The sequence below is a fragment of the Gallinula chloropus genome, assembly GCF_964237585.1.
Source record: "Gallinula chloropus genome assembly, chromosome: Z".
Taxonomy (NCBI): domain Eukaryota; kingdom Metazoa; phylum Chordata; class Aves; order Gruiformes; family Rallidae; genus Gallinula; species Gallinula chloropus.
The window spans coordinates 54,850,440-54,922,528 of NC_140089.1; the positions used below are offsets into that span (position 1 = coordinate 54,850,440).

At 43.9% G+C, this 72,089-nt stretch overlaps 1 protein-coding gene across 1 annotated transcript; it reads left to right on the plus strand.

Moving 5' to 3' along the window:
* Positions 1-27,589: 27,589 nt before the first annotated feature.
* On the plus strand, positions 27,590-47,127 carry PHAX (phosphorylated adaptor for RNA export; the record flags this gene model as incomplete). Its single annotated transcript, XM_084278262.1, has 5 exons — positions 27,590-27,694; positions 29,598-30,217; positions 36,744-36,864; positions 38,589-38,672; positions 46,160-47,127. 5 exons carry the CDS (start codon positions 27,590-27,592, stop codon positions 46,427-46,429), a joined length of 1,200 nt encoding a protein of 399 aa, XP_084134388.1. The 3' UTR covers positions 46,430-47,127.
* Between the last annotated feature and the right edge of the window lie 24,962 nt (positions 47,128-72,089).

Here is a 72,089-nt window from a genome sequence, read left to right on the forward strand (position 1 = left end):
ATGGATTTTGGTTTGCTTCAACAGACGGCTGGAAAGTAATGGTAACTGCAGGTTCAGGCACACTTACACACTTTTAACAGCTCAAATGTTAGTCAGTCTTTCAGATTCACAGGTCTTCAGGTCAGCAGCATGTGAAAACTGGTCTCCCATTCTCTTTTAATGAGGATTTCCTTTTTAGTGAGAGGAAAAAATACTCTCCTCAGAGACTTTTTCAACAATGCTTAATAATCTGTGTGGGTTTAATTTGAAAATCTTCAGCTCCCCTAGACATCATGTGACTGAAATGAAGGATAAAAGGGAAAAGTTAAAAACTGGAAACTTCATCTATAACTATCTAATAGGTCAAAAACTTCCAGAAAGAAAATAAAGTTTCAAATGGGCAGCCCTTTTGGAATGGGAGGACGCAATGTACAGAGAAACTTCAAACAGTGGATTGTCATGATCTCAGTGATCAGTGTATTTGATGGGTATTTCCTCATCCTTGTGTTCTTTCTAGATGCCTTAGACAAATTTTAGTTGCAGCAGCTACTTTTGTTGACATCATGGCTGTGTAATTGCTCTACCAGTTATTAAATACAAAAGTTGTGTAATTTATTCATTTGGAAATGCCCCATTATGAGGAATAGCATTTCTAAGTCCATAAAAATTTACCTGATGCTAATTGTCCTTCCTTGTATTCACATCGTAACTAATGTTTGTACAAAGTCTGTGCTCTCCTGACAGGCTTCCAAGATCAGCTACAAAGAAAGAATAAAAACTAATTTTTTTTCCAGTTGCAGGAAAGCTTTCTGGGCTCAGTTCAGACCAATGGTCTTTGTCATCTTTGTCTAGCATATGATACAAGCAAGAACAAACCTATCAAGAATATAAAACATTAGGTGTTTGGTTCTCTATCACTAGAATGATTTTGAACTTGAGGGGGCTGAGAGGGAGGGTTATGGATGTTTTCTGTAGAAAAAAAAAGTGATATACTGGTAAGGAAAATACATTCTAGCAGTGATATTGGTGTGCATGAGGGGAGAGGGAAAGGCAGAACAGGAGAAAGGTAAGGAAAGCATCCGGAGATACCCAGCTGCAGCGTGACGGCTAGTACTGTGCCACTAGGCGTCACTGTAGCATGCGATGTTGTCATCCGCTGCCACTTCCAGTTGCTGCTGCTGAAGGTTTCCTGTGGATCGTGGTCATTGCGGGGGTTTTGGTCAAGAATGGAAAAGCATCAGTCAAAATGGAAGCTGCTCTAACAACTCATGTTGAGCATTAAGCCAATTGCATAAAAGCTTGGGCACCAAAATGATCTGCAACAAACTGATTCAGAGATTAATAGAACGTGCAGAGTTAAGGTTTTGAAATGTTTCCAATCTGTTAATGTAGTTAAAAGTGAACTTGATCAAGTTCACAGTACCCTCCCCCCTTACATCTGTACCCTTTTCACTCTTCCTGAGACAGGTATATCCTGACATTGGTACTTCTGTGCACATCTTTCAGTGATGTGGACAGCATTTTACACAGAAATTTTTATTTCAAAAATATTCAGGCTGCAAGCTCATTTCAGGCAGTGATTGTCTCTGCTATGCACAGTGCACAGGATGTCAGACAGGCCTCTGCTTTCCTCATGCTCCTAGGTGTCAATAAAATGCCTTAACCCTTCTACAAATTGAAGAAAGAAACAGGAGGGGGGTAGGGAGGTGGAGAATGCCACTCTAAGCTAAGAATATCCTAAAACTGAGGCTAGAAGATGAGGATATGCTGTATCCATGATGGCACATCCCTTGATGCCAATATGTAGCCAGCTGCAAAATTTCTTATCCAAAGGGTATAGACACACAAATGGTTGTGAAAGGCCCTTTAACAGAAGTGTCTCTACTCCTTTCCCTATTATCTTTCCTTGCCTGTTGTGGTGGTTTGAGTTTAGCTGGCTGCCAGGCGCTCATCAAACCACCCTCTCACCACCCCTCATCAGCAAGTTAGGGGGAGAAAATAAGATTAGTAGCTCATAAGTCAAAACAAGCACTAGGAGTTTACCCACTTGCTACTGTCATGGGAAAACCAGACTCAATTTGGGGAAGATTAATTTATTTTTTTGCCAATTGATAACTGAGGAGGATAAAAACACCTTCCCCACCATCACCATCCCATTCTTCCCCCTCTTAACTTAATTTCTGATTTTTCTCTCTCCTCCCCACTGAGAGGCACACAGGAATGGGGAATGAGGGTTTTGGTCTCTTCATGACAACATCAACACTATTCTTCAAAAAGGAGTATCTGCTGAAAAATACTGTCAGGAAAATTGGTGGCCAGCCTGAGAGCTGTGAGCCTGGGAACAAGAAACAACCTTGAAAAGTGCAGCTGGTATCTCTGAAGTATAGCTGAGTGCCCAGAAACCAGAGACATCCCAAGATACTAACCTGCTTATAAGCTCCCTTCAGGTACCAGATGGCTGCAATGAGGTCCCCCTGCAGCCTTCTCTTCTCCAGGCTGAACAAGCCCAGCTCCCTCAGCCTATCTTCATAGGGGAGGTGCTCAAGCTCTCTTATCATCTTCATGGCCCTCCTCTGAACCCTCTTCAACAGTTCCCCATCCTTCTTGTATTGGGGGCCCCAGACCTGCACACAGTACTCCAGATGGGGCCTCACAAGGGACAATCACCTCACTGTCCCTGCTGGCCATCCCTCTCCTGATGGAGCCCAGGATACCATTGGCCTTATGAGCGGCAAGAGAACACTGCTGGGTCATGTCAAGATTCTCATCCACCAGAACCCCCAGGTCCTTCTCAGCAGGGCTACTCTCAAGGAGCTCTTCTCCCAGTCTGTATCTATGTCTGGGATTCTTCAGGCCCAAGTGCAAGACCTTACACTTGGCAGTGTTGAACCTCATTAGGTTCGCCCAGGCCCACCTTTCCAGCCTGCCAAGATCCCTCTGGATGGCTTCCTTTCCTTCTGTTGTGTCAACCACACCACTCAGCTTGGTGTCATCCGCAAACTTGCTGAGGGTGCACTCAATTCCATCATCGATGTCATTGATAAAGATGTTAAAGAGCACCGGTCCCAAGACAGACCCCTGGGGGACCCTGCTTGTCACCGGCCTCCACCTGGACACAGACCCATTGACCACCACCCTTTGGCTACGGTCTGTCAACCAGTTTCTTATCCACTGGATGGTTCATCCATCAAATCCACATGTCTCCAATTTAGAGATAAGGATGTAGAGGGGCACTGTGTCAAAGGCCTTGCACAAGTCAAGGTAGATGACATCGGTCGCCTTCCCTTTATCTAACGATGCTGTCACTCCATCAGAGAAGGTCACCAGATTGGTGAGGCATGACCTCCCCTGGCTGTCCCAGATCATGCGCTCAACCTTCATGTGCTCCAACATGTCATCCAGAGGGATCTGTTCCATGATCTTCCCAGGCACAGAGGTGAGGCTCAGCGGCCTGTAATTCCCTGGGTCTTCCTTGCTCCTTTTCTAATAAATGGGCACAATGTGACCTTTTTTCCAGTCCCCAGGGACCTCTCCTGACAGCCACGACTTTTCAAATATGATGGAGAGCAGCTTGGCAACCACATCAGCCAGCTCCTTCAGCACCCTGGGATGCATCTCATCCAGCCCCATAGACATGTAGACATTCAGTCTCATGAGGTGGTCTCGGACTTGCTCTGCCCTTACAGTGGGGGGGGATTTGCTCCCCTAGTTCCCACCTAGAGGTCCAGTGATGCAAGGTTCTGGGACTTGAGAATTATGAGAATCCTGGCTGCCAGAGAAGACTGAGGCAAAGCACTCATTCAGTACCTCAGCCTTCTCCACATCAGTTGCAGCCAATTCTCCTTTCCCATTTACCAAGGGGGCTACGTTCTCTTTGGCCTGTCTCTTCTGGCCAATGTACCTGTAAAATCCCTTCTTGTTGTTTTTAACATCCCTTGCCAAGTTCAGTCCCATCTGCGCCTTGGCTTTCCTGGTCCCAGCTCTGCAAGTCCGAACAGCATCCCTGTATTCTTTCCAGGCTACACACCCTTGTTTCCAGAGCTTGTATTTGCCTTTCTTTTCCCTCAGTTTGACCAGCAGGTCCTTGCGTAGCCATGCTGGTTTCCTGCCCACTTTCTTATTCAGAGGGACAGAGAGCCCTTGAGCTCTCAGAAAGGCATCCTTAAAGAGTAGCCAACTTTCCTCAACATTTCTGTCTCCAAGGACCACCTCCCAGGAGATCTTGGCCAACAAGTCCTTAAACAGCCTAAAGTTTGCTCTCCTAAAGTTCAGGGTCCTGATCCCACTCTTCGCCAGGCCCACATTCCTTGAGATCACAGACTCAACTAGGGCATGGTCGCTGCAGCCCAGGCTGTCTCCAACCTTAACACCTTTAATGATCTCCCCCACATTGGTGAGCACCAGGTCCAGCAATGCATCACCTCTGGTTGGTCTATCCACTATTTGAACCAGTAAGTTGTCATCTACAGACTCCAGGAGTCTCCTGGACCTTTTGCAGCTCGCTGTGTGGTTTTCCCAGCAGCTATCCGGGTGGTTAAAGTCCCCCATCAGGATGAGTGCCTGCAACTGCGATGCCTCCTGCAGCTGAAGGAGGAAAGCCTCATCAGTAGTCTCTCTTTGATCAGGTGGCCTGTAGTAGACCCCTATCACCAGCTCTTCTTTATTAGTCCCATCCCTAATTCTCACCCACAGGCGCTCAACCTGCTCCTGACCACTTCTCAGAGAAAGCTCCTCACAGTCTATCCACTTTTTAACTTAATTTGCAACTCCTCCTTCCTTCCTAGGCTATCCATTCTAAAAAGGTGATTCCCTTCTACAGGGGTATTCCAGTTCTGGGAATCATCCCCCCATGTTTCCGTGATTGCAACTAGAACATAATTTTCCAGTGACATCACGGTTTCCAATTCCTCCTGCTTATTACCCATGCTGCGTGCATTCGTGTAAAGACACTTCAGCTGGGCTTTCTGACTCTCAACCTTTTTTGAGGAGCATTCCCTCAAACCTCTGGGAGGAACTGGACGTTTTCCCCCACTGCCTCCTAGAGGGACATTAGAAGGTTCCGGAAGAGGTGTCAGCAGTACTACCTCCTCTGAGGAGTCCCCAAAAGTTCCTATGGGACACTTTAGAGGTATTTCCCTACAGTCTTGTAGAATTTCAGCATCCCCAAGCCCTTCTCTATCTTGTTGAATTTTACCTTCTTCACCCTTTGAATCTAGTATAAAGCTAGAGGCTACTTGCTCTACCCTAGCAAGCCTCATTATATCTTCCTTCCTAGCTAGTTTAAAGCCCCGTCAATGAGGTCTGCCAGCTCTTGAGCTAGGATTCTTGTCCCTCTGGGAGACAGGTGGCATCCATCCACTGCTATCAGGCCAGGCGCTGAGTAAACAGCCCCGTGATTGAAAAACTCAAAGTTCATAAGGCGTCACCAGCCCCTCAGCCAACTATTCAACACCTCTCTTTTCCTGGCCCACTTTGAGTTCTTCGCTGCCCCAAATGGGATAGAAGAAAACACCACTTGTATTCCCGATCCCTCAATCAGCCTCCCTAAACCCCTGAAGTCTCTTTTGATACTTCTCAGACTTCTCTGAGAGATACTATCACTGCCTGCCTGAACAATGAGTAACAGGTAGTAATCAGAGGGACGAACCAGATCCAGGAGTTTTCTAGTTATGTCCTTGATCCGTGCTCCAGGGAGGCAGCACACTTGCCTACGGGTAGGGTCTGGCCTGCATATGGGGCCCTCTGTTCCCTTGAGAAGAGAATCCCCAGCCAAATTCACCTTTCTGTCTTTCCTAGTGGAGGCAGTCTTGAGGTGTGGAGTTGACTTCCTCACTCTTGGCCTTCTCTTAGGGGGACTGTCCCCCACCTTTCCATTTGCCTCCTCTTCAACTCCCAGCACCTCAAACCTATTGCTTAGGGGGACCTGGGGAATCAAGGTAGGCAGGGAGGAGGTTTTCCTACGGCGCTGAGCCAGGAGTATCTTCCAACCCTCTCCATCTTTCTGGTCACTGACTTCTCCCCATTCTGCCTGATAGGGCTGGGGATCCATCATTTTGGGGGGAAAATTTCCGTGGTGATTTTCCCTCTGGGATGCCAGGGAGTTACTCCACCATTCAATCTCCCTCTCACACTCCCTAATGCTCCTCAGTCTCTCCACCTCTTCTTTGAGCTCTGCCCCCATGCTAAGCAGATCTTCCACCTGTTCACACCTCGCACAGGTGGAATTGTCGCCACTGCCTGCTGGCAGGAGCAGGCTCAGGCGCTCCCTGCAGCCAGAGACTTGCACAGGCTCACTCCTGGGCAGGCCCTTGGTCTGGGTCTCCACATTCTTAATGGGGCGAGTCCTCTGCCTGGTGGAGGCCATGGTAATCTGCGGTCTCAGAGACTGTCAGTAGGTGAGGCAGTTCCCCAGGTGAAGAGAGCCGGAACCTTCCTGCCCGGCTACACGAGCTACAGGGTCAGCACACTGCAGGCGCTGACCACACACCCCCACCCCCACCCCCACCCCCACCCCCGCCCCCGCCCCCACCCCCGCCCCCGCCCCCGCCCCCGCCCCCGCCCCCGCCCCCGCCCCCGCCCCCGCCGCTCCCCCCCCCCCCCACCCGCATTAGGTGGGCAGTGACACGTCGCTGCCCTCCCTGAGGCTTTTTCTAGGCGATGGGCGGTGCCGGGGCCGCCGTTGCCCTGGCAACGCCTACTGCACGTCAGCCTCTCTCTCCCGAGAGAGCTACCGCGAGCTGCCGGGTCTCTCTCTGCTCTCACAGCAGCTTCTCCTGGCAGCGCGATCACTTCAAACGCTCTTTCAGTTCACCATCAGTCGCTGCAGCTCCGGCTGTGCCGGTTCCGAGCAGCCGAGCTCGTGGAGTGCTGTGGCGGCGCGGTTTCTCTCTGAGGAAACGCACACTTGGTGTTGCTCCTTCTGGGTCTCTAACCCGCACATAGGTACGGTGCCCAAAACGCTGCGCTGACTGGGGATTTCCGTCTTTGCTGACCCGTGTTTAAGACAGATTCTTAATCACGTACACGCTTTGGGGGTTTCCTAAAGAGAGGCGATACCGTTTGTTCCCCACTGTGTGGCAGGTACCTGCTTGTCCACACGCAAGTAGCACCGCTCCCTCCTGCAGCACAGAGGAGGAGTGCGTTTCTGTCTCTCCAGACCCAAGTTATTCAGTTACTTCTGACAGGTTGGTGGGTTTCCTCTCACTTCTGAGATTAAAACCCTAGATAATATGATTCATTTAGTCTCCACTAAGAGTGGAGTGCACTAGTGCACACTAAGCTCTTTCAGTTTATGACTACTGTAAAGGATTTATTTTCTACCAGGATTTCACAGTTGCATATTGCAAATACATGGGAATAGTTTAAGATCACTACTCATCTTCACTAACCAGCACCATAAAGCTCCCTTTCTTAATGCATCCATCTATGTAACTGATATTTATGCATTTGTTATTGGTATGTTTTAAAGTGCTTTGTTTAGTTTTATCAACCATTAAGTACACAATTTAACAAATCCTATTGTAAAACAAAACAGTGTAAATTTTTTTACTGTTCTTATTCTCAGCTGTATGGAGGATGTAACATCCTGGTACACTGCCTGCCTTTGAAGCAGAAACTCAACCTTTCCAACTTTTCTCTTGTGGGAGCACCTGAATTTACAAGTTCAGTGCTGCCACTTATGAGTTTGTTATGAGCCTCACAATGTTTTGATAACATGGCAGTTTCTGGGATTATTAGCGTTTGATTTTTTAATTTTTTTTAAGTTAAATCCATAAGATCTCAGATTTTCCGGGGTAAAAAAGGAAAAGTTAAGCAAGTGTATTCAAGAAATGCACTCACAACTCATTGCTGAAGCTATTTTTCCAATTCCCTTTAGTAATATTTTAGGAATTTGTGATTTTTAAACAGCTATTTATAGTGATGAATTTAGAATTGGATGCTGAATACTTACAACATAGAGCTGCACTTAACTGAAAAGCTTTTGAGCATCTTCAGCTAAATTAAACTCTGATTAGAAACACCAGATCATCTTTCATCCAGTGAAAGTGCCGATGAAAAGTTTCAGGTTACTACACCCCTCCAAGAGGTTCAACTTCACCCTATGAAGCAAAACTGTCTCTGAATACTGCCTTTCCAAAATAACATCTTGTTAGACTGGAATATATTCCACTGGTGAGCAGATTGTTTAGGCTTATCTCAAGTTCAGTGTCTTTTCTATTGTGAATTCAACTCATGATGAGGCAGATATGCCACAGCAACCTTTGTTGCTTTAATTAAGTATACGTCTCAGAATAAATCTTCTCAATCTGTTCGACTTGCTTATTAGGGTAAGAAAAACAGAATGGACTTCACAAACAAATCAGCTAATTAGATTATATTTTCTGAAATTTGTGCACACTATCAGTGCCTCCAGTAAATGGTAAACAGGCTGTGAAGAGGCATTGCCATGAGGAATCCAAAACAAAGTCACTTATTGCTACAAGAAGTATAGAATGATCTATGTGAGCACGGGCAGAATAATTTCCCACGATTGTCTCAACATGATTTAAATAATACTGCCATTTTTCTTTTCATATGTATATGCAAAAGCATTTGCTACAAATTTGGTAGGACTGCATTCTTAATGTAAACCTTCTTTAACTAGAGATGGATCTTCTTTTGATCCTTACCTGCATCTACAGTGCTGAGGTTCCGGTTTCATGAGACCGCAGTAATACGAACAACAGAGAGGAGCTGCAGTTTGCAGAAAGCAGGACTGTGCTTTGTTCCACTTGATTGCATGAGTTTTGATTGAACTTGAAGGTCATATTATGCTTGTAAAAAAAAAAAAGGTTTTCCAAAGCTTTTTCTGTTAGTTCAGCATAAAATGGTGTACTGAAAAAAAAGACATCAAGTAGAGCATGACTAAGATTAGTGTTAAACCAAGAACTTCTCTGCTGAATCTCTGCCAGGGTCTTGCTTACAGCCCCTACTATGTCTGAGGTGGGGAAAAAGAAATCCTTTATAGTGGAGCCTACATTAAATATGGAGATGGGGAGACAAGTCTCCATACAGAAAATCCATATAAGCAACCCATAGTTGTGAATAAACTGGCTTTTCATTCTTTTGGGTCTCTCATACTGCGCTGTTGTCTGATACATTTTCTTGGGCCTGCTTCTGGAAGTTTTATGAAGTGCCTAAGTCAGTTATTCTTGTCAAGCTATCTTGACAGTTGAGGAGTTTTTGAGCAGTATCATGTAAGATTTATGCTGACAGAGAGAACAACTTCATATCAGTCACTAGAGAGTTAAATCTGCCACTGTTTGAGACTCCACTTCAGCCTAAGAACTCCCTGTAACTCAGTGAAATCCCACAGACATGATTAAATTGCAAATACAATGAGAAAAGGGTTTTTGCAAAACATAATGTTATTACTGAGTAATACGTCTCATCACATTTGATGGGATATGAAGTGAGAACAACACAGAAAGGAGCACACTACACTTAGTCTCATTTCTACTGGATTTCTTGAATAATTCTGAAGCACTGCAATGGGTGTGGCATGAGGTACCAGACTGAATAATGATGGCAAAACATGGAAGGGGCTCTAACTCTTCCTGGCCTTTCTTCAGCTTTGTGCTTACTTCACTTCCAAGTCCAGACAAAATGAAAATTAAGGCCAGGAGCCAAATTTTTAAGGAAAGTAGGTATCAGATGATGAGAAAACAATCAAGTAGGGTTTTCAAAGGCAATACTGGGTGGTGCAGTGACTGATAAGGAGGATGACCAGTTGATAATAAGAACTAATGGTTTCCATTGGACCTAAGAGTCTAAGCAATGAAAATCCAATTAAACCACAAAGGGGATTCAGAATGAGGCACTGCAGCACTGATACTTAACAGTCCTCAGGTAAGATGACCTGAAATGCATACAGAAAGAAGAGTTCCCTTGAACAGGCTTGCTAAAAGCAAGAGTGGAAAACTGATTCTCCTAAATATATTTGGTCTGCAGGCCTGTGCCACTAAGCTTAAATGCTTAGCTGTGAACCAGATAAAGACATTTATATCTCTTCTCAGAAAAATCACAGCTATGTTTGTTATCCTGGAGTCAAATGCATAAAGACATTCCCAGTAGAAGTGATTTATCAACTCTGCTGATTTATTTTTTAGCAGAATGTCCTTATCCATCAGCTGATTTATATTTGCTTGTACTTTTATTTTTTCCTAAGCTGTAATTAATAATAAGGAGGAATGTGTCTGTGTATGTGTGTGTGTGTATGTCCCTCTCCCTTGTATGGAGGAAGAAACACACATTTGTGGAGGGACAAACTTGCATTATCTCAATGTGCATAGCAGTAGCTATTACTGTAACATTTTGCTCTTACTGGATAAGAAATATTAAGCAGTTAACAGCAGTCAGTAATGGTAGTATCTTTACTCCATTTGCTATTTTGAGGTCTCTTACAACTCTTGATTTAACGGACAAGATGCAGCTGAAACATAATATTTGCTATCATTTTTTATACTTTCTTTTCTGAAATGATTCTGTAACTGTCTTCAAAGAGGCTGTCTTCAAAATGTCATTTTAAAATTACTTACCTCCTGTGAGTTTTTTTCTGAGGAACAAGCATAGAAAATAACAATACTATATTGTTCACTGCTTACATTCTTCTAAGAAACTGCACTACCTGATTTCATTAAGCAGTGCCACGAGGCCTCAGTAGAGATTGAGAAAAATAAATCTGACCACAATGTGAAGTCTTCAAGAGCTTGCAAGTTTAAGTGTCTTCAATAAAAATCATAAGCCTGGTGCCTACAGCAGATGATAAAAAATCACCAAAGTACTCACAGATGTACTGAAAGAACTGCAGGTTCCCCAAATAAATACACTGTCTATTTTTGCAACTGGTACATGTTCCTTGTGCCTCTGGTCCTCCGTCTGTGGACCTAAGCCTCACCTGATCTCCTGCCCCTGTCCCTGATACACTGACCCGTGGTGCAAAAGTACCTCCAGTGGGGTACACCTGCATGCCATCCCTTATGTCCAGCAGCCCAGGACCATGGTACTGCAGACCACAGGCTTTCAAGCAGAGACTGCTCAGACTTCCTGTGAGAGGGCATGCCCTGTGTGGCAGAGAGTGGAGCTTTCATGGGGTTTAGATGCCATGGCACTTTCTCTGCCGACCAGGCAGTTGTGGCACATTCATCACCCTTATGAAAGTGTTGGCAGGTTACAACCCTAGGGTGATGCAGGGAGCAGCAACAAGCCATGGCTCCTATGCAGGAAGATGAGTTTGCATGGGTGCCCACCTAGTGAGGCTGCACTGAGCTGTGCTGGTTGATAGAAGAGAAGAGTCCTGGGATGTGGGGGCAGAGGGAGCAGTGAGGCAGTGGATGGGCCTGATGAGCGGTCCGCTCATCACAGTGGGCAGTGATGAGCGCTGGGGCGTGGGCTGGCCTTGGAGACCCTCTGGCAGGAACATCTGCCCTGGGACCAGCTGCAGAAATGCAGGCCTGGAGCTGGACAGCACTTGCCTTCAGGGGCAACAGCACAGTAGTAGTCAGCATATATAGAAGGACCTGTCACCATCAACATCCCACACCTCCTGCCCAGGGGCCACACTGCTGCACCCCCTCTCCCACCACCTCTGTGACTGAGCGCATGAGAAAATGGAGGTCTTAGCACCAGGAAGAGCAGCAAGGTAGCAACACCAGTTGCATTGTTAGTAACACTGCGACTCTTTCTGCCATTTTCATGCATTTATTTTCTTGGGCAGAACTGGAGGATGGAGAGCACTGGCCTGTCCCAGGTGTTGTCAGCTGGCAGCATGGCCTTTTGCGAGGCTGGGAAGAGTCCTTGGGAGCTGCCATCCATTCTCTTTGGGGGTCACCATGGCCTCGCAGGGGAATGGTCCCTGTCCTGGATGTGAGTGAAGGGACCAGCCACAGCCTGACCATGATCTGTGAGCTCTCCATGTGTGGGAACAGGGGCACTTGGTGTGCTTCTGGGACCCCCATTAAGAGCAGTAGTTGAAGCACTGGGGCTCTCCTCTTCAGCTGCCGAAGCATGGATGCCAGAGAGGCCTGGACCAGGGGCAGGAGAAGCTCCTTGGAAGGCAGGAGGACAAGGGGCAGCTGCAGGACTGCCCTCCTGCTTCTCACAACATGGCCATCCTCCAGGTCCAGAAGATGGCAAGCCTCCCTGCTGCAACATTCTACAGCAACGTTGATAAGCTGCTGCACAAACATCTCTGTGTGGTTCTGGAGGCTGATGTGCAGCTGCTGGACCAGGACCTCTTCATCCAGCCCAAAGAGATGCAGGGTAGACATGATATAGTCCCTCACTATGGGCACCCACGAACACTGGTACTTAGAGATCCTTCCCAGCTTCTGCAGCACCCAGGGCATAAGGGGCTTGAGGAGCCAATGGTAGTCCTGGAAAACAAATTCACAGGTGAGTGGCTGGAGGCTGCCAAGAGATGATGTGGGCAGCTGTTGCTCCACCAGTACAGGTGCTGTTGCTGCAGGTCTGTGGGCAGATGGATGGCCAGCAGCTCCTCCTGTGTGATGATGAGCAAAGGATGACGCTGCAGTTGGGGTGATGATGTCCTCTTCGAAATCAGCATCACCTCGCACTGAGCACTGTCTCCTTGCAGAGGGGACACTTGGGCTTTCTCTCCATCCGCCACATGATGCAGGGGCAGCAGAATTGGTGGAGGCATGGCATCACATATGCAGCACTGTCCCAGCTGCCCAGGCAAATGAAACAGCGGTTGTCTAGCTCCATGGCCATAGTCTCTACTCCCTGTGGTGGGCTTAGGGCAGCTGTGGATGTCAAGCTGCTTCTTCTGACTGGCACTGCAGCAGCTGCTGTTGCACTAGAAAGCAAAGAGGTACCACAGTCATTGGCTGGCACAAGGAGGGATGGAAGAAATGCCCATGGTCCTCGTGAAGAAAACCCTGCCAGCTTCTCTGTGTGAGGTTTGCCCTCCCAGCTCACCTCAGCTGCTGCAAGCGCATCTCCTGGGTGTCCCAGTTGCCTGTGCCTGGCAGGGCCAGGGGAAATCCTCTGATGACTCTGGGGTTGGGCACTGATTGCTGCAAGAAACAGTCCCCCGAGCACACCAGCACCAAAGGCCTCACTCAACACTCCAGAACTCACCAACTCATTCAGCTGGATTGCAGGCACGATCTGGCTGGGTGAGATTCTGCACCTGAATATAAGCAGCAAGTGATGCCTGGTCACAATGCGTTGCTCAGAAACACCATAGGCCATTGCTAGCTGGTATTACAATCTATCCCTTGGGGACTCTGTGACATCGGAACCCATCCTTTATAACCTACCACTCAGGGTCGTCACCATCCATCGCTCAGGCAAGCCACAACATGTCATCCTCATGGCACTCACCCCATCAGCACTGCAGCTCTAGCACATGCATCTGGTCTTACTGCAGCACCAGCATCCACTCCATTGCCCATCTTGTGTCTGCTGCTTGGCATCAGTGTTTCATGCTGGTCACCCAGGCCTTGCACAAGCCTTCCCAGAACCCCATCAGGTTGCTCTGGCCAGGGTAGACATCTCCAGGGACATGGAGCAAAAGGCTTCCCTCAGGCACACCTCATGCCTCCCTGTGAGGCTGCAGGACAAAATGACACAGGTTCTCCCCACAGCCCAGCACTTTTGGCGAGCCCTCTGCTCCCCCGATTCCTCCCATGGCAGGACACAGGCAGCACTTGGCTGGATCTTGTGGGTTTTCTCCTGTCTTTCTCCCCTTCTGGCTATGGGCACAAGGGTGATATCCTCTGCTCAGCACCCAGTGGGCCTCACATAGGAATAGTACAAACATATGAAAGAAAAAAACAACAAACTTGTTATTGATCTTGCTATTTCTGAGTATGTACATTGGATGGATAGGCAAAACAAGACAAGCAGCATTTTTTCATACAACAGAGAAGGTGTTGAGGACTTTCACTTGAAGTCACCTGCTCTCATTCAGAGTCCATTCAGATTCAAGTCAGTGCAGACTGAGCTCGCAAATGTTGTTTCCCCCAGAACATGTTCTACTGTTAGTAGTTAAATATTTAATGACACCAATTAGCTCTTATTTTCTCTGGTTGGTCTAACTGATGCCAGACTTTGCCATAGCAGACTTGAAAATAGATACAATTTTATGAGGCACCTAAAATGACCAGAAGTTTGACAAAGCCCTTAACAAACCCTTCCCAGGTGCCTCTCAGTAGGCTAATGTATCCTCTTGCTGTCAAAGTCTGTGCCACCTTCCAGCATGGGCAAGGAAGACACTTCCCCTTCACAGCTGTTGAAGATTTGGGGGCTGGGAGAAAGGAGAGGGGGAACTCCACCTTCCACCAAGGCAGAGTTCCTTTGCCTCTCTTAGATTTCTGGAAGAGATCTGTCGTGGGTCTGCTCCTGCAGGAGAATTTTCCCCATACAAGCTCACGCAACAGCCGTATCTCCCAGGCACTCTGGATGCAGACTCCACTGCATGGACACTATGTTATTGTACATTCCTTCCTAGGCCTAAAGGCCTTTGCCTGCATTCGCTGAATTTCATAGATTCAAATTTCTTCTTCTTGTGTTTTGGTATAGTCCTATTTAATTGATGCCTGCTTTTCTGTTGAATTTAACAAGCCAGCTGGGCTGGCTTGGCCAAGACAACTTGAACATGGCTGCCTCATGACAGCATAATTGTTCCCAACTGGAATCCTTCAAATTGTGTTATTTTTCCTACAGAACACCTGCTTAGTTTGGTAATTATGCTTCTAATTCTAACATTATTTTAATAAAATAAGCATTTGCAAATAAAGTCTCCAGTTTAAATTCAGCAGAGTGATATTTTTCCCATGAGAACTTGCATTTTCACATATTTAATACTAATAATGTAACATCTTGCCTACATAATAGCTATTGCCTTTATGGCACAAACATCATGACAGAGAAATAGTGCATCTTGATTAGACTGATGACAGAATGCCTGTAAAGGGAAGTCAACACACTCCGTGTAGATGAGCTCAGGAGTCTCTTAGTGACCTAAACTCTCTCAGCTAAGGACAGTACATCAGCTTTGATCTAATTGTTTGGTTCCAAGTTTCAGTTAGGCAAGAGGAAATGCTGTTAGGTGTCATGCCTAGCTGGAGGAGGTCCCTTCTAACCCCTACAATTCTACGAATCTGTGATTCTGTGACTTTTCAATCTATTCAGATAAGGTCCAATCTGACATTGTTAACCAAAAATACTAGGGTTTTTCCCTTGTTCCTTCTTTTTGTATTCTGTGTTTTCAGTCACAATCCTTAAGAGAAGCATTACCGGCCTCCTAGTTCCAGAAGTTTGAAATGTTCTCTGAAGGACTCAGTTGGGAGAGCTGCAGGAAGGCAAACCTTTTCCTCCCACTAGTCCTTGCCAAAATGTCAGTCTGCATGGCTCCAAGAGTCACTGCACACGTCTGCTTTCCTTCATGTGCTGAGGCTGCTGAATTTAGGTTTTTTCTCATCACAAACTTCTGTGTTCCCCATTTAAGCAGGAAGAAAGGGAATATCTGAATAACTGAACTGAATAAAGGAATAACAACAATTAGTAAGGAAAGGAGGTTGGGTTTTGTGGTTGTCTGTGTTTGGGATTTTTCCCCTGACCTGTTCTAATCAAGCAAAGAGGTAAGGAACTTGCTTGGTTTATTTCTTTCAGTTCCTTCCCTCTTGCTCTGTGAAGCCAAGCACTGGACACAGCACTCTAGTTGTCTGTGCACCTGCTGAGGGTGTTCTTCCTAATGTGGCTTGAAGGCTGTTGTCCTTTTTTGGCAGACAAGAAACCTGACCTTATCTTTTTGGGCTGAAACCTTCCCTTGGTTTCCTGGGTCTTCTCTCACCTTAACCTACTTTTTTGTGTTATTGCCATGAGCTGCTGTTACAAAAGAAAAAACAACAATGTAAAGATGGACTTCAAGACCTACCTGATAGAACTTGACTGACACTGAACTTGCCTCTGTAAGCGGGGCTGGTAGAAGAAAACAGACCAAACCTGCTGAAAGCAGTAAAGTTCCAACAAAATAATGCAAAGTCAGCTAATAACTATGCATTAAGCATGATTGCACTTGTAATTTGTGTGTGCAAATACTCAGAAGTGAAAAGTAATAGGCAATGTCATGTCCAAAACAGATAAAAATTGCAAATTGTTAAAATTAATATGTGAATAGTCTTAAGATTGCATATAAGGAATTGAGAGTTGTAGCATGGGGTCTATCTTGAGCTTCTAGCTGAGAGTCACCTCTCAGCAATAAAAAGGGCTTTAGCTAGTGTGTACTTCCACTGTCTTCTTTCTGGTGCCTCAGTAGGAAGTGGAAGAAAAGAAAAACGCAAGCAAATCTGTTGTGATAACACTGCTGCTGACCTGACTGTTCTACTCATGCAAGCCAGTGACTGTTTTCTCTTAGTTGTATTTGGCACTAGAATTTCTTTGAATGGCACAAAACTGAAGGCTTTGCTGAGGTGAATGACAACTGAGACATGTTTCTAAAAACTTAACATTGAAAATATGTAATCAGAATGGAATCAGATGTCTTTGTGTTTCCTGTTAGCACTGTTTGGGACAATTCTCATTCACACGTGGTGAGGAAGGAGAATGCTAAAACTTTGGAGTGGATTAGAAACATTTTGTGGCTAGCATCAATAGGACTCAGACCAAGTTTCAGACTTCTTGGAATGTCAGTATACTTACTGGCACTGAAAAAACAGGGTAGAGATTTTTACCTTCAAACACATGGCCACAACTTGCTGCCTCTTTTCCTTAAGACACTCCTGGCATACAGCTACCTTAGCCATGCCAAGCACAAGTTTGTCACTACAGAGCATCTATCTTGTTGAATCCAAGCAGAAGAGTCTTCCACTTATTTAGCTGATAAAAGCAGGTGCTTGAAGTGTAGGGGACTTGAGGATGGGAGCTTGTGGACAAAAGCTTATTTATCATAGTTTTTCATGAAACGGAGTAATTGATTTCTACAGTTTTTTCTATATGAAAGCCTAAGAAAATTGTGGATTGGGAGGTGAAGGACAGCTGCAAAAGCTCCAGAAGAAGTGGTGAGATTGTTTTCATGGAAAGCACAGGCATGTAGCAGCAGATAGCATAGGATGTGGAGAAGAGCACTCTAAAAGCAGTGCTTACTTTTTTTTTTTTCTAGCAGAAGCCCTTTCAGAATGGTGCATAGGAAGGGCACAAACTCCTGCAAGATAACTGTGAACAACTATCACACATTACCAGGCATTTTCTTCATAAAGAGAGAAGCCCCAGCTGCACTTAGAATCACAGAATCCTAGAATATCCTGAGTGGGAAAGGACCCATCAGGATAATCAAGTCCAACTCCTGGCTCCAGACAAGACTGTGTATGAGATGCATACAAGAGTTCTGAGGGAATTGGCTGATGTAGCTGTTACGCCACTCTCCATGGTATTAAAGTCATCACTGACAGGTGAAGTCCCCGGTTACTGGAAGAAGGGAAACATTACACTGATTTTTAAAAAGGGTAGAAGGGAGGACCCCAGGAGCTGCTGATCTGTCAGCCTCACCTGATGCCCTGATGGGATTCATCCCAGGGTACTCAGGGAGCTGGCTGATGTCACTGTGAGACCTCTCTCAATTATTTTTCAATGGTCTTGGGAATGTGGAGAGGTCCTAGTTGACTGGAAGCTGGCAAATGTTGTGCCAATTTTCATAAAGGGTAAGAAAGAAGACCTTGGTAATAACAGGCCTGTCCGTCTCACCTCAGTGCCTGACAAAATTATGGAGAAAATCATACTAGAATTCATTGAAAAGCACCTAGAGGACAACACAGTCATTGGTCACAGCCAAAATGGGTTCAGAAGAGGAAGAGCTTGTCTATCCAAGTTGATTTCATTTTATGACAAGATCAACCAGCTGGCTGACCCAGGGATACCAGTTGATGTTATTTTTTTGGGATTTCAGTAAGGCTTTTGATACTGTGTCTCATAGTATCTTACTGCACAAAATGTCCAGCACACAACCAGACAATGCCATAATAATGCTTGGGTGGGCAACTGGCTAAAGGGTCTGGCCCAAAGGGTGATAGTAAATGGGGTTACACCTGGCTGGTGGCCAGTCACTAGTGGGGTTCCCCAGGGCTCCATTTCAGGCCCAGTTCTTTTTAACATTCTCATAAATGACTTGGACACGGGACTAGAAGGATTCTTGTAAATTTGCAGACACCATATTGAGATGTGCTGATGACTCTGTTGAGGGTGGAGAAGCCTTAGAGATGAGTCCTGGACAGATCAGAGAGCTGGGCAATCCCCAACCACATGAAGTGCCAGATTCTGCACCTGGGAAGAGGTAACCCTGGCTGCACAGGATTCAGATGTTGGAGGCCAGCCTTTCTGAGGCAGATTTGGGGGTATTGGTCAACAGCAAGTTAAACATGAGCCAGCAGTGTGCCAGGCCCAGGAAGGCCAACGTGTCCTGGGGTGCATCAAGCACAGCATTGCCAGCTGGTCCAGGGAGGGGTTGTCCTGCTCTACACTGTGGTGGTGCGGCTTCATCTTGAGTACTGTGTGCAGTTTTGGGTGCCACAGGACAAGAGGGAGACAAAACTATTGGAGAGTGTCCAGAGGGCAACAAGGATGGTGAGGGGTCTGGAGGGGATGTCTTATGAGGAGAGGCTGAAGTCCCTTGGTTTGTCCAGCCTGGAGAAAAGGATACTGAGGAGAGACCTCATCATGGTCTATGGCTTCCTGACAATGAGAAGCAAAGGAACAGGCCCCGATCTCCTCTCTTTGGTGACCAGTGATAGAACCCAAGAGAACGGTATGAAGCTGCAACAGGGAAGGTTTAGGTTGGATATTAGGAAGTGCCTCTTTACTGAGAGGGTGCTCAGGCACTGGAACAGGCTCCCCAGAAAGTGGTCACAGCACCGAGCTTAACTGAGTTCAAGAAGCTTCTGGACGATGCTCTCAGTCACATGCTCTGACACAACTGGACCTGTGAAACCAAAACATTTCATCAAAAGGTTACAGGGAAAAAAATAAATTAGGTTAGCTGCTCTTGCTGTGTAAAACAATGTCAAAATTCCTCCGGACTAAACAGAAACACAAGTAGACCTTACAGAGCCGTCTGAAAGCTCAAGATAATAAAAAATCACACAAGATAATAAAGGTGAAACAACAGAGCTAGAAAGAAAGATTTTTATTCTAGGAGACTGAAGAATGGACAAGCTTAAATTTAATATACAGTTTACTAATACTTGACTTTCTATGGTGCTACTATTATTCACCGTTGTAAGTTCAAGGCATCCAGTTTGTTGCTAGAAATCCATACTGATTTTCACCAATACATCATCTATCTCAGGGAATCATGCCAAGACAATGGCTTCAGGGTGCCTTCAGCTGCACGGTACTGAGCATTAGGCAACTGAGCTATCTACCATTTCTGAAAGGGTCAAGGTCAATACTGTGTTTGGAAATCTCACACTCCTGAAGCCAGAGAGCTTTGTGTTGATGTGCAGAATGTGTACTATTCCTTATACACTAGAAAATACATCTGAATGATGACTTTTTCTGTGTGACCCAAGTGTTGTTCTGCTTAAATAGGCTGGTCACTTTACAGAAAAGTAACAAGGTCATGAAAACCATCTTTAAACTATACAGCATTTGCTGTATGTAGCTTGTCAGCAAAGGAAGAAATGCACATTTTTTCACACATAAGTGTTACTGACTTCCAGTTTTTTTCTGCTGATGACAGCTAATTCATAGTGTCTCCTATATTCTTCAAATAATTTTTTCATTATCATTTAAAATTCATACAAGTCAGACATGTACACACAGGCTGGATATGTATATCTATTTATTTGAGAGGCTGGCTTTCAATCTATCTTGTGTATTAATACATTCAGTAAGGTGAGGCACGGTATCAATGAGAGTTTATGGGGAACTGTAAGAAGTTTGCATACTGCCACGCTGTAAGGGAGTGATGGCCTTTCAACTTCATAAATCAACAAAGAAAACAAACCTGCTGGTGAGGTAAAGAAATGGTCATGAAAGCTTGAGAAGATAATAGGCAAAAGGACCACTCCTAGACTGAGGTGATACACTTCACACTGCAGCAGCTTTTGGAACAACCTGGGACACTCTCTCAAGCCTGGTTACGAATATAGAGCCATGTGTGTTAAAGAAATACTTTACTACCAAGTATAATACTGTTACACAGAGAACTTAAAAGAGTAGAGTGATTAGTTCTATGCTCTCCTGAAGTTTTTTTCATGCTGAGTATCTTTTGGATGCAATCTTGCAATTCTTAAAGCCTTAGCTTCCTTAGTACTTTGACAGGGCAGTATAGTTCCACTGTATGAATTTATTTCCTGTGTCACACTCTGAACTAACAATCCCATTAATATCATCGTTGTGAAGCATTTCCTACTCACTGTTGCTCGTTGCTTCAGAGAACAGTCAAATTACCTCCTCTTAAACAGATGCACTAAACCAAGGTTTCCTTCATTTGAGATTTCATGTTCCCACATGCTGTATAGTTTTGAAGGACAAGAAATGGCAAGGTCTCAGCACAGTAATGCTGAATTTTATTGAGTCACACCTGCACAGCCCTCTACCATTTGGAAAATATTGACAAGAATATCAACTTATCCTGAAGTTCTTAAGTTTTTAAATCTGAGAAATCTGTCATTCATAAGGACAGCTAAAGTTAGCGACAGAAAGTGCGTGGGTTTTTTTTTTTTGTCTTCCTGCCCTAACTGTTCCTTACCACATTCTTAATGATAACCTTTATCCTGACATTAAGCAAAATGGAGAGTTCACACATGCTCAGAAAAATATCACTCAGAGTTTTAGAGAAAAATGCTAAACAACAAGCAAATACCACTTGAAATGCCAGAAGGTACACATGATCACATGATGGATTTGTCTTGGATCCCTCAGAAAGGGATCTACTCTGGAGCCAAAACAAGAGATCTGAAGACTGAAAAGCTCCAAGTTCAAGAAGGTTAGGAATAAAAGTGTTTTGAAGTCTCTGTGGCTAGAATTCAAACCAGATTTTTTTCTGCAGAAAATAACACCTTGAGAACTTTACTAATTGGTTTATTCCATCACTATTTCTGACATTACCTGCAGGATGAATGTACATGCTGCCAAAATAATTAGACTTCACTGCTTTTCTATTCTCACAGTTATTTGTACCTGCATTATCACTGTGGGTTAAAAAGACGCAGGGAACTGATCTGGCTAAAGAATAATCTCTTTTCTGGCTAAGCCAGTTTTCAACTGGATCATTTTCTTGACAAGGCTGAGGTATTCAATGGCTTTATTGCCTAAGTCTTCACCAGTAAGGGGTCTAGTCACACTGCACAGGAGGCAGAAGGCAAAGGCAGGGACTGGGAGGATAAAGAACTACCCAATGTAGGAGAAGACTGGGTTCGAGAATATCTAAGAAACCTAAAGATGCACAAGGCCATGGGACCTGATGAGATGAATTTGCAGGTTCTGAAGGGACTTGGGTGGATGAAGTGACTAAGCCACTCTCCAAAGATTTGACAAGTCGTGGTAGTCCAGTGAAGTTGCCACTGTCTGGAAAGGGGAAACATAATCCTCATTTTTAAAAAAGGGGGAAAAGGAAGACCTGGGGAACAACAGGCTAGTCAGTCTCACCTCTGCATGCCAAGATCCATGCAGTGGACTGCTTGGAACCGGCACAGCCAGAGCTGTAGCAATAGATCATGAACTGCAAGAGCATTTGGAGTGATTTCCCTGCCAGTAAAAAAAAGCCCCTGGCAGCAGAGACACCCGGCAGTAAGGGGAAAGAGGCTGACATGGCGTAGGCATTGCCAGGGCAACAGCAGCCCCAGCACTACCCATCACCTTGAAAAAGCCTTAGCGAGCAGCCCACCTGACGTAGAGAGAGGGGAGGTCAGTGTGTATGCAGTGTTGACCCTGTAAGCTCATGTGGCCAGGCAGGTAAGTTCTGTCTCTCAACACCTGGGGAGCTGCCTCACCTACTGACAGTCTTTGAGACCACAACTAACATGGCCTCCACCAGGCAGAGGGCTCACCCCATTAAGAGTGTGGGGACCCAGACCAAGGACCTGTCGAGGAGTGTGGTCTCCACAAGACAGAGGGCTCACCCCATGAAGAGTGTAGCAACCCAGACCGAGGGCCTGCCCAGGAGTGTGCCTGTGCAAGTCTCTGGCTGCAAGGAGTGCCTGACCCTGCTCCTGCTGGTGGATGGTGGCAGAATTCCACCTGTGCATGGTGTGAGCAGGTGGAAGATCTGCTTAGCATGGGGCAGAGCTCAAAGAAGAGGTGGAGAGACTGAGGAGCATTAGGGAGTGTGAGAGGGAGATTGACTGGTGGAGTAGTTCCCTGGCGTCCCGGAGGGAAGTGTGCCAGGAAGACACCCCGCAACTGATGATGGTCCCCCTGCCCTGTCCTGGTCAGCCAGAAGGGAGTGACCTGAACCCTGAGGAGGGCTGGAAGACAGTCCCAGCTTGCCGTCATAGGCACTCCCCATGCCTGCCTACCCCGCTCCCCCAGGTTTCCCTAAACAATATGTTTGGGGTCCTGAAAGTTGAGGAGGAGGTAAGTGAGGAGACGAATGCAGCCCCTCTGCCTCAGAGGAAGTGGGTGCCTAAAGTGAGGTGATCGACTGCACGCCTCGAGACTGCCTCTGTTAGGCAAGAGAGAAGGGTAGTTGTGGTAGGTGATTCCCTCCTCAGTGGGACAGAGGGCCCCATATGTAGACCTGACCCTACACGCAGGGAGGTGTGCTGCCTCCCTGGAGCCCGGGTCAGAGACATCACCAGAAGGCTGGTGAGATCCTCTGACTAGTACCCACTATTGATAGTTCAAGCAGGCAGTGATGAAATCACAAAGTGCAGCCTACGAGCTGTCGAAAGGGAATTCTGGGACCTGGGGCACTTTGTTGAGGGAGGGGGAGCTCAAATAATATTTCCCTCTATCCCTATTAGTGGGATGATGGGTTTGGAGCAGGGTAGGAGAACCCAGGAGTTGAACAAGTGGCTGAAAGGCTGGTGCTGGTGTAGGAACTTTGGGGTTTTTGACCAAGGGATGGTGTACTCAGCTCCTGGTATGATGACTGTTGACAGGGCTCCCCTGTCCCCAAGGGGAAAGCGGATCCTTGCCCAGGAGACAGCAGGGCTCACTGAGTGAGCTTTAAACTAGTTAGGAAGGGGGAAGGGGATACCACGAAGGCTGCTGGGGTCAGGCAAGTGTTTCAGGAGACATGATGAGAGTTGATGGCGGAAGAAGGTAAATGCCAACGGCACAGGGACAGACTTGGGGATGTTGTTCCACGTGATAGTAGGGGAAATACTATGGATTGCCCTGAGGACTCCTCAGTGGAGCCACCATTGCCCATCTCCTGTCGGAAATCTCCCTGTGACCTGTTGAGGATACCTGCATCTGCTACCCCCCTAAAGTGCCTATACACGAATGCACGTAGCATGGGTAATAAACAGGAAGAATTAGAGATCTTTGTGCGGTCGCAGGGTCACGATCTCACTGCAATCACAGAGACGTGGTGGGACAGCCTGGACGACCGGCACGCTGTCATGGATGGCTGTGTGCTTTTTAGGAAAGACAGGCTAGGGAGGCGAGGTGGAGGTGGCTGTCAGACCGAGCCCAGAGGGCTGTGATTCGTGGAGTAGAATCTGACTGGAGGCCTGTGACTAGCAGTGTTCCCCAGGGCTCGGTGTTGAGTCCAGTCCTGTTTAATATCTTCATTGACGACCTTGATGAGGGAACAGCATCCACCCTCAGCAAGTACCCAATGATACAAAGCTGGGAGGAGTGTCTGACACGCGGGAACACTGTGCTGCCATCCAGCGAGACCTGGACAGGCTGGAGAGCTGGGCAGGGAGAAACCAGATGAGATTCAACAAAAGCAAGTGTAGAGTCTTGCACCTGGGAAGGAATAACCACTTGTATCAGTACAGGCTGGAGGATGACCTGCTGGAGAAGAGCTCAGTGGAGAAGGACCTGGAGGTCCTGGTTGATGACAGGTTGGCCATGAGCCAGCAGTGTGTCCTGGTGGCTAAGAGAGCCAATGGGATCCTGGGGTGCATCAGGAGGAGTGTGGCCAGCAGGTCGAAGGAGATGGTGAACCTCCCCCTCTACTCTGCCCTGGTCAGGCCCCACCTGGAGTATTGTGTCCAGTTCTGGTCTCCTTGGTATAAAAAAGACAGGGATCTCCTGGAGAGAGTCCAGAGAAGGGCTACAAAGATGATTAAGGGCCTGGAGCATCTCCCCTATGAGGAGAGGCTGTGTGAGCTGGGGCGGTTCAGCCTAGAGAAAAGAAGACTAAGGGGGGACCTTACTAATGTTTATAAATATCTTAAGCAGGGGATGCAGGGGGGATCAGCCAGCCCCTTTTCAGTGGTCTGTCGGGACAGGACAAGGGGCAATGGCTGCAAGTTGGAGCACAGGAAGTTCCGCACCAACATGCAGAAGAACGTTTTCCCAGTGAGGGTGACAGAGCCCTGGGACAGGCTGCCCAGGGAGGTGGTGGAGTCTCCTTCTCTGGAGATGTTCAAGACTCATCTGGACACCTCTCTGTGCAATATGATCTAGGGAGCTGCTTTGGCAGCGGGGTTGGACCCGATGATCTCTTGAGGTCCCTTCCAACCCCTATGATTCTGTGATTCTATGATCATGGAGCAGACTCTCCAGAAAACTGTGCTCAAGCACATGGGAAAAAGGGTGGTGATTTATAACAGCCACTGTTTGCAAAGGAGTGTAGTGACAGGACAAGGAGTAATCAGTTTAAACTGCAGGAGAGTAGATTTATATTATCTATGAAGAAATGCTTCATTGTTGAGGATGGTAAGGCCCTCGCACAGGTTGCCCAGAGAAGCTGTGGATGTCTTGTCCCTGGCAGTGTTCAGTGCCAGGTTGGATGGGGCTCTGGGCAACCTGGTCTAGTGGAGGGGGTCCTGCCCATGGCAGAGGGGTTGGAACTAGATGGTTTCTGAGGTCCTTTCCAACCCAAACCATCCTATAATTACATGTTTCTGTGATTCTGTAATTCAAGTGTTTTATGATACAATTCACACCACATGTGTTTGGTGACTGCATTGAGACCTGCCCCTCTTCTGAGCTGCTTGGTACTTGGCACATTTTCTCCTTTTCTTGTTTCTGAACCACACAGCTGAGTAGCAGACCAGAATGTCAAGGTGTCCCCTTAACGTGCCTGGTTCTTGCTTGCTTGGTAGCAAGAACAGCCTGCCTGAATTGTGACATTCTTGTTCCTTCATTGCTTAGGAACAATAGTGATGATTGATCACCTCCTGACAACCTGGTACACCTGCACCTGAGCCCTGACCCAAAAGGGGTAGATGCCAGAAAAGTTCTGAGGCTGCGCAGCTGATGGAAAGTACCAGAATATTTCATCATCCAAGCTGGGCTGCAATGGAAAAGTACCTGACAATAGTAAATTATCTTGGACCCTATAAATAGTGATTCTAAATGAGACCACTTGGACCTCTTCTGGATTACAGCAGGTTGTGCCCAGTTATCTCCCTAAGCCAAGACACCTCTCAGGTGCAAGCTTCACAAGAATCATCTGCCATGGTGAAGCCAGCCTTCCAAGTCTCAACTATCACCTGTTAAGGAATGCTGATGCTTTGTGAGTATTTACACTAAAGTCAAAGGGGGAAATTTTAATTATAAACTAGCTTCTGTCTTTGGTGAGCCTCAACTATTGCCAGCTGAGGAATGCTGATGCATTTTGAGTATTTAACTCAAAGAGGAAAATCCTAACTATAAGCTAAATTCCTTCATCCACCTCTATTTATATATGTGTTTAAATACACATATTTGCCTTTACAAATGTGGGTGGCATTTATTATTGCACCCAAGTATTTCTGGGGTTTTGACTGTATCTGGGGTTTGTCTGTAATAATAAGGGGCTTTGTATTAACTTTCTATCCATCAAGCAGTAACCACCAAATTCTGTTTTCTGCATCAAAATCCTGTGAAGATTCTCTGAAAGTCTCCAAGACATCCTATCCCATGCTGCCAAGTACTTAAACTAACATTAATCTGAATTTAATCTAGATTTACAGCAGTATGGCACAACATACATCATTTTTCATTTACTCATATATTTTCAGTCTTCAAACCAAGGGTAGGGGTACAATGGTAGGAACTGCCAATGGCATTGCAAATCTTGGAGAAGACTGCATTTCTAGGTGAGCAACACATCTTACTGGCAGGGTTGAACGACCGGTTTTCTGCATAGTGCCAATACTGACAGACCTGATGGTAATCTGGGATGTCAGGTAATACTATTGTCCATTCCCTTGGTTTTGCTGTTGTCATTTCATCAGTCTGGGTAGCTCTCTGCTTTGGATGTTAATGAACAGATCCACGCTTAGCTCTCCACTGCGTAAGGAGCCTCACTGCTTAACTCAAGCTTTCCAAATTCCACCAAGACACAGTGAACGTTTCTAAGCAGCACTGCGCTCTGCCCCACCGCTTTGTGTACACGCTTGAGGGACTGTCTATACATTAATTACAGAAGGAAGTACATGAATTGTTGCATTAAGACATGAGCTAATTTGTTCTATCTGGCATTAATGAGAGCTAAAACACCAGAGGGACCTCATTTGAACTCCTAATTGACATTAGCCAAATGGTAAGTGGTCAACTGTTGAACATCACAGCTTATCATTGAAGTAAATGCTCATTTTCTCAAGTTCAGCTTGAAGGATGCCTACTGGGAATCTCTTCATAGTTTCGATTTATGCAGTACATTGGTACACATCAAAATTGTTGTGATAAATAAAAATAGCTGAATTTCAGATTGTCAATCTCTTAAACCAATACCTAATGTTCAGTGCCATCCATAGATAGAACCTTGGACTGGCATTTTAGCTTTATAGTACACAAGCGATGGCTTGACACATATGTAAACTAACACATGGGACTACAAAGTAATTTAGGTTGAAACGGGCCTTGGGAGGTCACTTAATCTCTGCAATTAACAGGAAACAGGTATTTCTTCAATCCTATAGGGGCATATGAGGGACAACACCTTAGTAGGAAGTGCTTTTCTTTCAGTATTTATTTAGCAGTATCACAAGAACCTGCTGAATACGTAAGATCTAGCAGAGCCATCCTGCTAAGCCACTAATACTAACAGTTTGCTGTTGCTGTCCCGTACGTTGTGGAGGCGCACGCTGCAGCTGGTGCCCACTGTCTCGGTGAGTGCCGTGGCCGCTGGGGCAACGGGTGTGCGCGGCGCTGCCAGCAGTTCCAGGTAAAGCCAACCAGCGAGGAGTTTAATTTAAACCGCTTTCCTTGTGCAGCATCACCCACGGCCGCAGCTGCAACGAAAACATAAAGCGCCCGCGACGCCGCACGAAGGGCCACCGCTGAAGCACCGCCCACCTCTCCGCGCCCAAGATGGCGACAAGGGGTAACTGACTTCCCCCGCTTCCCCGTCCCTTCCCGCCCGCCGGCGTTCCCGACACGCACCGCGCCCTCCGTCATTGCCCTGCGCTCTCCCTATTCGTGGGAGGGGTCCGTAGCGCGCCGCGGCTGTGCCTACTCCTTCTAAGCGGTCGCTGCGCTCCCGCGTCCGGGCGGCGAGATGGCGTTGGAGGTGCGGAGCATGGACGGCGACGTGGAAGACGGCGAGCTGTCCGACTCGGACTCCGACATGCCCGGCGCTGGCTCTCCAGAGGACCCGCAGCAGGTGAGGAAAAGAAGGTCGCAGTCAGCGAGGGCCGGGCTGCGCTGGAGCCGCGCCGCTCATGGCGGCGGGCCGCGGAAGGCCCAGCCGGCAGAAAGCGGCGAAGGGACCGCGGGGGCCCTGTCGCTCCCCCCCACCCCCGCTGCCCGTGATGCCTCGCTTACGGCCAGAGGGAAGCGAGGCCCCTCCGCTGGACGGGCTCGCTGGAGGCCGAGGCCGGCCAAGCTGGGGAGGCTCTCGATGCCTGCGGGACGGGAGGCCGGTACATCCCGCCTGCTGGGTCAGGAGGCGCTCCCTTGGGAGCGACTGCTTGCCCTGTACCTTGGGCCCAGGAGCCGGCTTGTAATCTCGTGCAGCGTTCGTTTTGTTTGGGAACGCCGTGTGCTGTGGCGGAGCGGGAAGGGTTTTTGTTGCTACTGGGCACTGGATTTAGTGAGCGTAGGAGAGTAGTGGAGCCGCTGGTCGCCTCCAGAACAATAGAAGGGAGTCGTCTGGCGATTGCTGCTTTCCTTTGACTTTACATCTCTTTTGCATCCATGCGTTATGTCTTAGGTATTTCCAGGTGTCTCACATTGCTTTCACGTGTAGTTTGAGACATTTATGGTTGTGTGGGCAGGAATATACTTCAATCAGTGTGTGATGCTGTATGTGTAATGGTTTTTATTTTAGTTAGTTATTTGCAACATAGTTTGGGGTTATAGCACAAAATAAATGATTACAGAATTGGATTTTTTTTTTAAATTTATAGAGTTGTTAGTGTTTCTGCATTATGGCATGCATTTTAAATGGTTGTATTTCATAAAATGATAAAACAAATTGAAGGCTTCTGTTTTCTAACAAGAAGAAATGATGTCATAATGCTGGTGAAGCTCTAAAGAAATAATTGTTTCACCTGACACTGAAGGAAGAGGTCTTCTATGTAAAGATCACTGATACCATATAACTGAATGATAGGAAATCAATTAGAGAAAAGCTGGAATTGTGAGCACAGATGACATAACTGAAAGCTTCCAACAATTGAGAAAAAGAATTCTCGGTTATGTTGCCCATGAGGCTTTTGCAGCTTATGCAGATTTGAACAGGTGTGGTTTTCATATTTGAGTTTATCTGGCATATAGGGAAACAATATGTTTGCTTCTTGAAAATGTTTATAGCAGTGAGACCTTTTTGTAAAGTATGCTGAAACCTTCAAGTGTTTTGTGCTAAATAATAATAGGCCATAGTGAATCAGTGGTACTTTGTTGGTTTAAAGGAAGAAAACCTCGGTTCTATAAGGTAAAGCAGCTCCCAGCTGCTCAGCTGCGGTCCTGATTGAACCAGAATCACAATACACTGTTAGCTTTTCGAAGTGTGAGCAGTGTCCAAGTTTTGTGGGTTTGATTTTGGGATTTCTGGTGACGGGTTTTTTTTCTTCTTCTTTGAGTCCCTGGAAACACTACTGTGATTGCATATGGCTAGCATTCACCCCTTTGCAAATCCAGAGAGAATATTGGGTTTTACTATTTAAAAGAAAAACTTCTGGGAAGCAGCCACAGTGTCTTTAGGGGTTTTGTTTTTTCTTACAGCTGCTTTACAAGTTATGTCTTTGTTCAATTTTGGAATTTTAAGTAGCTTTTGCCAGTTTCATAATAATTTTTATTTCATTCAATGATTACATTAAGTAGTTTAGTGATTCCTGATATATGTGTTCCATAAAGCAGCCATACTGTCTTTCATGACAAGCATTCAAAATCCACAAGTTTTCCTCCTGTCAACAGCAGTCGAAAGGATGCTCATAGAGAACTGCCGAAACAGTCACATAAGTCAGAGTTAAGTTTACTAGCTAATCAGATCATTAGCATGACTTGATAGATATTTGAATTTACAAGAATAGTTACATTAACTGGCATTTACTTTTTTATTTCAGAAATCACATGATGGCAGTGGCTCAGGCAGACTGTTCCAGAGCAGCATTTCATCATGTGTGCCAAGTGTCCCTTACCGGACAACCAAAAGTGTGGATTCAAGTGAGGAAAGCTTTTCTGAATCTGATGATGACAGCTGTCTGTGGAAACGAAAGCGACAGAAATGTTTCAACTTTCCTCCTGCTAAGCCCGAGCCTTTTCAGTTTAGCCAGAGCCACCAAAACCAGACAGCTCTAGGTGGCAAGAAGGTCAACAACATTTGGGGTGTTGTGCTCCAGGAGCAGAATCAGGATGCAGTGGCTACTGAATTTGGGATTCTAGGCATGGATGGTAGTATTGATAGAAGCAGGCAGTCTGAGACGTACAATTATTTATTGGCTAAAAAGCTGATGAAGGAAGCTCAGCAAAAAGAAGCAGAGACTTTAGATAAAGAACTGGATGAATATATGCATGATGACAAGAAAACATTGCCAGCAGAAGAAGAAAAAGGGCAAGGTTTTCTCAAACGGAAGCGGCCTGTGAAAGATAGACTGGGTGAAAGACAAGAAATGAAATACAAGGGAAGGTATGAGATAACAGAAGAGGATTCAGAGGAAAAAGTGGCAGATGAAATTGCTTATCGGTGAGTTTGATAACAAGGTATCTTCACTTTCTTAGTTACTGATGAACTCTTGATGCAAGAGGGGAGGAAGCTCTCTTATTCCTGAATATATGGCATCATACCATATTACAAAAAGCATGAGTGCCTTGTGCCTGTTTCCAGAATCCTGGGATTAGGATGCAGTGTTAATGGCTGGTATCTCGTGGAAGCCTTCAGTAATACTGTCTAATTTTTGTTTTTCTTTTAAATTGACTAAAATAGTTTGCTATTTGAGAGCAATGACAATGAAAAATACTCTTTCTCATGATACAGATTTAGTAGTGGGATTTTTAGGAAATGAGTAAAGATGTCTGTTTGGAGTAGGACATCAATGAACACCTTCTGTGGTCATCATTAAAATCTGGCTAAGTTACAAATCTTTGAAACTGGATGTCTCTGGCTCTGTAGTGATGTGGAGAGCACAGCTTCTGAAATACACGTATTCTTTATGTAGAACATTATTGTCTGAAGAAAGCATTTGGCTGCTGTTCTAACTGAGGTCTATGCTCAAGATTAGGCATCAGCACTAAAATCAAGCCTTGCCTCTTTTCTGCATTAGGAAATTAAGCTAATTGAATTACCTGAGTTTTGTGGTAATTTATGGAAGTCAGTGTTTGGGTTACCAAGCTACACATGTATGCATATTTTTTCACCATGCAATTCTTTTCACATATTTATTATATGTTGAGCTGAGTCAGAAAACTTGGCTCCAAAAACCTGTTTTTTTTTATGAACCCATAATTTGCAGACAGGTTTCTTTCCTGAACCTCTTTGTTGCACTACTTGAACTGGCACTGGGAGCACTAAACTTGAGGAGTGAGGGAGGGACTGCGCTCACTCCTTGCTTAGATTGGCTTAAACTGCCACAATCATAGGATCATAGAATGGCATGGGTTGGAAGTGTCCCCAAGGATCATGGAGCTCCAGCCCCCCTGCCACGGGCAGAGCCACCAACCTCCAGGCCTGGATTTACATAGGCCCCATCCCAGCTGGCCTTGAAGACCTCCAGGGACAGGGCATCCACCATCTCTCTGGGCAGCCTGTTCCAGCACCTCACCACTCTCTGTCAACAACTTCCCCCATATATCTAATTTAAACCTTCCTTCCTTTAGCTTTAATCCATTCCCCCTTGTCTTGCCATTGTGTACCCTTTTAAAAAGTTGATTCCCCTCCTGTTTGTAAGCTCCCTTCAGGTACTGGAAGGCTGCAATGAGGTCCCCCTGCAGCCTTCTCTTCTCCAGGCTGAACAAGCCCAGCTCCCTCAGCCTCTCTTCATAGGGGAGGTGCTCCAGCCCTCTAATCATCTTTGTGTCCCTCCTCCGAACCCTCTCCAACAGTTCCACGTCTTTCCTGTACTGCGGGACCGAGATCTGGACACAGCACTCCAGATGGGGCCTCGCGAGTGCAGAGTAGAGAGGGACAATCACCTCCCTGTCCCTGCTGGCCACCCCTCTCCTGATGGAGCTCAGGATGCCATTGGCCTTTGAGCTGCCACAGCACACTGCTGGATCATGTTAAGTTTCTCATCCACCAGAACCCCCAGGTCCTTCTCAGCAGGGCTACTCTCGAGGAGCTCTTCTCCCAGTCTGTATCTATGTCTGGGATTCTTCTGACCCAAGTGCAAGACCTTACACTTGGCAGTGTTGAACCTCATTAGGTTCGCCCAGGCCCACCTTTCCAGCCTGTCAAGATCCCTTTGGATGGCTTCCTTTCCTTCTGTTGTGTCAACCACACCACTCAGCTTGGTGTCATCCGCAAACTTGCTGAGGGTGCACTCAATTCCATCATTGATGTCATTGATAAGGATGTTAAAGAGCACCGGTCCCAAGACAGACCCCTGGGGGACCCTGCTTGTCACCGGCCTCCACCTGGACACAGACCCATTGACCACCTCCCTTTGGCTACGGTCTGTCAACCAGTTTCTTATCCACTGGATGGTTCATCCATCAAATCCACATGTCTCCAATTTAGAGATAAGGATGTGGAGGGGCACTGTGTCAAAGGCCTTGCACAAGTCCAGGTAGATGACATTGGTTGCCTTCCCTTTATCTACCGATGCTGTCACTCCATCATAGAAGGTCACCACATTGGTGAGGCACGACCTTCCCTTGGTGAAACTGTGCTGGCTGTCCCAGATCATGCGCTCATCCTTCATGTGCTCCAACATGTCATCCAGAGGGATCTGTTCCATGATCTTCCCAGGCACAGAGGTGAGGCTCAGCGGCCTGTAATTCCCTGGGTCTTCCTTGCTCCCTTTCTTATAAATGGGCACAATGTGACCTTTTTTCCAGTCCCCAGGGACCTCTCCTGACAGCCACGACTTTTCAAATATGATGGAGAGCAGCTTGGCAACCACATCAGCCAGCTCCTTCAGCACCCTGGGATGCATCTCATCCGGCCCCACAGACTTGTAGACATTCAGTCTCATGAGGTGGTCTCGGACTTGCTCTGCCCTTACAGTGGGGGTGGATTTGCTCCCCTAGTTCCCACCTAGAGGTCCAGTGATGCAAGGTTCTGGGACTTGAGAATTATGAGAATCCTGGCTGCCAGAGAAGACTGAGGCAAAGCACTCCTTCAGTACCTCAGCCTTCTCCTCATCAGTTGCAGCCAATTCTCCTTACTCTTTTACTAAAGAGGGTATGCTTTCTTTGGCCTGTCACTTCTGGCCAATGTACCTGTAAAATCCCTTCTTGTTGTTTTTAACATCCCTTGCCAAGTTCAGTTCCATCTGCACCTTGGCTTTCCTGGTCCCAGCTCTGCAAGTCTGAACAGCATCCCTGTATTCTTTCCAGGCTACACACCCTTGTTTCCAGAGCTTGGACTTGCCTTTCTTTTCCCTCAGTTTGGCCAGCAGGTCCTTGCTTAGCCATGCTGGTTTCCTACCCACTTTCTTATTCAGAGGGACAGAGAGCCCTTGAGCTCTCAGAAAGGCATCCTTAAAGAGTAGCCAACTGTCCTCAACATTTCTGTCTCCAAGGACCACCTCCCAGGAGATTTTGGCCAACAAGTCCTTAAACAGCCTCAAGTTTGTTCTCCTAAAGTTCAGGATCCTGATCCCACTCTTCGCCAGGCCCACGTTCCTTGAGATCACAGACTCAACCAGGGCATGGTCACTGCAGCCCAGGCTTTCTCCAACCTTAACACCTTTAATGATCTCCCCCACATTGGTGAGCACCAGGTCCAGCAATGCATCACCTCTGGTCGTTCTGTCCAACACCTTAACCAGTAAGTTGTCATCTACAGACTCCAGGAGTCTCCTGGATCTTTCACAGCTCGCTATGTGGTATTCCCAGCAGCGATCCGAGTGGTCACAGTCCCCCATCAGGATGAGTGCCTGTGACCGTGATGCCTCCTGCAGCTGAAGGAGGAAAGCCTCATCGGTAGTCTCTCTTTGATCAGGTGGCCTGTAGTAGACCCCTATCACCAGCTGCTCTTTATTAGCCCCATCCCTAATCCTGACCCACAGGCGCTCAACCTGCTCCTGACCACTTCTCAGAGAGAGCTCCTCACAGTCTATCCACTTTTTAACATAGAGGGCAACTCTGCCACCCTTCCTACCTAGCCTGCACCTTCTATAAAGGGGGTATTCCAGTTCTGGGAATCATCCCCCCATGTTTCCGTGATTGCAACTAGAACATAATTTTCCAGTGACATCACGGTTTCCAATTCCTCCTGCTAATTACCCATGCTGCGTGCATTCGTGTAAAGACACTTCAGCTGGGCTTTCTGACTCTCAACCTTTTTTGAGGAGCATTCCCTCAAACCTCTGGGAGGAACTGGACGTTTTCCCCCACTGCCTCCTAGAGGGACACTAGAAGGTTCCCAAAGGGAACAGGAAGGGGGACTCTGTGGAGTCCCCAAAAGTTCCTATGGGACACTTTAGAGGTATTTCCCTACAGTCTTGCAGAATTTCAGCATCCCCAAGCCCTTCTCTATCTTGTTGAATTTTACCCTCTTCACCCTTCGAATCTAGTATAAAGCTAGAGGCTACTTGCTCTACCCCAGCAAGCCTCATTATATCTTCCTTACTAGCTAGTTTAAAGCCCCGTCAATGAGGCCTGCCAGCTCTTGAGCTAGGATTCTTGTCCCTCTTGGAAACAGGTGGCATCCATCCGCTGCTATCAGGCCAGGTGCTGAGTAAACAGCCCTGTGATTGAAAAACCCAAAGCTCATAAGGAGGCAGCACACTTGCCTACGGGTAGGGTCTGGCCTGCATATGGGGCCCTCTGTTCTCTTGAGAAGAGAATCCCCAACCAAAATCACCTTTCTGTCTTTCCTGGTGGAGGCAGTCTTGAGGTATGGAGTTGACTTCCTCACTCTTGGCCTTCTCTTAGGGGGATTGTCCCCCACCTTTCCATTTGCCTCCTCTTCAACTCTCAGCACCTCAAACCTATTGCGTAGGGGGACCTGGGGAATCAAGGTAGGCAGGGAAGAGGTTTTTCCATGGCGCCAAACTGGGACTATTTTCCAGCCCTCTCCATCTTCCTGGGCACCCACTTCTCCCTGTTCTGCCTGATAGGGCTGGGGGTCCATCATTTTTTTGGAAAATTTCCCTGGTGACCTTCCCTGTGGCACACCAGGGAGTTACTCCACCATTCAATCTCCCTCTCACACTCCTTAATGCTTCTCATTCTCTCCACCTCTTTGAGCTCTGCCCCCATGCTAAACAGATCTTCCATCTGCTCACACCTCACACAGGTGGAATTGTTACCACTGTCTGCTGGCAGGTGCAGGCTCAGGCACTCCCTGCAGCCAGAGACTTCCACAGGATCACTCCTGGGCAGACCCTCAGTCTGGGTCCATTAAGAACAATCCTTTTTTCAGGCACAGAAGGAAATAAAATGTTGCTTAGTAGGGGACATGAGTTACTGATGGTTAACCTGCATATGATCTGGGTTTATTGATCATTGTTGGTTTCTCACATGTGGTACTTAGTATTACCAGACACTGAAATACACTGATTAGCTATTAATGCTATTACCAGTTCTTGGAAGTGTCTCATTTATGAATTTGAAAACTTTGAGTGTGTCTTGTAATAAACTTCTCTTTGTTTTATAGAGCTTCATCAAAATAGGGTAGCACCTCAGTGATGCTGAAGTGCATCAGTAAGGTTGATTGTGATTATACACTTCACAGCACTGTTTAATCTATCTGTGTCTGGATTCATAACCTTTTGTGGTGCTGGCCAGCACAATGAACTGAAATGGAAGACTCTTTCTGACCATTTTGTGCCTTTTCTGGTCCTTTACCTTGTTCAATTCCTGTTGCAGGGCACAGCTTTAAACGCACTCAAGAGAATTGTGCAGGGCCAAAATGAACACTAGGTGGGGGTCGTTTAAGCTGCCACTGCTGTTAAGGGGAGGTCGGTTTTACCAGCCCTGGTGGTCTCTGCATCTTTGAGAAACATTTCCATCTTTTTTCAATAATGCACAGTTTAGAACTCAATTCTATAAATACTTTAAGAAATCATCTACATTCTAGTCCCTTATTCTTTGAACTCAGTGAGGTTAAACATGAAGTGGAAAGTTAAGCAGGATGAGTAATCCTTTTTATGGACAATTGTCTTTAAAATGTGAGTTTTAACACTCAGTTTCACGTAACTTTAGTTATACAACTGAAGCAGTTGAAGCCAATGTGGTTGTTCACGTCTGTGCTCAGACACCTCTGATTATACAGTCACTGTAATGTATGTAACTCTATAGCATCGTAATGCCACTTGAAGCAATTAGGTTAGATGGTGGCCTTCAGGAAATTGTGGCAATGATAGTGGTCTGTTGGTTCCCAAAGTGTAAAACCATGGATAGTGCTTAATGAGCAGCGTTGTCATTAAAAAGACATTTAATGTATGAGCCCTTGCTCTGGATAAATGGTATTGATTTGTGGACTTAGAATATTTTCCAGTATGAATGCATACTTTGTCACTAAGCCTCCCTTACCTGCAGACCACCAGTGAAAAACTTCTGTGCAAGTACATTGTTGCTAATGAAAGAAGAGACTTCAATTCAGTAATGCTGCATTTTTTTCTTGTTTTCATTTTGCAGGTTATAGATTAGTCAACACTGGTCTCTCTTTTTTTTTTTTTTATTATGTAAGTTTGTCAGAACAGCATGTGATACAGGGGACTTTAACACTTAACTGTTCAGCTATAGAAGATGATCTGTTTTTCTCTTAAGTGCACAACAGATTTTTATGCTGTAATTTTTGGATATTTATATACATCTTTGCAGTTCCTTACTTGGTTCAATCTTTTGTGCATCAGTAGAAGAAAAATAACACCTTTTCATTGAACCATTTTAAAACTGCATGCTTAAAATACTATCCCTCAGAGGTTGGTCTTTTGAAATCTGATTCAAGAATACATTGAAACTTACTTAAATGTATAGACTATTTACTTTTGGCACAGTTCTGTGTCCCACAGAATGAGGTACTGTGGAAGTTCTGTGTCAATTTTGCTCAAGAGATTACACTGACAATAAATGTGCCTTTTTATCCCCTCTCCTTCTCTTAGGCTTTGTGAGCCAAAGAAAGATTTGATTTCCCGAGTAGTGAAAATAATTGGGAAAAGAAAAGCTATTGAACTGCTTATGGAAACAGCTGAAGTGGAACAAAATGGTGGACTGTTCATAGTGGTAAGAAAAAATGTGATATTGCAGGTTTTCAGGACACACAGACCTCCCCACTTTCTATACTTGAATATTTGCATAGCACTGTTGTACAGCTTTCAGGTGGGACAGTTGCCCCCAGTTTTATGGGCTTCCCTCTTAATGCAACTCACTTACAAATACCACTGTAACCTTCCAGTGGGATTTGAGTAAACAATGAGGTAAATGAGCCTGAAAATTCTCCAGCTCTTTTTAGGGAGATAGTACACTACTTGCAGTGATAGTACTGTGCCTGTTGTTCCTCCTCCTCTAGGGATCTTTCCCTTACAGGCTTTAAGACTGAAGGATTCTGAAACTTCAATAAAAGCTTGTAAAGTTATGATACAGGTGAAGCCTCTGGGCACATTGCTTCATTAGGTCAGGTGGATAATTGACAGCATTGACCTATCTGTGGGCTAATCAGCACACCATCAGAAGTCAACAGGCTCATTTCTAATGTCACATTTGAAGAGTAACTTTCAAAAAGGAATCTGTTCGCTTTATTAGACAGCCATTGGCTTGTGTATCAGTAAAGCAAAGCTGAGTACTGTTTTCTGTTTCGAGTCACAGTAAAAATCCAATTCTTAATGATTAGGATGCTAATTTTCAGTGTGCTTTTGTTTTTCCTAAATAATGAGCCTCCACAAAAGTTAAGAAAAATGGGAGGGAACTGTCAAGTACTTTCAGACACTTTTTTGTAATTTACATCTGTTAAGTTCCATCATTGGAGGCAGAGAGGAAGAAAAAAAAATCACCTCACCACATAACAAAAAGCCACAACTTTCCAGCTAGCAGTGTGTTTCAGCAGCAGTACATTGTCTTGAAAGATTAAAAGTACTAATTACAAAATGTTTACCAAGGAGATGAAAGGACACAGCTCCTGGTGGTACAGTTTCCTTTGGTTGCAGATCAGAGTACAACGTTGGAAAGGCAGATTGTATTATTTTTCTTGGTTGGGATTTTGTGCCATAGGATTATAAAAGTACATGGCATCTGTTTCAAGAACTTACATAAAAATTAACGTGCTCTGCTCTTAGAAATTCTGGATTGTATTTCACACTGTTGTTTAGCAGAAATTCTTACTACAGTATCAGAGCACTGGATTAACGGTTCAACTTTATTCTGAATGGTAATTGAATAATATTACCATAATTAGTGTGTATAATTTGCAGAGGTTTCAAAGCTGACTTATGCTTCAGTATGGCACACGGCATCGTTGTTACACTAAAAACCATTCAAGATCAGAATTAGTATGTTGTGGAGAGAAACTTTGAAGTATACATTGTGTTTCACATGCTTTAGGCAGAAACACAAAATCCTACAGATCTGCAGATAAGTTGCAGAATTGTTGAACATAATTAAAAACATCTGCTATCTATGTAATTTTCTGAAATTAACTTCTGGCATTTTACTGGCCTTACATGTTAGGAAAGTTAGTTTATGGTTGAAAGGTTTGGTGTTATGTTCTAAAGCAATTTTTTTGCAATCTCATAGTTTATCTGTCCAATTGTAGCAAGCTGGTGGTTGACTTTGTTCTGACTAGTTCAATTGCAAATAACATAGCTGGAGTTGGTTTTATGTAATACGTAACACAGCAGAACTTAGTTGTTTTTAACTCTGTCTCAATACAAACCGTTGTCTTAAATGCTATTTTTTATATCAACACTCATGAATTAAGCTTGATGTTACTAATTTACTCTTTCTCTATTAAGAATGGCACTAGGAGAAGAACACCAGGAGGTGTTTATTTAAACCTGCTGAAGAACACACCGAGCATTAAAGAAGAACAAATCAAGGTAAAGTTGTCGAGAGTGCAAATGATTGTTCAAAGTCAACTTTGCTGGGTTTTTTACTGCTAGAAATGCTAGAAGTTATTAAAGATTCAATCATAACAAGTTTAACTCTATACTCCAGAGAAATGAGCTTTTCTCATCTAATACATAAGAAAGAAGGCAGCGCAAAAGCCTGACAAATTTCTATTTGCACTGGGCAGAGCAAACACCTTTTATGTGTTGCCAGTCAAGAAAAACTGTTGATGATGATGCTATGAAGTCTAAAGAGAGAAACATTGGGTTTTCCTTAATTTGTATATACTTTACAGCAGTGTTATCTGCAGTTGCCTTTCTCCCTTTGGGGCTCCGTGTCACTGTGCATGAATTCAATAGCGTTCTATTAATAGAATATTTTTGTCTTATTAAGTCCAACTGTAACACCAAGCAGTAGTTCCCATTAAGTCAGATGCTGGTCTGAATTGCTTACTGGCCTCAACTTTGGTGCTCGCTTAGATTAGTGTTGTCAGTTTGTAAATATTACTGCCTTTTGAGTAGGAAACAGATTGAGATGGTATTTTCTTCATTCATTTAAACCAGTTTGGGGGTGAGGGGTGGTATGGTATGTGGGTATTTGTCACTTGACTAAATTTTTCTTTAAAAAAAAAGACTCATTAATTTTGCTTGTAGGTGACTACAGCTCACTGGAAAACATCCTGGCATCTTGTATTAGGAAATGAGAAGCAAATCAGCATAAACTTAGATTATTTTTTTTCTTTGGGTTTTTGGTTGGGTTTTGGGTGGGGGGATATGTTAAAAAACCCCACAACTTTCATAACTTGAATTTGCAAGCTCGATCGCTTTACACATTACAAGAGAAAACAAACTTTGCTCTTTTACCCCTCTTCCAGTAAGAAAGCTCTTCTACCCTTCTTTCATACTATCGTAGTTGCATGTCTCATTCTGCTCGTGCTGATATTGGCAATTGTTTATTTAGGCATCACTTCTCACTCAAACTTATTGATCATAGAATCATAGAATTGTAGGGGTTGGAAGAGATCTCGAGAGATCATCGGGTCCAACCCCCCTGACAAAGCAGCTCCCTAGGACATATCACCATGATAGGTGTCCAGGTGGCTCTTGAATATCTCCAGAGAAGGAGACTCCACCACCTCCCTGGGCAGCCTGTCCCAGGGCTGTCACCCTCACTGTGAAGAAGTTCTTCCGCGTGTTGGTGCGGAATTTCCTGTGCTCCAACTTGCAGCCATTGCCCCTTGTCCTGTCCCCATAGACCACTGAAAAAGGGCTGGCTGATTTCCCCTGCATCCCCTGCTTAAGGTAATTATAGACTTTCATTAGGTCCCCCCTTAGTCTTATCTTCTCAAGGCTAAACAGTCCCACCTTACTCAGCCTTTCCTCATAGGGGAGATGCTCCAGGCCCTTAATCATCTTTGTAGCCCTTCTCTGGACTCTCTCCAGGAGATCCCTGTCTTTTTTATACCAAGGAGCCCAGAACTGGACACAATACTCTAGGTGGGGCCTGACCAGGGCAGAGTAGAGGGGGAGGATCACCTCCTTTGACCTAATGGCTACACTCCTCCTGATGCACCACCCCAGGCTCCCATTGGCTCTCTTAGCCACCAGGACACACTGCTGGCTCATGGCCAACCTGTCATCAACCAGGACCCACAGGTCCTTCTCCACTGAGCTCTTCTCCATCAGGTCATCCCCCAGCCTGTACTGATACAAGTGGTTATTCCTTCCCAGGTGCAAGACTCTACACTTGCTTTTGTTGAATCTCATCTGGTTTCTCCCTGCCCAGCTCTCCAGCCTGTCCAGGTCTCGCTGGATGGCAGCACAGTGTTCCTGCATGTCAGCCACTCCTCCCAGCTTTGTATCATCAGGTACTTGCTGAGGGTGGATGCTATTCCCTCATCAAGGTCATCAATGAAGATATTAAACAGGACTGGACCCAACACTGAGCCCTGGGGAACACTGCTAGTCACAGGCCTCCAGTCAGATTCTGCTCCACGAATCACAACCCTCTGGGCTCGGTCTGACAGCCAATTCTCAACCCACCTCACTGCCCACTCATCTATCCCATGCTCTCTCAGCTTTGAGATCAGGATGTCATGGGAGACAGTATCATAGGCCTTGCTGAAGTCCAGGTAGATGACATCCACTGCTCTCCCTCCATCTACCCAGCCTGTTATGAGATCATAGAAGGTTATGAGATTTGTCAAGCACGATTTCCCCTTGGTGAGTCCATGCTGACTACTCCTCATGACCTTCTTCTCTTCAAATTGCTTGGAGATGGCATCCAGAACAAGCTGTTCCATCACCTTTCCAGGGACAGAAGTGAGGCTGACTGGCCTATAGTTACTAGGTTCCACCTTCTTGCCCTTCTTAAAGACCAGGGTGACACTGGCTATCCTCCAGTCTTCAGGCACTTCTGTTCTCCAAGACCTGTTGAAGATGATAGAGAGCGGCTCAGCAATCACCTCCGCCAGCTCCCTCAGCACACGTGGATGAAACCCATCAGGGCCCATGGGTTTGTGTGCATTAATCCCTTTGAGCCGCTCCTGGACCTTCCAGCTTGATTTCCAAGAGGGTTTTAGCCTTCCTAGTCACATCCCTACAGGCCCTGACCACATTCCTGTATTCTCCCCTGGTGCTCAGACCCTATTTCCACAATTCATAGACCTTCTGCTTCTCTTTGAGTTTACTCAATAGCTCCCTGCTCATCCACGCAGGTGCTCTGCCTCTCTTTCCCGATTTCCTGCTCAAACGGATGCATCGTTCCTGGGCTTGGAAGAAGCGCTGTTTGAATGCTACCCAGCTCTCACAGGCTCCCTTACCTTCAAACAGCACAGCCCATGGGATCGCCCCTATTAAGTAGGGGAGGAGATCAAAGTTAGCTCTTCCAAAATTCAGGGTAGCTGTCATACTTTTTGGCTTGCTTCTTCCACCCAGGATCTTGAACTCAACTATTTCATGGTCGCTTTGTCCTAAGCTGCCCCCCAACCTTCACTTCCCTAACGAGCCCGTCCTTGTTAGTGAAAACAAGGTCCAGCACCCGCCCTCCCCTTGTAGGCTCCTGCACCATCTGCAGCAGGAAATTGTCTTCAACACACCGCAGAAATTGTCTGGACTACATATGACTGGCCCTGTTGCTTGCCCAGCAAATACCTGGATAGTTGAAGTCCCCCATCAGGATCAGTGCCCGGGATCTTGAGGCTGTTTCTAACTGCTTATAGAATGCATTATCAACCTGCTCCTCTTGATCAGGGGGCCTATAGCACACTCCCACGACAATGTCACACATACCAGTTTGCCCCTTGATTTTAACCCACAAGCACTCGATGGATGGTTCGTCCTTCCCCAGGTGGAGGTCAATACATTCTGGGTGCTCTCTCACATAAAGAGCAACTCCTCCACCTCGCCTCCCTAGCCTGTCTTTCCTAAAAAGCACACAGCCATCCATGACAGCGTGCCGGTCGTCCAGGCTGTCCCACCACGTCTCTGTGATTGCAATGAGATCGTGGCCCTGCGACCGCACAAAGATCTCTAATTCTTCTTGTTTGTTCCCCATGCTACGTGCATTTGTATAAAGGCACTTTAGGGGGGCAGCAGATGCAGGTATCCTCAACAGGTCACAGGGAGATTTCCGACAGGGGATGAGCAATGGTGAATCCACTGAGGAGTACTCAGGGCAATCCACAGAATTTTCCCTACTCTCACATGGAAAAATGTCCCTGAGTCTGCCATTTTGCTGTTGGTATTTACCTTTTTCCACCATCAACTCCCGTTGTGACTCCCGAAGCACTTGCCTAACCCATCAGCCTTCTTAATATGGTGGGAGGCAACACTTGTCATCCAAACCTGTAGGAAAAATATGAGTAATCCTGTCATGGAGGTTGTCAGAACTCTTGATTTGCGTATCCTTAGCATTTGACTTTCTGGTTTGGGCAGAAGAAAAGCTGTATGCTATTTATCTATTCTGAAAAACAAGCAGGAAAAGAAAGTTAAGCAGTAGCATTTCTCTCTGCTACATTGGATTCTCCTCCTTGAAATACCAGGTAACAGTCATTTTTTGCAGTAAAGATGATGTTAATGGTGCTCACAAATATTTGATGGTAAGGAGCATGAAACCCAGAGTCAAATTTCAATTGTGGAGGAAGGTGCTGCGACGAGAGGGAAGGATGCAGCCAGCCAATATGGCTGATAAAGCAAGCTTCAACTTTATTGCGAGCACACACTTCCTTTTATACTATTCCGACCACGTGTTATACTTGTCATATTATAATTGGCTCTTAACTAAAGGTTACATTTACGTACTCCACCCATCTTGTAGGCTGGGAATCATGTCTCTTTCTCAGTCCCAGGAACACTGAATCCTTATCACACCTCCTGCTCCCACATCTTGTGGCCATGATGTATGATACACAAGAACATGCTGACCAATTGTTGACCCTTCTGTTCTCACCAAGATGGTGTGGGGCCTAATCTTACTAAACTACACAGGTGACTGCTTGTACAACTGCTCCATAGGTTCATGGCCTTGCTTCTCAAGCCATTCTGCAACAATTCCCCCTTTTTGTACAAGCAGCACCTGGTTAGTTGCCTTTTCAATTCCTCTTATAATACATCTATTTGCTGTGCATACTATTATAATTACAACTATAATGATTAAAAGCCAACAATAATATACAGCTTAAGCAACAAAGCCTTACTACAATAGCAATAAGTAACAGTATGAATCTCTTTGTGGATGGACTGGGAATGGTCATTCATGCCCTCAAAATCTTCACAACCGTGGCCCTGTAGGAGCAACAAAAAATCAATAGCAGCTCTGTTTTGCAAAGTAGCATGTCTCACACTATCTACATCAGTAAAGCAGACTGTTAAGAGCAAGAGATGTAGCATTAGTTTGTTTACTCAGCCAACAGCCTAAGTTTGTTAGTTTCTTTAACGCAGCAGCAGCTGCTACCCCAGGGGCTAATACTGATTTGCCAGAGTCAAAGTTTTGTGGACTCAACTCGGATCAATATGATCAAGTGAGCTCCTTCATTGCAACACACACAAAGCTTATATAGGTTTCTGTATCAGTATATGAGTTACATTACATTGCTATTGGTTAGATGCTCTGTTCATGTGTCTCATTATTGCTAATAATTGGTTGAGGCTACACCGTCACTTTGTTCCTCTTTAAGGCAGTTGTTAACATTCTTGCAGTTTATCTCATGGGGCTTCTGACAAGCTCCTGTTCTCAGACATCTATGCTCCTGTTCTCAGACATCTGTTCTCCTGTTGACATGTCTCTGTTAGCTTCCCCAGGTCTCATTATGTGGGGGTGAGAAATAAATCTGGATGGGCCAAAAACACCATTCCTCTCAAACTGCATTACTACAATTCCCCCTTCTTGTTTATGGACTAGCCAGATTTTTGTGAAGAGCATTATCCATCCTGCCAGGGAAATACTGTGACATACACGGCAAAAATAATACTAAGGTAAAAATAACTGACAAAAACATAAGCCCTTGTTTAAATGAAACTAAAAACCATCCCATAAACAGAAAGCCATACTGTAAGACGTGCCAAGCTAAAAACTGCTAATTGGCTACACATACTACTCACTAAAGTGATTAATTAGTAATTATAACGAGATTTGAGAAGCATATCTTATAGCTAATCGTTGTTAGTTTATCTTCGATGTCTAAAAGTTATCTGCACACCTGCTGTGTTTTAGTCATCTTATTATGGCTGGTTAACATGTTCACTTACTTCCACATACCTTCCTACAACTCCTTGGTTTGAGGCAGTGTGTACCTCTGTATTCAAGGTCACTATGTTTGAGAATGTTAATTACCAAATACCTGTCAGCATGAGTAATTTTCCTGTTTTATGGGAATTCAAGGATCTTGTCTTCTGTGAGGAGAGCTAGGCCGCCCGCAGGCCCACTGTCCTCCTTGCCAATTTTTTCCTTTTTAGTATCTGTGTTACAGAAACTGCTTTTTGAGGTCTCTGCAAGGGCCCTTTGCAGAAAGCTCGATAAACATGACAGTAAATGTAAGACAAGTACCATAATTACCAAATCCAATAATCCAAATTTGACCATTGACAATATCCATCCTGAAATTCCCCAGTCATGAAACCAGCTGTAACTGCTTTGATACCCGTGCTGTAGCATTTGTTTGCCTATCAGGAGTGTCAAAAGTGCAGATAACATCAGCCTCACGTTTTCCTGAAGGCACTGATCGCAATCTGTGACATTAGGCTGTGCAGAAATCACTATTTCCCTAATTTCCATTTAGCACAAACACATGCATTTTTCAAAGACTGTCAGATCATTCAAAATATCCCACAGCAAAGTTCATAGTCCACTGTGGCTGCACGTGGAACACTTGACTTCAGTTATTGGGATCAGGATCTCGTTCTGGTTCATGCAAGCTTGAGTTCTTCTGGATCTATGGCTTTATCCACTTCTCTTCCATATCTGTAATGACACAGGCAGATCTCCTTCCCAAGTTTCACAGAATGACAGAATTAGTACCTGTAACTTCGTTCTTAATAGCACATGACATTGACTTTTCTTTCTCTTTTTCCCCTCTTTTTTTTTCTATTTTTTCTTTTTTTTTTTCCTCTCAAACATTCTTTCAAACGTACTGCATATTTCACCATTGGAGGTACCAAATGTGACAGACATAAACAGTTCAAAACGTAAAGACCTTTGTGAGAGTTTGATTCATACGTTCTACCATGGCTTTGCCTGTAGGCAAATGTGGTGCCCCTGTAACATAGGCAGTGTTCATGCTATATATTCTGAGCTGTTGTCCAGTTTGATTTCACGGGGTATTCAAGTGCTGCTAAAGCAGAGCACACTTACTGGATTCTCCCGTTTGTGCAGTAGCTCACACTGCCAAAAAACACGGTAATCTCTAATCCCTTGCACTGGTAACTCATGAATCAAACTTTCAATGTCCAAGTTTGTTGGGTTCTTTTTTTTTCCATAATCAAATTCTTATCCATGTAATGATAAAAGATTAGATCAGGATGTGGTTTTCATACTACATAAGCCTGGTACATAATCAGTGAATTTTTATGCCTTGTGGAAGCAAGACTCAGTAATACCTTTCAAAAAAAAAACCAGTCTCTTAAAATTTTTGCATGGTCCACAAACTTGTGGAAGGCTTTCTACGCCCCATAGTCAGTTGCTCCTGTATTTTTTCCTCAAGTTATCACAGAATCTTTAGCTGTATTTTCTCTACAGGTCCCTTCATATGGCAGCATGACCTTCTTCTGGTCTATGAGATCGATGAGAAATTATGTAATAAAATTATTTATGGGGCACTTTCCTGAAGTGTAGTTATTCCTCATACTTCTAATATTAATAATGTCTATGTTAAATTCTATTAAATGGTATTTGTAACTTTAAAAATCTGTTGCTTTGTTTTCATTGGAAAACATCAGCAAAAGAGATGTGCCAAACTTTTCTTTTTTTATTTTCTTTCAAGGAAATATTCTATCTGGAAAACCAAAAGGAGTATGAAAACAAAAAAGCTGCTAAGAAAAGAAGATTACAAGTTCTAGGGAAGAAGATGAAAAAAGCCATTAAAGGGCTTAACCTGCAAGAATATGATGATGCATCTCGTGAGACTTTCGCTAGCGATACAAATGAGGCTCTGGCTTCCCTAGATGATTTACAGGAAGGGCATCATGAAGCAAAGATGGAACCCGAAGATGTTATTGAAATCGATAATCCTCATGATTTGGAAATCTTCTAGTTAAATGTTCCTGATGACAAAGAGTAAATGAGCCCTTTGTTGTAATCCCATGGCTTTTTGTTTCTGTAAACTGCAGAAACCTGGGAAATATTTGTTGCCGAAGAACATGACATAATTCTTAGCTAAGTTTAACAGCATGAAAGATGTTAATTGCCCTATTACTTGTTTGCTGAATCCTCAAAACCTGTTAAGATTTTTCTAGATAACAGCTCTTCATTGCCACGTTTGTTCCTTAAGAACCTTTTTAGCCATGTGTTAAGTTTAGAAATTAAGGCTACTTTTTAACCAAATTCATCATATTCCAGAAGCTAACAGAGTCATCAAGTGAGCAATGCTGCTCGTCACAGTTAAGAAAAAAACCAGTATTGTCTTAATATAAAAGATTGTGTTTTCTTAATATGGCAGTGTGTTGACAAGAATCACAGTGTTAATGTAAGACCTGTAAAATCTGATTGGTTTCTGAAATAACTTTAATGGTCAATGACCTCTGAATAACAACATTGTAAATAAGGGCTGTTGAGCAACCAAAATTTTAGATTTCTGCAGCAGTTCTTTCTCTGCTTTGTATTATAGTGGCTTGAGCTTCCTACCTGTTCTGTCTAGACTTTTTCCATATATTGACACAAGACTTGCTTACATCTTTTTTGTTTGAAAATAAATGTAACCATGCTGAGTAATTAGTTCTTAATAGATTTGTGTTTCCCTCAGGGGTCTGCAGGCTCTACATGCAAGTATAAGCCCTTTACCTTGCAGTTCTTGTTTCCATGCTTTTTGTGTGTGCTGTAGGATAAAGTAATGTGCAGCTTACAGAAGTTCTGAAGTTTTTCCGTGCTGACTCTTAGGAAGATAATAGTATGGAAAAGGTGGGGTTTTACATTTTTTTTCTTTTTACTTGATGAAGAAGATTCTTGTGTGGTTTGTAAGTTCGGTCAAAGACAACTTTTATGTTAAATACTGTTTTTAATGGAACTGAAGAACATGTGTGACACTGGTATGTATGATGTTTAAAATATTTTATCACTGATAAGCTGTGCTTTCTGTGACTAGACACTATTTTCCAGGATAATATACTTCTGAAATACTAACAAATTCACTTTCAAACTCAACTGCAAACTTCTGCACATGATTTTTTTCACCTTGGATTTCAGAAGTAAAGCATATCATTTAAACACATAATGAAATTACAACATTGATGGATTCAGTACTGTCAAGAGTTGTTATTTAAAGGACTACAATATTTAGAAAAAGAGCTCTTAACCTTCTTCAAAGCATAGAGCACATTCCATTATATATTTTGCTAAATTTAAGCGTTTGACTTTTCTGCATTTTTGTTGTTGTTAAGAAGTTACACATCAGAGGCAAAACATGCTGTTGCTGATAGTAGTTGCTCTTCCTGAAATAACAAAAGGGTTTGATTTGTTCATTTCCTAACAAATCTGATGGTCAGAGTACTAAACATAACTTGTCTAAGGCATAGAGAATTTCATACGACTTAATTATTTTGTGACTGTACTGTTTGAATGTAGTTTGGGGATCTGCTTGTGAGTGTCTTAATTTTCTGAATAGAATCAGTTAATTTAATTTTTTTTATTGTACGTAACTTGTTGCTAAACTGTATTTTTTAAATGTTAGGGGGGGTTAATGTTGATTTCCCTGATAAGGAGTACTATAACAATGTGTAAAGTCTTCTTTAACGAAAGGAAGATGATGCAGAGTGCCTGTTGCTTCCAGTGTCTGACTAATGATCTTTGCTTATTCTTTTCTCTTTTCCTCTTTTCTATTTTCTTTGGTTCTCAGAGTCCTTTCTGAAGGACGCCTCTTCAAAACACTGAGCAACTAGTCTTCATTCCTGTTACACTGGTGATTTTTTTTCTTGTCCTTTGGTACCAAAAGATTGCATTAAGGAACACTGGCTTTTGTGTAGCACTAGTGGCTGCAGGCAAGCCTTGGTTTGTTACTGGAATCTCAGGGCTGATCCTCAGCAGCTTGACACAGCGCCCTGCCCTTCTTTGGGGTGCATCTGTCTGTGCTGATGTATGGTGGTGTCAGACCAGCAATGACTGCTGCATTGTGAGTGTCTGTGTCACAGAGTTTTCGGGCTTACGTCAGCAAGCCTTAGGTTGATCGTGGCTAGAGCTGGAGCTGAGGAGCCCCAGGTCTTTGGAGTCTGGTGCTGCAGTCACCACAGGGAAGTGACACAGATGTGCAAGGGTGAGAAAGAACAGGCTGTGATGTTCCTGCCTGTTGGTACAGATCTGGCTCTTTTCTCCGTATCTGACCAAAGTTGCTTGGACATGAAACAGAGTGAGCAGTGGTCATTCTCTTCTTTACCAAATAGCTTTTCGCTCCTTCCTGTTACATTTTCTTCCCCCCAAACTACTGCAGGAGTGGGAAGGATGGGTAAGGCTAGAGACTTTTTTCTCTTGATTCCCGCATATCCGTCTGTCATGAGCTGGTATGTGCAGAGGAAGCAGCTCTGGTGCTTGTTGACTATGGCTGAGCATGATTGTCTGGGCTGTGTCTTGCCTGGAAACAGACATGCACAACTTTTTAGATTTTTGTAGCTAGTGCTTTCCAGACAGAAATGTAAATAGAAGGGTTGGAGTTTGTGTTCTTAAGTTTCTCAGGTGAGTAGATGTGACAGGCATCATCTACTTCAAATGTGGACTGTGTACTGCTGTGACAGGTATCTTTCTCCACCTCTTAAGCTATAGCAGCACAGTAAGCCATCTCTGTCATGCCTGAAGTGGACAGAGAAAATGAGGGAAATGCAATCTGTTTTGAAAACACAAAGCTGCTTTGTGTTTTTTCTCCCTTCTATCACAAATTCAAATAAGAAAACTGTGCTTTTTGACAGCACAGGAAAAATTAATGCTTCGTTTTTGTAGGGGTTTGTGAAAGCACGACTTTAATTACAGTTACAGATACCTTTCCAAGGTCTTCTTATGGATGATCTCATTAAGATGTTTTTATGTCCTGCAGGCTTGTTAACTGCTATTTGCCAAAATTCTCAAGCAAGCATGGAATGACGTAGTGCTTACTGTGATGCCTTGGAAAGAAGATACGAAGAATAATTTGAATTTCAAAGTAGTGATAGTGAGATCAGAAAGTGGTGGTGTAATGTAGGCAGCTTAATGGTCCCATAGTCCCCAAGGTGCAGCTGAAGCAATTCATTGATTGAATCTAGTTCCAGATGTCAAGCCAGACAGCAATGTTCTGCTGTTCTCTCTGTATCATCATCATGTTGTTAGCAAGACATTTTTACTGTTTAAAATATGTCTAAATGTTTTATTATGTTTATTTTGATTGTAATTTAAAAATACTTGATTCCTTTGTTAGGAGAAATGGATAGGGGGATGTAGTTGTCATATGCAGGGTTATTCATTCTAAAGATAGGTTTGTTAATGACTCTGGTTTCTGAAAGATCTACAAGGAGCCAAAGGAGGAGAGGAAGTGGAAAAGTGAACCAAAAGGAAGTGACTACACTATGACAATCACTTAAAAGAAGATAAACTCATTGTATTTTGTCAAAGTAAAGGTATGGAGTACTAGTCTGTAATAAAATTAAAGTTTTTCAAATGATATTTTCTTTTTCAATCTGTTGTAAACCTTTGTTACTTACCCCTTAACTTACAGCATCCTTTGCTGCTGCAGTTTTTGACACAGAAGAGTCTACCAGAGACTCTTTTTAAAACCTCAGTCTATTGCAATGTATGGAACAGAGTTGTATTTGTGGCTCCAGTGAATGTGGGGTTACTTGGTACCCCACTCCTGTTCATAGTTCTTACTGGTCAGCAGCACATCAAAGATACTAGTTTGTGAAGTACGGTGGTACTTCAGGGATTCTGGTAATACCCCATCTTACAAACTTTGCATCAGATTTTAAGGGAATCAAGAACCTGTCAAGGGTGATGACTGCTCCAACAACTCTGAGTCTGTCTTGTACTGAGGACCCCAGAGCTGGATGCAGTACTCCAGGTGGTATCTCACCAGAGCAGAGGGGCAGAATCACCTCCCTCGACCTGCTGGACAAGCTTATCTTGATGCAGCTGAGGGTACAGTACTTCCTGTACTTCCAGTGTGTGTGGTTGGCTCATGTTAAACTTTTAATTGACAGCCCAAATCAATCCATTCTCCACCCAGTCTATAGTTGTGCATGGCACTGCTCCAACAAGGAGGTCCTGCTCTCCATGCATTTGGCCGTATTGAACTTCATGAGGTTTGCTTAGGTCTACCTCAGAAAGCTGTCAGGGTCCATCTAGATAGTACCCCTTCCCTCCTGTGTGTTGACCACATCACACAGCTTGGTGTCATCAGCAAACTTGCACTCATCTCCAAGAAGGATGTTAAACAGTGCTTGTCCCAATAGTGACCCGTGCAAAATGCCAGTTACCACTGGTCTCCATCTGGATGCTGAGCTATTGACTGCAACTCTTGGAGTGCAGCCATCTAGGCAACTCTATATCCATCAACTGGCCCATCCATTGAGTCTGTATCTCTCCAGTGACAAGGATGTCATGTGTGACAGTGTTACAAGCTGTCTCTATGCACGAATGCTCTAGCCCTGTCATAGAAAGACCACAGGCATAACTTGCCCTTCGGGAGACTGTCATAAATCACGGCCTAACTTTCCATGTGTCTGAGCTGTTTCTATCAGGATGTATGAATTATCCATTAATTCTTCCAGTTTCCAGGAGTTTCCATGACATCCCTGGTCAGATTTAATTCTTTAAATGCTTTAGCTTTCCTGATATGATCCTTGGCTGCTTGGACAGTTTGTATTCCTCCCAGGCTACCTGCCCTTGGTTCCAGCCTGTGTAGGTTCCCTTTTTGTGTTTGAGTGTGCCATGTTCATCCGTGCAGGCCCCTGGGAGTTACTGCCCAACATTTTCCTTGTTGGGATGTGTCAGTCCTAAACAAAGAGGTCATCCTTGAACACTAGCCAACTATCTTGGGCCATTCTTTCCTCCAGGACTTTGTTCCATGGTACTTTACCATTAAAATCCCTTAACAGGCCAAAGTTTGCTCTCCTGCAGTCCAGGGAAGTCAGCTTGCTTTGCATCCTCCTCACTGCCCTGAAGATACTGAACTCCACCATTTGATGGTCACTGCAACCCAGTCTGCCTTTGAGCCTCACCAACCCCTCCTTGTTGGTGAGAATAAGGTCCAGCATTGCACTGATCCTCATAGCTCCCCATAGCTCATAGTTACCATCGTTCCATTCCAGGAATTTCCTGGATTGATTATGTCCTGCTGTGTTTTTTCTTCAACAGATAAAAGGGTGATTGAAGCCCCCCATGAAGAACAGGGCTTGTGAATGTAATGTACATGTTCAGGAGATAGGTAACAGCCCAGTCTTACGTTGTGCCCTTCTTGTCAGTTGTGATGGCTTTCTTCTATTCTTCATCTGCTGGAAGTGACCCTATTTTATTTTTTCTTGGTCTTCTGGAGATACTATGGTGATCCAAATTCCTCTCTTATTTTAAAACTCATTCAAGCAATACTCCTATTTCTCTGCCACTCTTGATTCCTCTGTAGCAGCCATAAATTATTCCCAAGCCTCCTACAGTGAAATCAGATTTTCTGAAGGAAGAATTTCTCATCTCTATTCCCTGACACCTTTTAAAAGCAGAGGAGACAAATGCGGAAAGATTCTCACAGGCCATCACAGAAAATGAGACGAAGATCTAAGTGATGAATAAGCTGAGGTAAATGATCTATAAAAAATAAATTCCACAATTATAGCAGTTGGTTCCAGCCATCCAAATGCCCTTCCTGTAGAACTTCCAGCACAAACTAGATGCATATATCTAAGAAAAGGGACATTCATATTTTTCTTGTGATTTTGTCTCCAACTGCTCATTGTGTAAGTAACAAATTGTCAAGCTGGAGGGTAGCAAGTGGGAAATCTGAAGGAAAAAAAATTTGCAAATTTTCCAGGCTTTTTAATTTTTCCAGAAAGTGTTTTTAATATCCTGGATACCTGTTTGACTTTTGCCTTTGTGATACACGAAGTTTGTCTATTGTAATGTTTGTCTGGATACTTTATTACTGTCTTTTAAAATATGATATACTAAAGCTTTTGCTTAAGTTACTCTCCTGTGAAATGTGTTTTATTTGAAGTTACTGTATATTCACATTTTACTGTGCAGCAGATTAACTCTATTTAATCTGATGGACAGAACCTGGCTTCAGAGCTCTAGGGACTTACTAATAAAAATGCAACATTGCCATGGAAACAAACAAAAAGCAGGGCTTTAAAGATTTCTACTTAATTACTATCCATTTAGTTTTGTGTACACAGAAATGCTGATCTCCAAGTAGTGTTATTTCTCCTCAAATGGCCTCAAATGTAAAAAGCTGTGTTCATATTTACTTAGCAAAACATACAGAATATATCTAGCACTTTGTTGATTTTCTGCAGAAAACTTTTGTCACCACTGATAGAAACCTGTGGTTGATACAATCTTGTCCATAGAGGACAACAAAAATGAAATAATGCATCATTGCGATTAATGCCAAGTGAATCTGTTTTCCTGTTCTGAAAACATGTAACATGTTCTCTTGTTCTGCTTGTATTTGATTTTGTTTTTTAAAGCTATTCTTCTGAGTTATTTTCGACAACCTGCCTAACTTCTTATATCATCCAGATTTTCCCCAATAAAAGGCATTCAAGATCAGTTTCTGTACAAGAACATCTACAGAACTTTTGAAAAGGCTGATGTTTCAGTAAAGTCACTTGCTAATTTTAGCAAAATCTTTGGAGGCAAACCTTTTACATGATTAGGTTGTCGTTTTGCAGTGATTTATTGATTATACAGAGCTCTGGGTTTTTTTCCATTTGGGATTACTATGCGTAAAGAAATCGGAATATGTATGTGTGGAAGGACAATAGCAGTGCCACATCCCTTTTTTTTTTTTTTGATGTTTGAGGGGTTTTTAAGGATTAATTAAAATTACTATTTTTTTCAAAATACTTATAACTGGGAATAAGAGAGTACACTTAGGTGAAATTTCCCAGAGAAACTGTCGGATAGCATCCAGGGACACAGTTTAGCATCTCAGCCTCTTTACAAGCTGAAGATGTTCCTGGGTTCCTTCTATTTCTGATGCAGTTGCAGGGTGTGCATGTTCCTAGTTTAGCCAACAGGATACAGAGCAGACAAACACCTCAGCACTACAGCTGTAAAGCTGTGATCATCTTTGTACTTTTCAGGGTGTCTGCACAAAGCGGTTGCCGAGCAAGCAAGAAAGGGGGGGGTGGTGTTAGGATTCCCTACCCATTCTAGTCAGATAACTGAATAGATTATTTTTTTTCTTGCATTACTCTCCCTGACATGGCAGTCTGTCTTCACTCTCAAGAATTTTCTGTGCTCTCTCTGCCAGTGTTAACACCACTGTGAGTTTCCTGTACGTGGATACAAAAACACACGGGATAAAGTGGTATGCTAAGTAACCCACAGTCTCTTTCCCTCCCTTGCTGCTGCAGTTTTGTTTATTTTTTCCAGCACCCCCACACATACAAGAATCCTTGGCAGAGAAGTGATTTCACATGTGGAAGAGAATCATAGACCTGCTGCAATTCTCTCTGTTCACCACAGTGAATGTTTCAGTTTGCTCATATCACAAGAAATCGTATTTCAACAGTGAAATCAATAGGTTCCTCTAGCAAGCTCTTAAAAAGACTAGCCTAGAGTAGAAGAGTTCCAGTTGGGACCTACAACAACCACCTAGTCTTTCCTGGGTTCAGCTAAAAGTTAATCTTCTTTCTGGCAGCTGGTGTGGTGCGTATTCAGGAGTCAGGATGAGAGCAGTGTTGCTAACACACTGATCAGTCTGGGTGTTGCCAAGCAGTTAAGGACTTTACAGCTTCTCACGCTGCCCTGATACTGAGAAGATGGGGAGGAGAGGGCACCCAGGCAGCTGGGAGGGGACACAGCTGGGAGAGGTGACCCAAACTGGCCAAAGCGGGTATTCCATGCCCATTGTGTCAGCGTAGGGGCGGGCTGGTGCGGGAGGCGCACCCAGCCTCAGGACGTGGGCTTTGGGGACGCTCCAGTTCCAGGATGGCTCTGAGCTGTGTGGTCTGAGTTGTGTGGTTTGGTGAGAAACTGTGTTGTGTATCTCCAGTTTTGCATATTTTGCTATAATATCCTTTTATTGTTATTGCTTTCTCTCTCTGCTGTCCCAGTAAACTGTCCTTAGCCCAACCCATAAGGTTTGTCTTTGGCCATTACTTTTTTCTTCTCCCCCATTTCCCCAAGCCCCGTGCAGGAGAGAAACAAGCAAGTGGCTGCATGATGCTCAGATACTGGCTGGGGCTAAACCACAACATAATCCAACTGCCTGGCCACTCCAAGTTCAAGCCTGTTATTAAGGGCATTGTCCAAATGCCTCTGAGCCTGACAGGCACTGGGCATGGGCCGTGCCTCGAGGAAGCCTGTTGCAGTGTTTGATCACTAACATCAAATCTGAACCTCCCTTAGCACAGCTTTGAACCATTTCCATGGGTTCTGCCACGGGATCCCAGGGAAAGAGATGGCACCTTCCTCTCCACCTCCCCCCTCAGAAAGCTATAGAGAGTGGTGCAGTCGCCCCTCAGCCCCCTTCTCTCCAAACTGCACAAACTCAGAGTCCTCAGCCACTCCTACCAGGATGTGCTTTCTGGCCCTTCCACCAGCTTTCTTGACTGCCTTTGGAAGCATTCAAGGACCTTCACATCCTCCTTAAATTGTGGGGCCCAGAACTGCATACGAAATAGCACACAATATTCCTGTGGCTTTTCTGGTGTTTTTGGAAGCTGTCAGTTTTGTGCAGGGAATATTAAGCCTTCTAGCTGCAAACTGAAGCTAATAATGCTGCTACACCATCCCTGTAAAATAACTTGATATAGAATCATCGAATAACAGACTGGTTTGCATTGGAAGAGGCCTCAGAGGCCACCTAGTTCCACGCTTCCTGGACATGGGCAGGAACACCCCCCACTAGACCAGGCTGCCCAGAGCCCCATCCAACCTGATCTTGAACATACAACCTGGCCTTGAGACACCCACAGCTTTTCTGAACAACCTGTGCCAGTGCCTCACCACCCTTACAGTGAAGAATTTCTTTACGATATCTAATGTAAATCTACCCTCCTTCAGCTTAAACTGATTACCCCTTGTCCTGTCACTACACTCACTTGCAAACAGTGCCTCCGCAGCTTTCCTCTAGGCCCACTTTGGGTGCAGGAGAGCTCCAGTAAGGTCTCCTCAGAGCCTTCTCTCCAGGCTGAACAAGCCCAACTCTCAGCCTGTCTTCATAGCAGAGGTGCTCCAGCCCTCTGACCATCTTCATTGTCCTCCTCAGGACTTGCTCCAACAGCTCTATGTCTGTCTAGTACGGGGCACCCCAGAGCTGGATGCAGTGCTTCAGGTTGGGTCTCACCAGAGCAGAGTAGTGGGCCAGAATCACCTCCTTCAAGGCGAGGTGGGAAAACCATCGTTCTGGTTTTGGGAGTGAGCTTACCCCTCCTTGCTGGAGAAAAGGAAAATTTAAAGGTCACAGGGCTAAGACTATTTGAAAGCTATAAGAGGTCACTCAGGAGACATGAAAAAAATATTTAGTTGTATTTCATTAGACTGAAAAGACACATAGGAAGGAGGTTTGGTGACTCTGTAGTTTCAAGTTGAAGATGCAGAAATGAGACCAATGCAAGCAGTGGCATCCCGGAAGGATATCCTCTCCAGATGCCAGGTAAGTCTCTGGATAAAGGATATGAAGCAGCTAGGAGGAAATCTGGATCTGTTGTGTGCAGGGAGGCCAAGCTTTCTGAATAGTAATTGAGGAAACAGCACTCTGTTGCCTAAAATCTGGTAAGGATGTGTTATCAGCTGAACTTGGAGCCAAACTCAGAAAATCCTGCTTTAAAGTGGTGCTGGGGGCTCACTGAAATCCAAACAGGGGCCCTGACTGCACCCTTGGCTCAGCATCGGCAGCACAAAAAAAAAAAAAAAAAAAGTAAAAAAAAAGTAAATATATTCAACCCTAATCTTAAAAAATTCTGATGAGGTGTGTCATCTCTCCCTTCAAGTGTCGCTCCTATCCCAAGCATTTCCTAGCCAAGTACAGGTATGGAAATAGCTTTTGCTCAAAGGGAGCTGCTGGCTGTGGGGCTGAGTTCGTGCAGGTTGTACGTGCTTATCAGAGATTAACAGTAATCCTATTTACTACTACTACTACAATAGTAGCATGTAGTATTTCTTCGTGATTCCATACCAGTCCTTTGAAAGCAGTTTTACAGTGTTTGCCTGCAGTCCTCTATTTTTTTAACCTTTAAAGCTCAGTCAAGTAACTATGCAAGAATTACTAAGGGAGGAGGAAGGAATAATGAGATTTCTGTCCGGAAAAGGCACAGAAAATGGTGCTTTCAATATTAAAGATTTAAAAAAAAAAAAAAAGGAAAAAAGAAAGTAACAATTAGATTTTTATGGTATCTATCTGTAGGGTAGTCCTTTTCTGGTATTTGGCAGCTGATTCAAAGTGAAGCATGACATTTATCCCACATGCTGAATAAAACCAAATTCTTGTTTTTATTCCCTCCTGGCTGGTACTATGCGACACATTTCTCCAGCATAATCTTTGTAGATATTGGTATGCAGAGGAGTAGATGGTGTTTTGCAGTGGCATGTTTTGTGGATATCACTGGAAAGAAAAATAAGCTACATCCTGAAAAGAAAGGGGAGAAAGCAGCAGATTTTGTTGCTTTAGATCTCTAGCCCACAACTTTGGAGGAGACATCTTGCAGGTTCACTATTTGGTTGTATGCATTATTTTCAGAACTGAGTCATCTCTGCATGATTTTGAAGCAATTTTTTGGCACAAGGCCTGAAAGAATGTTTTTGAACTTTTAAACTAGTTGAGCAACTATTTGAGCCTTCAAGAAGTTTGGAAGATGAATAGTTTTGTAGGGTTTGCAAATGTAGTTCTGGAAGGGCATAGGAGTTTCTTTTCACAGCCAGCATGTCAGCATCTTAACAATTACCGTATTTGCAATACACTGCTTATAATGCCTGTGGGAAGCACATTGTTTTTTTTTAAAAAGTCTCTTATCAAAAACTGTTCTTTCCACTCACAGACTACTACAAAGCATAGCACCTTTTAATCCTGATGTAAGATTTCTGCCTCCTAATTCTAAAGAGGTTTTTTTTATCAGTAGGAATACTAACTCAAGTTCTTTTTCAACACTCTTGTCCTCTTTGCAGCGGTTAACACTGTTTGTCAATAATACTTCAAGAGAAGTATATAGTGTTTACTTTTGCAAACGGATGCAGAATCAAAGATGAGCCCTTTATAAAATCCTGTCCTCTGCTGAGCAGAGCAGATCCCATTAAAGCGGGCATGGATGCACAATCATTTGTCCCTGGATGGAATTTGGCCCTTTGTGAGATGCCATTTGGAATTAAAACCAAAATCTCTTAAACCATGAGGAACTGAGCTTCAGGATTCAAAAAATTCCTCTTGTGCGAGACAGACAATGATGAGCATAAAACAATTTTACAACAATTTAAATGAAAATATTGCCCAGGAGAAAATTAGCAGAGTACCTTAAAAAGGTGTGACTTAAAAACATTGGTCTGCTTAGAGAAATTTCGAAAGATACCATAATTATAAATAAAATTCCTAGCCATTAAACTGGAAACACTGTAGTGGGGCATGTAGGGCTTTTACATGCAACTAAACCCCACAAAAAACAGTGTACAAAATGAAACTGATCTCGGGAAATTAGCACAAGAGGTGCCTACACATTTTGGCCAGCCAAAATCCAAATTCCCAACAAATTTATTCACAAGCATACATATAGGGCTCCTTGAAAATGGTTGCTCTAAAAAAATAAAATAATCAAAACTATTCCCATTTCAGAACAAATAATCCTGTCTTTAGTAAATCCTTTGTTAATATAGCATCTGAGAGAATGGTAGACTTATCCTGGGAACAAACTGGAGGTTACAGAGAGCCGTTTACTGGAAATCTCACCCAGAAAAATCTGGGTTATCCGAGGCAGGATGGTTCATCTTTATCAGTCTTTCAACTCTTCTTCAAGGACGGGTTTTAGCAAAGCTGCTCTTTAACAGTCCTTTGGCTTTTCTTTGAAGATATGGTCACTAGCAAAGTAACTCAGTACATTTGAGCCTAAATTAAACAGTGTCTGAGCACTGGCCCAAACACATTTTTTCTGTCCCTGCAAGTGGAAAATTCTACTTTATAGATATCATTTTTCCACCTATAATACTATGAGATCTCTTCTCATGGGCCTCGTATGTCTCACTATTTTCATTATAAGTACAATTGTCCTTCACAAACAGCTAATACTGAATATACTATTTTAATATTTACAATTTTAGCAGGGGTAAATTAATTATGCTTGCCAAGCAGGTGATGTAATTACACCTCGGGAGGAAAAAATTCATAGTATATAAACAGCAAACTAGATATAATAATACATATATGTAATTATATATACATAAAATCATACATAAACAGCAAAACAATAGATATGCATGAATCCTAAATACGAAAAAATAGGTGTTATGGCCACTTAATCTCTATGTAGGTACATACGGATTTTCAGGTACAGTTCATCAAGGTTTAACTTCTCCACTCAGTGCTGAGGTCCATTCATCTTCATCAGGCCTTGTTGCCTTTTTCAGGTGTGTACACCGAATCCAGGAATTAACTCCTTCTACTTTGACTGCAGGATAAGTCTTCAATAGCACAGTATGCTTGTCCTTTCCACTTCTCTTTTACGGGTTTGCCTTTCCATGTCTGTATGCAAACAACATCTCCAGGTTGGAATGGGTAAGAAATTGCTTTGTTGCTGCCTTTAATGTTAAGGGCTCACTGTTCCCCAACCCTTCCCCGCCCCCCCCCCCCCCCCCCCCCTTGCTGTTATTTCCTCTTCTCACAGAGAAGCGAATTTGTTTATTTTCTTTCCAGGGGAAGAAAGAAGTCACAGCAAGGATACCTGCCTTGTCAGCTGTGTTTTTCCCTGCCCTCATTTATGGGGGTAGAGGGAAGCCAATTTCACACCCCCCCCCCCCCCTTCCCCTCCCCCCACCAATCCACACGCAGTGGAATGTAGCAACTCGCATCTTGCAATGTCGCTTGTCTGATGGGTTGGTTTGCAGCGTTCACGGATTTAGCCAACTGAGAGCAAGGCTGGTTACGTCGTAGCAAAGAAAATGGAAAGTAACAGGAATTGGTATTAGAGGAAATACAAGCCTCAACTCAGCAGCTGGAGTTACTGGCAGTTGTAAAAGTGTTTGCAAAGTGAAAAGCCATAGTATGTGATTGTTAGAAATGACAAAAGGTCCTAAAAACAGGACTTAAGGTAGACAAGTAGTGAAGCAGTAATTTATTATACGTTCTTGCAAGACCGGGTGACCCAACAAAATAGGCACACTTTTGGTCAGAGCTTGCAGCCTTTTTATACCACACATCTATACATATTCATCACCTGTCCCGCTTCGTATTAAGATGAGTTCCAAGAGGTGGTTCTCAAACTCCTCCCAATTGCGTCTGCGCATTGTCCTGTGGTAGTGGTCGTGGGTGGTCTCAGCGATGAAGGTTCGGGAGTCTTCCTCAGGTTGAACCTTTCACCTTTTACAGGCTCAACCAAGGCGCCCCATCCACAGCAGTACACAATATAATACACATGGCATGTCTGGGACATTCCGCGCGCTTCCATTGGTGAAGAAAATTAAAATGTATGAGTCTTTTTGCCTGGGACAACTGCTTACTGTCAAGTAGTTGTCTTTATCTTAACTTTCCCGGCAATTGACATGGCCCTGGGCTGAAGGAAGTCAAAGCTCCATACAGGTTTCAAATTGCACATGTTAATTTTGTAGCCTCTGAAAACATTTGTTCACTCCTGATCAAAATGATTAGATTTGTCTGAGACCCCACATCGTTTTGCCCGTTTTTCCTGTTTGCCTTGATGTACAATCAACATGGTTGAAGCCTGTTCATTGAGCCTGATTTCCTTAAGTTCCAGCCCATGTCCTCAGTCACGATTTAACCCCTTATCTCATTGCCCAGGATCATCTGTATCTTTTAGCAGAGCTATATTCTCAAATTGAACCCTTGAGAACAGTATTCCCCCTTATTTTCCTAAATCCTTTAAGTCAGTAAAGAATACAATAACATTTTTCAGTTTGCAAAAGCAACATTTCTTAGCACTTTCCACATGATTAATTGTATGTGGTAGGAGTAGTTACCCGAATGAAACGAGCATTATCGAAAGGAATTTTAGATAAGAGATTATATAAGGTTTTTTTAAGGAACTGTGGCTGGATTGTACAGTCGTGCCTGGACTGTCGACGGTTTGCTAGTGGCCTTGTCCCTGGCGCGAGTCCTCGTGGCATAGGCCCACTAGAAGTTTGGCAAACGGACGTTACACACGTCCCCGAATTTGGTTGGCAAAAGTATGTCGATGTTTGTATAGAGTAGGTGTAAAAGGAAGTTTAAAAAGGGGTCAAAGAAAGTCAATGTCAGGTGTTGTTAAAAAATGAAATAAAGGTGTTGCATGAGAGAAAAGATCTGTCGAGATTGAGGTAGGTGGAACACAAAGCTGGGGGAAAAATGAGTGGCCTCCCAAAAGAACAAAGCATTACAGGCTGGCCACATGGAATCCTAATGAATTGATAACAGGGGCATGGGAACCAATTTTCAACCTGAACTGCATAATTCACTTGCAAGCAGTTTTGGAAATAATTTCCAACGAAACTGCCAATGCTACAGATCGCCTGAATCAACAATCTCTAGAGACGTGTACTGCGATCCTGCAATGCCGCCTGGTTTTGGATGATGTATTGGCCAAAGAGGGAGGAGTATGTGGCAAATTAAGTATTTCTACCATGTCTGATCCTATGGATCCAAAACGTGGTGAACCACATGAAAGCAGTTACCATGACAGAATAAAACATCAGGTTTGTAAAACCAACAAAACAAGGAACTGTTAGGATCATATAACCCTATCCCTTCTATGCTTGCTATAAAGTTATTAGTCACGTGGTGTAGCAACTTTCTCCCCCTTTCCTGTTTTGTCTAATAGAATTTATATATAGAAACTCTTGGTTAACTGAACAAAACTGAACTTTATTGGTGTACACAGCTGTAACAACAATAGAAACCTGCCACAGACAAAACCAAAACCAAAATAACAAGTGGTAAGGCCTTGTAAGGCTCTGGTAATCATTCAATCAGGAGCAGTATTGTTTGGTATAAATGTGCAACACTGTCCCCCTAACATAACACATACTCCTCCTTTTTCTGCTAGCATCATATCTAGGACCATCCTATTTTCCTATGTCATTCTGCTATTGGCATCTAATTGTTCTGATATTCCTTTAACAGCATCTCTTGCATAATTTATGAATCTTTGTGATTATAAATATAATTGATCCAATCTACATTTTTATTTACTGTGACCCACCAAAAAAAGAATGATTCTAAACCTGCAGCAATCTGATTTCTAGCTTAAATTCATCAGGAACCCTTCGAGGAACTCCAACTGAGTCTACATATATTCTGTCATCAAAGGAGGTTCCCAATATGCTCCTTTTGGCCCTGATCTCTTTTTCTCTAGAAGCCTTATCCTCTTGGAATGCCAGTGTGAATGGGATGGCCAATTGTACAATAGCACAAGTGCCTCTCCAGTTAGGTGGAAGATTATTCCTCAGAACTCTTCCTCCACAACACCACCACAAGTCAGCTCTCGGAACCTGTAATGATGAATAGTTCCCACCTTTATCATTTGTCACATTCAACGTTCTCTTATATCCTGAGGACTCCCCTACAAATTGTGTAGCCGCTCCGCCCTGTCGTGAGAGACAAGCCGTGTGGTTTCCAACTACACCTGTGAGAACAGGGGGGTTGAATGTCCTTATTCAGCAAGGCTGGGAACAGAAGTGAAAGTGTTTTACAAGTACCATTTCCCCAGGCTGTTCTTTCCTGGTACAGTGCAATAATGCACTCCATTCCTGTGTGGTCATTGGACCATCCTAGGGGAAAAGGTACAACTTGTGGTTTAGGTCGACCTGAGGCACATGCATGGCAATCACTCTTGTTTAAACATTTCACAGTGTATTTTATCCATTCCACCCAGGCATTCATGTCTCCATATCCTGTTTCGACTTCAAATGTCTGTCTCAAATCCTCAATTCTGCTTTCACTATTGTAGGATCATTGACAAGTCCTCCTACCTTTGTCTTAGGTTTTTGTCTACTTTTCCACTCTTCATCTTTCTTTGAACTCCTATTTTCAAATTTTTCTACGGTTGTTCTGAAGCTCCCTAATGGATCTTTCCCTGTGACCTCTACCCCTAGTCCATAGGATAGAGTGATAGTACCATTAGCATTACTGATAGTAATTATTATAGGATTACATGCCTTTTCTTGGCAATTGTGGGTAGCGTGTCCTTTAGAGATTGTAATTCTCTCTTTTAAGTGTTCCCAATACAAACTTTTTCAATTTACATCTGCTGTCTATCCATTAACCTTAGTAGTTCACCAAACATTGCTCCAAGAGCGGCAAGGACCTATCCCATCAAGTGTCCAACCTTATACTGGTACAGGACACACATACTTTTCTGTACTGCTCAGTGCCCTTTGGTTCTCTAGACCCCCACAATTCAAAATCTGGCAAGCGTCAAACATGATGCTCTGAACTCTGGTCCCCTCTGGAATGCTGCATTGTAAGTTCATTTGATTATTAAGGGGTTTTCTAGCACGACCCAACACTCCTATTTTCATTATAGTGAAGTATAAGCACCATATTAACATTATTTTGACCATTTTCAACCCTTTTACCCCTCCCCAAACACAATAGGTAAATACTAGTATAATAAAAACTAAGCAAAATCTCTACTTCAAAACCAGTATTTCCAACAGTCTTTAAATTACTGTTTCTTCAGTTTGATGAGCAGAGGATTCTTGTTGGGCTGCATATACCAACATTTGTCCTCAGAGGGGTGTTCTACCTGTCCTCTGAGCCAGATGTAATGAGTCCAACCCTTCCCAGCAGTTCTCACGGCAGTTTCTGTTGTCAGTAGAACCTGAAATGGGCCTTCCCATTCAGGCTGCAGCTTTGGATTCCTTCCATAACTTCATCAGAACCCATTGTCCAGGTTGGATAGTACGGACTGCAAATCCCAATGGTGGAGTTTGTGCAAGGAGTCCTTTATTCCTGAGAAAGGATAAAGAAGAGGATATCCCCAGTATACAGTTCTTAAGAAAAGTGTCTTTGGTTTCAAACCTTGGGATTTTTCTTATTTCACCCATATGAGACAAGCCAAACAACATTTCATAGGGAGCATTTGATGACTTTGATAATTGGTTGGGTTTTTTAGGGTTTCATTCATCTGTTCAACCCTACCTGAGGAAGGTGGATGCCAGGGAGTATGAAAGTCCCAGGATATCCCTAATCCCTCCATAGTCCCTTGAAGCACCCTGGATGTAAAGTGACTCCCTTGGTCTGAATCCACATTTTCAATTATTCCACACCTGGGAATGACCTGGTTTAGAAGGATTTTAACTACCTCTGCAGCTGTGGCTGAAGCCATTGGATATGCTTCTACCCATCCTGTTGGACAATCAACCAATAACAGGAGATATTTCAACCTTCCTATGGGTGGCAGTTCCATGAAATCTACTTGAATACTTTGAAAAGGTTTTCACCAGTTCCCCACGTATCAGCTCCTTTCCTTTACTGTTAATTAACCCTCTTTCATCCCATATTTTTCCAAATGTTTGAACAATCTTAAAAGCACACATTTTTATTCATGTCCACAGGGAGAGCTGTTATAGGGATCCCTTGAGCAGGGGTATGTGGTAAAGGCAAACAGGTAATCACATGAGAAAAGTTAAGCATCCAAGCAAAACCTTGTATCTTTTTATAGATCAGACTGTCTGGTTCAGTGTGATTTATACTCAGAGAACCATCAACATGTTGTTCAAAAGCCGGAGGCTGTATATTCCATATACTAGATTTTTTTACAACTACAGCCATGATGTAGCACTTCTAATTAAAACTTGAGTTACAAACAATCATTCCTATTGAAACAGACAGACAGACAAAACTAAGACCAGAAAACCAAAACTCCCAGTCTGTACTTCAGGTTTCAGTATTTCTTCAATTTCTTCCAGGTATGGTTCATATTTCAGACTATGAGGTCTCCATCCCATGTCTTCTCAGCTGTCCCTTTTCTTTTTCTTCCTGGAGCAGTCCTGTGATTAAAAGAGAAGAGAACTGCACGTACATACATATGCTCGACAGTGAATTGGTTAGAAATCTGGTGTCATTCACCTTTTAGGATATCATTTTTCTTCAATATTCTTGCCAGTGCACTATGGGCAATGGCAGGGGAGTGTTTGCATCCTTGAGGAAGTTGGTTGAAGGTATATTGTACTCCCTCCCAAGTGAACACAGATTGATGTCTACCCTCCTCTCGAAGAGGAATCATCATGTTTCGCTTGCGTTTGGCCGACTGGTTCAGCAGTGTCAGCACCAGCGGCTGAGTGGCACCGTGTCACTGTTTGACTCCCTGCTGCCACTGCCAGCCGTCCCCTCCCGTCTGTTGTGCGTACTGACCACACTGGAGCCTTACAGGGTGACTGGGCTCTGGCTGCAGTATCACAGGTTTCCAAGTCTTTGATCACCTCTGTGATCCCCTCCTTAGCAGCAGATGGTAAAGGGTATTGATTAACGTTCCTTATTCTGGAAGGAGGTGACTTAACAGCTTCCTTAAGTACTGGAACCTCACACAGTGGAGTTCCAAAGATCCACACTATTCCATTAGGTAGTTTCCAGACTTTGCTAGGACATCAAATTCTAGTATATTATTTCAGTATGGACCAATGAGAACCTTTATCTTAGATTTGTGTTTTCCCCTGGAGACCAAACACACACAGCACTAATTGGTCTGGTTTCAGGGACTCCAGTTACTCCAGTTACATTTATTTTTTTTTTCTGGGTAGCAGTCAGTCCTAACCTTTTGGCTGATAACACTTATCTGAGCTCCCATATCAATTGGGAAATTTACAGGTCTGTGCCTGGGAGCAGCGGTGAACAGAACATGTGGGTCAGTGTGCTGGTCAGGCCATTCTAAGGTGGATATTACGCGAGTGGGTCAGCCTGAAATTCCACTCCCCCTGTCTTCCCACCCCCCCACCCCCCCCACCCCCCCCCCCCCCCCCCCCCCGCCCCGTGCTCTCTAGTTTAAATCCATCAGGTCCTTCCCCAAGTCTGAGTAAGGACTGACTGACAGGCACAGGAGACTTCCCCCTCCTTCGTTTAAGTGGTATCAGAAAATTCTATAAACTTGCTAACTGGCCGCTCCACCAAGTTTGCCAAAGTACTAATAATCTGTGAATTGCCCATTTAGGGCTGGGGAGGTATACTTCATGCTAATGCCTTTCTCCACAGATCCTTGTGCTGAGGATTGGTTTGTCGAGGGGGGGTGGGGATCCTTCTGAAAAAAACCCGTGCCTGGCAAACCCAGCGCTGCGAATTTAAACCTTCCGCTAAACATCCCATCTTTGTGCCATAAATAACAATTTCTTGTAATAGTTCCCCCCCCCCCCCCATGTTAAAAGAGGCTGTTGCTGCTGGTGGGGGTAGCAAGTGGTATGATCGCAGAATCTTTTCCTTTAGGCTTTGCACATAAATTTTCAAGGCTTCAGGGAGACCCCTAATCAGTGGTTTAAGGTGGACCGGATCTCCCGGAGAGGCAAGGGGAATGCCCTGCCTCCATGGCTCATACATGCTTGAATACACACAGCCTTTTTGCACTGATTCAGCCAGCCCAGATAATTCAGTGGAGCCAGCAGTTTTTCACCCAATCCTGTCCCTGGGGTGAGGGACGAGACCAGTGCATCTTAAGAATATATATAACTTATATATATATAAATATAACTTATCTATCCCCTCAGCCAGGGAAGAGACATGAGTATAGGTATTGGCTGCCTTAGGGGCGCCCATCCTATAATTACGCAGTTTACGTACAGACTTCACAGGGACAATACATACTGAGAGGGACACGCCTTAGTATCCAAATTTCCCCTATTCACTCTCAGGAGGTCACATCGTAGTTACACAGTTTACATTATGAAACTCAAAGGGCAGCATCATACACAAACCACACTGTTCACAAAACGGGCAAAGACCCTTTCCTGCCCCTGATCGGGAGACCCAAAAGCTCTCAAACAGTCCTCCTCCCATACACCACCGATTTTTCACTTTTCAAATCTCCACACACCACTCACTCAAGCCGTCCTGAACAGAAAAAAAAACCTCCATCCCAATCAGACTGATCTTCCTCCCGTTCATCACACCAAAGATTGCTTCCAAATTGCACCACAACCTCCTGCTTACATACAGAACACACAAATAACAGTTTACACACACACACACACACACACACACAATGTCCTTGCTATGGCTATAGTGGTGTATTGTTCCCCTTCCATTAGACTTTCAGGTCATCACAGCCTGATTGCCTGAGCACCAACTGGGATGCAGCCCCTGGGAAAGGGATGCACATGCACATGGGAAGATCAGATCTGTATTGTTAATTCTTGGTTTGAAATAAATTACTTGCTCACACTGGAGTAGTGAGCTGATTTTTCAGAGAATTTGCTTGTCGGACACTAGAGACAAGAACAAAATGCTGTTTCAGTCATTGAAGCCAAATGGAAATAAGCATTTCTTAATTTTCTGTAGTTAGCTTTAGGCGCTCTTGCATCACTTAGTGTGGATGTCAATGTAGGGAACACTTCAGGAAGGGTTGTTTTATGAGCATCATTATTCTGTGAAAGGCAGTTATTATTAAAAATTACAGGGTCAGATCACTTTTATTTAAGTACAAAGGATCTATGCAACTAAGTTCTGCATCCTAGTAGAGGTCATTCTTTCTAAATAATTTGACCTGTACACAGCAATGCAAACAGAGAAGTGCATGTGGATCTAGGAAGATTGATCAGGAAGACATTGATGCTAAGAGACTCCTTATGCCCTCTCACTTCCTATGGGCTCACAAAAGAATGTTGATAATGATCTTACTGATAATTTGAAAAGGAAGAAAGTACTAGTAATATCTGCACCTAATTTTGGTTCTACTTCTATGACCTTTCAGTTCATGAAGTAATTATTGGTTTATAGCAAATCCTTGACCAGAAAGGTGTATTACCTACACACACCTCAATATTAACTTTCTCAGCCATCAAAAATTTATATACTCTTATATATAATAGTAGCTATTTATTACAACACATTGTGATTCTTTGTATGCATGTGGTGATAAATGTACACAGGGGTTCAGTGACTGCTTCCATGGGGTGCAGACCTTCGGGAACAGACTGCTTCAGCACGGGGTCACAAGTCCCCCCATTAAAACTGCTCTGGTGTGGGCTTCTCTCTCCATGAGTATCCTGGTTTTGGTCAGGATGGAGTTAACTTCATTTGTAGCAGCGGATGGAATGCTGTGTTTGGGAGTTAAAATGGGAGTAGTGCTGATAACGCCCTGATGTTTTTAGTTGCTGTCAGACAGTAAAGAACTTTCTCAGCTCGTCGTATTTCTCTATTAATGAGAAAGGAGAGAGAAAGCCAGGACAGGTGACCCCACTGGGCCAAAAAGAGTATTCCATACCAATTACGTCATGCTCAGTAGAGCAGGGGTGGCTCTGGGACGCGCGGTTTTTGGGGGGATGGTTGGGTTCCGGGACAGCTCTGGGTGGCACGGCCTGAGTTGTGTGGTTCAGTGAGAAACTGCATTGTGCATCACCAGTTTCATATATTTTTTTGCTGTAAAGTCCTGTTAGCATTGTTATATTTTATCTTTCTGCTATTTTAGTAAACTATCCTTATCCCAACCCAAGGGCTTTTGGTTTCTTGGTTTTGGGGTGGTTATTTGCCCCTTCCTTTTCCCTTCCCTTGCCTCACCACCACCCCCCCCCCCCACCCCCCGCCACCACTTCTCCTGCTCTTTTCCTTTAAAGAGCAGGCAGCTGCCCGGAGCTTGGCTCTCAGCTGCAGAGGAATCTCTCCTATGGCATTTGGAGTGCCTCCTTTCCTGCCTGACCTTGGCGTCTGCAAAGTTTCTTACATCTCACTCCCTTCTCTGGCAGCAAAAAACAGCTGCTTGAGGGTTTTTTTCCTTCTTAAATATGTTATCCACGTAGGCACTATGGCCATTGCTGATGGCTCGGCCTTGGCCAGCGGTGGGTCTGTCCTTGAGCCCAACTGGTGTTTGCTCTGTTGGGCCTACAGAGAGCCACCCCTGCCCACTCTCCCACCACCACCCCAGACCAAAACCTTGCAGCACAAACCTAAACCAACAGCTTAGATGCACAGTCTCCTGCATCAGTCTTCCACCAGTCCTCATCCAGAGGGTTAGAATCTGCATGTAGTTTGAGGTTTTTATTAGAATATGGCTCTGCCTATTAATTACCACTCATTTAACAATACTTAAGTACTGGAAAAGCATGCTTAGTAGATTCAGCATTTGACTTTTAAAGAATAATGAATAACAAAGTAGTAAAATCTATAAATGTTAGTAACCGCGTTGCTTTCATGAAGCAAGAAGTAGCATGAAAAAAATTGCATACAACCATAGCAAAAAAAAAAAAAAACAAAAACCCAAGAAAAACCTTTTAAACTTGCAGAGCTGAAATTTTTCTATATTCATTAATAGTTACAGTGTGGTAGAGTCCCAGGACTAGAAAATTAGTAATCACAAATACGCTGCAACTTCTATCTGAAGTTTTGGTAAACCTTTTCTTTTGCTCTCCAAATACATACTTTTTTTTTTTTTTTTTTGAATGGCTACTTGAGTGCTTATATAGTTTTACTGTTATCCTCACACCTTCTGCCTCATAAGTCAGGGCTACGAATAGCTCGGTTGTAAAAATATTATGCAGCTAAGAAACTATATTTATTCTGGATTCTGCCAGCTGCGATTACATTTCATGTAAATCATAACATGCAGAAAAACACTATTGCTGTAGCTGGATGTATGTTTATGTCTACACTTCAAAGTGCTATATTTATCTCCCTCAACACCCAATCATAAATGCACAGTACTCCTTTGCTGTTCCATGTATGCTAAAAATACGGGATTTAAGAGGAAGTCCTGAAAATTGTATTGTCTAGGGTATTTTAAATATGTGATTATCTGAGTGTAAGACAGTCCTATGCTGTCCTATGACTTAGAAAACGTTATTAACTTTTGCTTTCTTTAAATAGTTGGTCAAGGCAACTAACTCTCAGACCTACTTTTTTATGGCCTTGTAAGTGAAACTAATACAGATGATGATTTTTTTTTCAATATTTTTATTATAATGATATTGCAGCTGCTAATAGTAATTAAACTGAGATCACGCAAACATTAATACAGCAAATCCCAAACCAGTTCTGTGATAAGATTGTGATGTACCATGGCAACCTCTTTGTTATCCATTGACTGCCCTGATCCTGCAGCTGTTAATTATACGGACTTCAACTGAAGCAGAACCGGGGTCTGGGAAAAAAAAGTACTTACTGTCCAATCTTATTTTCGGTTTCTGGGTTGGATTTTTTCCTTATAGAAAAATGCAGAACCTTTAGGGGGATGGTTAACCTTAATTGCATTGAAATTATCTTCTTGTTTACTGTGTCTTCCTTATGCCAATATTCTATATTAGAAATCCCTTCACATGCTGAAGTAATCATTGTTCCTAACTTTGAAACACAAGTAAAGTTTATATAAGGCTTCTTTATGCATAAGACTTGTAAAGAATAATTCTACAACCTAGATGCCAAACTTTCAAAACATAATTACTACCTTGCTAATTTATTTTAGAAATGTTTAAGGCTTTAATACACTTCTGTGTCTTCAGATGTATAGGGTGACACTGGTATTTCCAATACCTGTAACACCCTTAGAACAAACGCTGGCATTCTTTATCTTCCCAGCCACATAAAAGAAGCTATTGGTATAACACTACATAAAAAGGCATGTCTGCACCTGAAATATCCTGCATGCTTATTATATTTGCACTGTTGTCCACAGCAACTACTATAGGAGCAGACAGACTGTCCAAATTCCAAGATCTCAGCATTTTCACTCAAGGTCTATCTCCAATAGAAGCACTTTATCATACTCTGCTATTCAGGAGTCCTGAGCTATGATTCTGGTGGAAGCAAAGAAATCCTAATACTGTGCACCAGAGTCACTCTTCTTGATTAATCCCACCACCACTGCACATGGGTTGTGGTGTCTGGGCTTTCTTGTGTTTTTTTTCTGTGAGCCAGCACTGTTCTTCTTGTGCTCAGGCAGAATGGAGGAGAGACATCATAGTGAGCAGATCATTCGTGGTGTCAGACACAGTCAGATATTTCTCCCATGGCTTATGAGCTCTGAGAGATCCCGCTGGTGAGAGAGCAAAATACACATGAGATAAATAGGTTGTTAAAGTACAGTTTTATGAAACAGTGCTAACCTTGATCAGAGATGTGGAGCACATCAACTACATGAGCACTCACCCTGATGCAAAGAAACCAGGAAATTCACTGTTTAGTATTACCTCTCAGGTACTAATTTAGATTTAAAGCAACTGCTTACTTTTCTTTAAGATGTTTAACTTTGCACTGACTCACACTTTCAATTCTGTTTCCATCTACCTCTAGGGGGACAAGAATCTTTAAACTAAAATTTTCACAGAATCATAGAGCCATAGAACGGTTCGAGTTGGAAGTGACCTTAAAGATCATCTAGTTCCAACGCCCCTGCCAGAGGCAAGGACACCCTCCACTAGACTGGGTTGCCCAAAGTCCCATCCAACTTGGCCTTGAAAAACTTTGAGTTGTGTTTAATCAGAGGAATTCATATGATTTGTCTTTGGAAAATACACCAGAATTTATAAAACTAGCTACAAGGTCAGAGAGGTTGGCAATGACTGATATCCATATCCTTACAAAAATGAATCATGGGTTAACAGGGTTAACACCTCTATAATTTCTTGGCTAAAAGTTTTTCTCAAAAACTAGTACTTCCATATAAACACAAAGCATCTGTGCTAAAAAAATGTATTCTTAGCAAGGATGATTATAAGATGGTTTACAGCCTGCTCTGCAGAAACACAAGGTTTCTAGTTTTGCACAGACCTTTTTAAAGTGCACTTAATCAGATCTTCATGTGGAGCCATGTAATTTTCAGTGCCTCCTTCTCCTTTATCATCTGTAATTTCTTTCTGTCTCCTTTGGGGTTTTGCAAGCACTGTGGAAAATCACTTTAACTACAACTAACAGTCATATCATTACATCTCCCCTTTGGGTACCTCAGCAATCCCTGGACATTATCTCAGCCAGAATTAACCAGCCACCTGTGTGTGCGTTCCTTTAAACATGCATCCCTGCATGGTTTGGGATCTGGTTAAGCAAGGCGAACTTAAAGGCAGTCATTTTGACAATCAATGCCAAGGAGCACTACAGTTCCTGAGATGGTTCTATTTGCTTCTGCATTTCCTGTGCTGCTTCTCCAGGTTATGTTCCCTTCTCCTCCCCCTGCTCTCATTGATCTTGCAGCCTGTCACAGGCGTGCACATATATGCAGCACGGCTACATCCTGAATACAGTTATTCATCCTATT